Raw genomic sequence first — 72,089 nt, 5'->3', positions numbered from 1 at the left:
CTATTCAGATATAATTTAATGAGTAGAATGAGAGCTGGCAAGAAGTTGGTTTTGAATATTTTTTAGAGTAAACCATAATGGCAAGCCCTGTCGATAGGTTTGGGCAATTGAAAACTGCACCAGAGCGTTGTTAACAAATTGATATAACCTCTATCTATCTATCTTTTCTTATACGTCCCTTAGGACGGGTTGAGTCCCCTCCTAATGAGGCGTATTAATGCAGCAGGTTCGCCACTCCGCTGCTGCACACCTCCCCTCCCCTCCCCCCTGAGGACGATATTCATGACTATAATCCGTGTGTGTTCACTGGGCCGATTTGCCTGCTTGCGAGATAAAAAACCCCAGATAAACTGGGAGGAAACCTTACTGTTCACACCCAAATCGGCTAGCTTGGCTAAGGCTGAGGAAGATCCTTAAACTCCTCATGTCGGTGACGAGAATCGAACCCAGGACACTCCTTTCCAAGGCATATGGTCGCGAAGTGCATAGCCACTCGGCTATGCACTTCGCGGTTGTTTGATGTGGCATAGAATGCTCGCGACTATTTGTTGTGGCATAGAATTACCTTTTTGTGGAATCTAAATGATTACTTAACAGTATAAGTGCTATTTTTTCTGCAACTTCCTGAAAATACGAGAGGAAAGCTCGTTCACAGATCATTCCTATACATCACAACAGACTGATAGAACGATAGTTCTGCGAAAGTTGGATTGCCTAACCAGGCTTAGGAAAACATCGACAATTTTCCAATGTAAAGGAAAGTAACAGTTCCATCTATAACCGGAACCTTCTCTAGAAAAGCGTTTGGGGAATTCTGTAGAGTCCCATCTGTATACCTGGCGCTTACTGTTTTCTGATTATCTCATGAGATTCCGCAGGCGACACTGCTGATGTTTTCATGAAGAGTTGCATCTTTAATTGCTCTCCGTACGCTCTTGCGAGGATGTAATTCCGACTACGCTACTTCAACTATCCGCGAATGCCCCTGCTTTTTCTGTTTCAGTGTATGTGATCCCTCGTTCGATGATTGGTGGAAGAAGTCTACGATCAGCATGAAGAGTCTTCATATCTCTCTCTCTCTCTCTCTCTCTCTCTCTCTCTCTCTCTCTCTCTCTCTCTCTCTCTCTCTCTCTCTCTTCTGTTTTCAAGGACCGTTTTGACTCCCGTTGGTTCTGAAAGCCAGTATACGACTACGTTCGTGGTCCAGTTGGGCTCCTATCGGTTGACCGCAATATTTCTGTATTGCACTGCTTTTTTGAGAGATGAGATGTTTATTTACTTCCGGTAAACTGTCAGGAAGTGCGCATACTAAAGTGGGGATAAAATGAATATCAGAGGAGTTGATGTCTACTTTCCTAGCTCGCATAGAGGGTTGTCAAGTTTTTTCGATGGAGTTTATGACTAGAACGTGGTCAGTAGCTTCTTGAAGAGCAACAGAAAGTTTACGTCAGTTAATAGATGAAGGGTAGTCCGGAGTGATGCAGTACTGAGTCCAGTTGGAGCATGATGAAGTTGATCTGAGTTCAGATTGTCAATCGCACAACGGCAGTAGCCAATACATTTGGACAACCAGTTCCACTAAAGTGTATGAGTTCCCGTAGAGTAATGACTGCTTTATTCTTCCTGGTGGCGGCGAATAAGTTCACATTTTTTTGCCGTTGGTGGTGGTGTATGTATTGTTCCATGCAGCATACTTATCATTCAGATCAGCTGCAAGTACTGCGTAGTTTGTGCCTAACGCCTCTTCCAGATCCGAATCGATTAATCGTTTACTAAGTACCGAGACCAAGAAGAATGATAAGAACATTAGTGTGGCCAATTTTCACGTATGGAAGTGAGACCTGGATATTCAAGAAGAGAGTAAGGCAACGGATAATGGCCTTTGAAATGTGGTGCTACAGGAGAGCTCTGAAAATCCCATGGACAGAACATGTGACAAATACAGATGTCCTACAGAGAATGAGAACACAGATCTTTATTACAGGAAATGATCCAGAGAGAGATGAGATTGGCGGTACATGTAATGAGAGGTTCAGCAGGACAGAGGATACTAACAGTTTTAGAAGGAAAAATTATGGGAAAAGGATCAAGAGGTAAAAAACGAAGGACATGGCTTGAAGATATAAGATCATGGACAGGATCACATGGCTATGCAGAAACAAAAAGGAAAGCCACCAACAGAGAGAACTGGTAGGACGTGGTGCTGCACCCTCTCACTGAGGAAGCTACATGAAGAAGAAGGGAGTCGGTCATACACAAAATAAACCGCCATCGTTGGCTGTAATGAATTTAAACTTGAGTAATCTTAAGGTTGAGAGTTGCAGGATTTACGGTTTCGTTGTGTGCTGAATTGTTATAATAAAGATGGTGGCGTCACATACTCCGGTAGATGATCGGTCATTGCGGTAAAGGGTGCAGGGACGAAATCAATGTGTTTCATTGATGAGAATGGCATCAGCATGCTAATGTGAGACGACCTCTTCTAGTTCAAGTAATTATTTTCGAATCGTTGGCATTCCAACATACTATCGCCAATGAATTAGACTTTCTATAGGAGTTCGCCATCAAACAGTGAGGATAACACTGTTTGTGGGGGGGGGGGGGCCTTGTTGAATTTAATCAGCATTTCTCCGAAGTAGTTGACTCAAAAGCAGCATTGTCGGATTTAAATATGCTTAGCGTATCGAGTCGTACTATTCTCGACGATACCTCCGTATATGAGATGCTCGCTTGCGTGAGTCTCAGAGATTCTAGGTTGGTTTTGGTTGTGTCATTGCATCCTCAGATGATCGGTCCTTTATTGAGGGATTTCGTGTGGTGTTGATTGCTTTCAGGTTCAACAGGAACCGGGTACATTCTTTGTAATTGGAGGGATGTGAACCGCTGCAGTTTCAGCACTTGGTTGGTTCCGATTTCAATTTTTTTTTCTTTTTTTTTTTTTTTTTTTTTTCAGGTTGCAGTTGGATGCTTATCTGCGCCTTCCATGCAGTGGAATGCTGTCTTACAACATCGTCATGACCAAAACTCTGACAGCGATAACATTAATTAGTTGATGATCTACGCTTTAAAGGCTCCATCTTGATAACTAGATCGCAACTTGTTGGATCGAACTGCGCGCTCGATTTTGTTAATTTCGACACCAGCATGACCAATACTGTATTTTTATTTATTTCTACATACAACTAATCTTGATGGGAGGAGGTTCTGACCTTGTTAGAACTATAACTTCCTAATCTTGGAATGTCTTAGAAGTGGAATGCAATGCGAGCTGTAATTGAGTGCTTAGAATATCTTCATGCCCAAAATTTCTCGAACAGAGCTTGAGTTGGGGACTATCCGACAGGGGCCATTTGAGCTTCAAGAGTTCATTCATCTTTCGAAACAGTATTATAACTGGAGATTTCCAAGAGCTCTCCGGACAACTAAGATTACTCATTAGCAACGAATAAAATCACATAATCCCATGGAAATATAGAGACTCGCATTTTTAAGTAGATGAATCGAAACTTCGACAGAATTAACTCTGTAAAAAACACTAAAATCTACATGTACATCCTGATGAGAACATTCTTTGCAATAGACTGAAGCAAAAACAACCAATCTCTTGAGAAAACAAAGGTCATATTTTTAAATACAAAAATAAAAAAGGTTTATTTAATTTCTTTAATATAATTTTAAATGATGAAGATTTAATTATGATTTTTTTTAAAAATTTGATAGTATATTACATTTAACATAAAATTTCATTACTTATTCTTATTTTTTTTTTTTTTACTGAATAAGCTCATATCAGAATGAGGAGACAGAATTGAAAACAAAATGGGAAAGTTATTTTCTGAACTTATAGATAAACCTAAAAACAAAAGTGTCACATGACACGTTGCATTAAATATTACTTTGGCAATTTTCGATAGAGCAACTCGGCTCAACCTAAATGTCAATAATTCTCATTACTTCTTACTTACTTAGAGATAATTACTCTTTAAATAATAAAATAATTAAAATAAAACTGATTAACCTTCTTTACATCTTAGGCCTCAACAAACTTGTATTAGATCGATTAAAGCTGACAGAATTCGTCCAGACCGTGATGGCCTTCTTGTTATGCCTTTTATTAGGACTTGGCTACGCTACTTCGGTCCAAGTGCGATGCATGTGTTGGCTCGTGTTGCCCACGTTCTTTGGCAGATCTGGAAGAGCCTACGTCGGTACTTTTGCATTGGCATTGATCATTTCGGGTGAGAAATAGCAACTATAACCTTTGCTCGTTGTGCCAGCGAATTATATCTAGATAATTTCTGATGATTCTTCGTAAATGGTGGCCACATTACCTATAAAACTTTTATTTTTTTTCAGGCCCTTTTGAGAACATCATGTTGAATGCTCATGAGTCGGTTCGAGTGCTGAGTTGCATCACCTCACTCTCAGTCAACCACACAGTAGAAAGATTCCGACTGACGTTCAAACCAATTAAAGATATTATTAAGGATTTTGCGGTAGGTTTTTATAATTTTTTTACTTTTTCATTACCAGTACTTTTTTTACAAACAAAGATTAACATTATGTGGACTCCTGTTCTTATACTTCGTATATGAAAAGCTATTAGGTTTAAGTTTAATTTTAAAACTCCCAAACTCTAAAAACTAACCAGTGTTAGAACATTTATCATAACTATTACGTACAATTCAAATATAATTATCGAGTGCGATAAATTGTTCATTCCAATGAATAAGATTTGTACATAATGTGAAAAATATTTTTTATGCATTTATATTTTCCAAATACAAATTAAAAAGTTATCTATTGGATTAGTTAAAACAAAACATCTTTCTACCTCAACTATACGTCTTCATCTTAAGAAGGATCCTGACAAACTACTTGACACATTTTTCTAGTATTCACCGCTATAAACATGTGTTATTTCATATATCGAACACCGGGTAAATTAACATGAAATTAGCTAAATAGACCTTATTCCCACGACGGGATATCTCAAGAGTTCCACTAGATTATGTTTTCCGTTGACAGCAGTCAAAATGTAGTCAATTTTTCGATATAAATAAACCTTAAGGATATTATTGGTTATGAATGTATTAAATAAGTGGTGCTGTTCTTTAAAATTAACCTCCTAATGTATTTATATCATATCATATACTTGATACCATAATATATGAAGAAACGTACCTACATTTCATCAAGAGTCCTTATAAAGACTGGCTTAAAGGGGCAAAGCAAGAATGCTTTTCAACTTCCCCGTTATCTGTAGAGGACAGTGAAAGGGTAAAAGCAATAGCCGAGCCTCAGTTAGAACTTCATTGGCATTGCCATCCATTACCGTCCCAGGGTTTCATTCTGCGGATTCCACATCTCATCAAGAGTTCCTTATAAGGACTGGCTTAAAGGGGCGAAGCAAGAATGCATTTCATCTTCCCCGTTATCTGTAGAGGACAGTGTAGGGATAAGGTGTTATTGAGCTATTAAAGCTCTGATCATGGCAGGAGGGTAACAGCAATAACCGAGCCTCAGTTAGAACTTCATTATCTACAGCATTGCCATCCATTACCCTCCAAGGGTATTGGATTGGATGAATCAATCACTCCTCATCAAGAGTCCTTATAAGGACTGGCTTAAAGGGGAGAAGCAAGAATGCTTTTCATCTTCCCCGTTATCTGTAGAGGACAGTGTAGGGATAAGGTGTTACTGAGCTATTAAAGCTCTGATCATGGCAGGAGGGTAACAGCAATAGCCGAGCCTCAGTTAGAACTTCATTGGCTACAGCATTGCCATCCATTACCCTCCAAGGGTATTGGATTGAATGAATCAATCACCGCATCTCCTCCTTCATCAAGAGTACTTAAAAGCAAATTGAATATAATTAATCTATTGAATAAAATATTAGGTGTATCCAAAATCATAAAATAATTAATAAATAAATCACTTAAACGGTATATTGATATCAGATTTAATTATTGCTTTCATTTTTTATAAATTTAATAATATTTTATTGGATTTAAAAGGTTTGGTTACATGTAAAATGAAAGAATTACACCTGGTAACTTTACACTTTACTATTCGGTTTATAATATAATCCTTAGCAGCACACTTTTGCCTCAAACAGCTCTAATAGATTCCAGGTAACTAACATTGCCGATTGTGGAAATGCCAGATTTTCAAATGCTTTATTCAAGCAAGGCGTTATCCCTAAGCATTAAATTTGCTAAGCCTTAATCAGGGCGTCAAAAACGTTCACGTTGAATACTGAGTTATAAATAAATAAATAAATAAAAATTTCGTTTGACGAAGTTGCTTATGTAATAAGGAGATTTTCAAAAATAAGAAGCTTTATCATGGGGGGGGGGGGGTTCTTACTATCCACGTGTATAAACAAATCTTCCAGTGAGAATATAAAATGAGATTTGCATGGGATCTACGACTAGATGTCTAGGATATCAATCTAAACGTGAAAACGTTTTAAATGAGTTACTCAGCTTGTCTCGTACTCGTAGAAAGGAGTTAAGTGACTTAGCCGCCTATCCTTTCCCTAACTTCTTAGCAATACCTTTCCATAAATCCACGTATAAACACAGAAAATTTTAGAACAAAAAATTGAAATACAATGGGTTTTCGTTCTACAAATCCTATTGGTGCCTTCTTTATACAGCTTTATTCGTGTTATATTACTGAGGCATCGTTTTTTTTTTTTTTTTTTTTGTTTGTTCTTTTATTTTCCCCTTCGATGACGTAGAGCATTTTCAGCATATAAAGTATTGATTCTCTGTTGCTTATTTGTTTCTCACAGTTCAATGCAATATTTCGTCTGCCAATCCTTATTGATTTCAAGTAGCATTGTTGTAAACAGTTCTCTATATTTGTGGACTTTTTCTTTTCCTTTATTAGTTCGGAGCACATTTATGTCTATTTATTTTGATTGTTTATTGGAATAAATGTGGTTCACCGAACTATCAATTACAAAATTTCTTTTGTTATTGATAGTTCGTCGTCTCTGCAATGCTTGAAATATCTTGTTTTCCTAAAGGTTTAATTGTTATTGATTTATCTTGTTTTTAGGCACAATAATTGTGTTCTTTCATAATAAATATACTGGTTAGTTATTATTTTATTTGTGAACTATCAGAGTTGTGTGATCTCTAGCGTACATGTTGATGTACTGAAGAAGGTAAAATATCTTCGAAATGTTTTGATGTTTGTCGAGGAATGGGAACAGAGTTTTTTTTGTTTTGTTTTATTCATATATTGACTTTGTTTTTTTTTCTTCTTCCTCTTCAATCTGTAAGCTTTATCATAAAATTCGCTTAATTGTTCACTTTTTTTTTCTTATTGAATTGTCGAAAACTCAACGGCTTGGTACAGCAACAACTTAAAATCATTATTTGTGAATTCAAACGTATTGTGACTTGACTTAGCAGTAAATGCGTAAATGTTTCCACAGCAACAGCAGGCTCTTTCATTATGATTATTATTTGTTTATTATTATTATGATGATGATGATGATTAGAATATTTTATTATATTTTATTGTTTTATTACTTTTTTACTTTTTACTTATTATTGTTATATTTTTATTTTTTATTTATTATTATTATTATTATTATTATTATTATTATTATTATTATTATTATTATTATTATTATTATTATTATTATTATTATTATTATTATTTTAAATGTCTTTGTTACGCACTAAAGTATTATTATATGCTTTCATAATAGTAAATCTCTATTTTTTACGCTAATGCGCGCTGAAAGTCTAGCATTTTATTAGTTACTGTTTTTAACAACTTTAATATTTTTAATCTTATGTTTACATAATAAAAATTTAAAAATTTAAAATTTACTTATTATTATTTTTTCCCCAGGGACAAGGAGAAACTATCAAGGAAGGTGCATCACATATGAAAGAAAATGTCGAACCTATCGATAATGAGGTAACATTATGGTGGGAAAAGGGTGCTTCGATTACTACGATATCCCCTTTAAAATTCTTAAAATTGAAAATTATGCAGTAAAATTATCTCTTCATTTTTGATCATAGTAACCAAGAGATATCTGCTGCCATCTATTGGCCATGCTGATAATCAAAACCTGAGCGACAATAATAATAATAATAATAATAATAATAAAGCCACCTTTAGTCATCACTTACCCATTATTTAAAGTTGCACTTTATATAGGCCTTCGTAATTAAATCCCGTCAGTGATTTTATTATCAATGTTTTTCTGAATTTTTCTGTGATTTTATATCCATTACACAATATATTATTATGGTTAAGCTCTGTCTACATATTAATAATGCTTCGATAATTTCACACACACACACACACACACACACACACACACACACACACACACACACACACACACACACACACACACACACACACACACACACACACACACACAGTAACAGCTGTGCGCAAATATATATATTTTTTATTCCAATATATATATATAAATGCCATCGTTAGTTTGAAGCCCTCTGCTTTGCTTACTGGAGAACTGAAGTGGTTTGCTAAAGTCTATGTTTGGTTTCTAGATCGGTATTCCGGATAGCTATCCATAGGCCTATTAGATATTAATATGTGACAAGTGTATGACATTTTCGGGAGGGGAGGGAGTGATTACAAAAATAATAATAAATATATTAACTTAAGTGTAACAACATTCTTCTCTTTTTTTTTTTATCTCTTTTCATGCTATCGAAATATTTTAAACACTTTCTCTTATAGTTTGTTACAGCATTTATTCAATTTAGTGTCCTTAAAGACCTGAATGAGATTTTATTTGTAATAAAGTTAGACTTTTCTTAATAATTTTAATATCTAATATCAATATATTTTCGAAGTGGTCTCTGAACTGTTACAGCTATTATTTTACACAGCAAATAAAATTGCAAAATAGCAATTATTTCCTATTTTAAGTGTAACGAAATATAAGCTAGAATGTTTTGAATACATTATTAAGACAAAAGTGAATTTGTGCGCATGCGCAAAAAAAGTTGGAAAAATTATATAAAGTAATAGCAATAGAGAATAAGAAAACGTCATGGATAGTCATGAAAAAAAAAAGAGAGACAGAGAATTTATTATAAATGTGTTTAAAATATAACAAGTGATGAGTTTAATGTACATTTTTTTATTAAGCTGTTTAAAGATGGTTATATTTAAAATAAAATGTTTAATGACAATATGATGGACAAAGCTGTTAGGTTTCAAGGTTATAACGCCTTTTTGTTCCCGTATAGGGAGTAGGCGAGGCCGTTTTTTATCCCTATCTAACTTTTGGAGACTGAGTGGGCAGTTCAAACTCCACTGGTAGCCAATCAGAGATAGCTTCCCCAAGGCTATCACTACCGGCACGCAGTGAAGAAGGCTGCTAGCAAGTGCCGCCATCTCGTGGTCCCTAACCCTAACATAATATTTTTAATGTCTGAAAATAGTGTGGATTCGACGGCCGATTTTCTTGAGTTTACGGGACGAAAAAAGGCTTAGAAAAAGTTCCTCTAGTCGACGACTAGATTCGAACGCCTTTCGTCGTGCGGTCAAGCGCCGTAGAGTGCAAATGCCACTTTCTACTGAGCTCGCTATTTGTTGTGTTTCGAAGTATCTGTCCAAGTAACGTTTCCTTAATAGAATAAATATTTAAAAATATATTATCTCTAACGTTAGCATGGACTATCAGAACAGATGCGATTAACAAATTAGCTGTTATCGTCTGCTTCTTTTCCGGAATCACTCGAACATTGCCGAACGCTTTTAATATTTTTACAATGCAGACGAACCTGAGATTCCACAAAATTATGTTGCGAGCTACTTACAGCCATTTGAATAGCATTGCCTCAGACAAAATTCGAGACAATTGATGATTATATTTGATGTTGATGGCACCAATAAACTTGCCACTTATGCAATCCGTAAGTAAAATAAATTTTTAAAAATTTTTATATTTAAATAAATTTTAAAAAAAATTAAAAAAAAAACAAAATGCAATAAAATGTACTGCTAATCCGGCATTTTAGCAAATCTACAATTTTCTCCAGTCAAGCTCGATACGTGAACCCATGCTGTTAATAAAGCAATCTCCAAGTTGCTATAGCGATCACACTTGGTATATTTTATTAACACTAAAGTGTCTATGTACAATCAAAATAAACATATATACAACTATTTACAATATATACATTTGTACATAGAATGCTTACTCTAATTAGCATTTTGATTTACATTTCTTGATCTCTTGATAATATATACATTATGTACAATTTATGTTTTTCTTATTTTTAACATCATAATCTGCTCAGTGTCTGCTTCTTCCTACAGTCCTTTTTACGTGATCTGAGCAGTATTTTTCTTTTAATGTAACATAACTATCCATGGAATTCTGTATGATGAATTTAACTTACCAGTCACATTTCTATTTCCATAAATCATATTTCCTTTTTATAATGAAATTCCTATATTTTTGTGGTATATTTCCAATTACATATGGGATTCGATGTACGTTATTATCTCTTGTGAGGAGACACTTTTCCTTAAACCTATGTAAAGTTTACTACTATAACAAGCCAAAAGGCTATTTTACCAGCGACATAAGTTAAGTTTAAGGGAGATGGCAATTCCCATACTATTCTACAGCCGGGTACGAAACTCGGATCGAAATCCATCGAAAGCCTAGAGTTTCATGCCGAAAAAACTATCGGCGAGCCCAAGTGTAAGTAATCACTTGGGTAGTACAACACCAGGGCAACTCGGAGCAAAGGTGGAGCAAGGTCCGTCACTGTCCTTAATATTCCAGGTCTACCTACTCACTGATGAGACCTCAGAAAGGGTTGAAACCGGTCTGGGTAGTGACCTCCTCTCATAATGTAAAACAGTAATACCTCTCCTAGGAGCTGAGTTTTTGGTCGATTGGTAGAGCCTCTGCTACCAATGGCTCAGTTAAGTAAGTTTGAGCACGGTTAGTAGTTGGAAGGAGTCCAATCGTTCGATGCTGTTGGCACACTCTCCCTCGATGAGTCTTTGGACTCCCTGGAGGTGTCAAATAATAATAATATTATTATTATTATTAAGGACAGTGACGAAGCTTGCTCCATCTTTGCTCCGAGTTGCCCTGGTGTTGTACTAACCAAGTGATTACTTACACTTGGGCTCGCCGATAGTTTTTTCGGCATGAAACTCTAGGCTTTCGATGGATTTCGATCCGAGTTTCGTACCTGGCTGTAGAATAATACGGGATTTACCATCTCCCTTAAACTTAACTATGTAAGGTTGTTTTAAAATATACAACAATGGATTTTATACTGTTAACTAATCTGACAATATTCATATATAAATATACATATTTATACATGTATGTACATATACACACACACATGCATACACATACATACATGTAATACGTCTTCTATGCATATGATTTTACCTATAATACATATAATTATTCTTTCGGAGACACTTCTTTACAGACCTGTTATGTTTGACATATACATTTTGGATTGTACATTATACATAAACAGTTTGGATTATACATTATTAACTTATCATGGAGTGTTAAGCGCTATTTACATCACACTTGGTTTGGCAGCCATTCTGGCTTTTACGTACGTTACTTTGATTTTAATAGCATACGTATTTCAGGTGAAAACCTTTAAACAGAATTTCTTAATTTAAGTTATAATTATAAAAACAATACTGTAAATTTAATATTTTATAACTTTTAAGAATAAAGTTTATTTTTTTTAGGAATTTTTAAATAAAAAAAAGAAAAGAAAAACACCATAATTTTTAATCTAATATAAAAATATAATTAAACTAGAAAAAACAGGATATTACATTTCATCAATGCTTGAAATGTCACGGTCTTTGTTTTTCGTATCAAAATCCTTTCGAAAGGAACGATGAAAAAATCGGTAAAAATAAATAAAAATAAATAAATAAAAATTACCGGAAAAGATATGCCGCAAAACAGCCAAATCCTAAATGTTATTTAGAATATATTGTAATAATTAATGTAATACCGTTAGTATAATTTAAATAATGTGTACTAAAATTTAAGTTTTCATATGTTTCAATTAAAACGACCTTTTTTAAAAAAAAGTTTTAAATTAAAATTCTAAAAAATTAATTGCGCAAAGAAAATTTGATAAAACTTAAATATGAGACATCTTAATTATGCTATAGTGTGATTGCTTATTACGTGGACATGTGATTTTATTATTATTATTGTATGACAGGTGGAAAATCAAGAAGAAACGGTAGAATTTAAACAAAATATTGATCAACTTGATAAGAAAAGTAAAACTCCTTCCCGAACCCAGCATATAGAAGATAAATTCAAATCCTATCAAACAAATCTTTTTGGAAAGAAAGCAGAAGCTCTGTACAATAGGAAGATGGATTACAGATGTGAAGGTTAGCCCAGTTCTTTATATTCTCATTTAAAAAATTAATTTTTTTTAATATATTTAATTCAAAATGTTTATTTAAAAGATTAGCGTGGCAGAAATATGTACTTATTTTGTTCTACGAAAAGGACTTCGCTATTATAAATAATTCTGCTCCAGTGCACTGAACTTGAGTTTCTTCTAGAACAGATTGTGCTGCCATCTATTAACATAAGTGAGAACTCCATAAAATTCGTTAAATCGCGAATTTTTTAAAATAAAAATACCTGTAACATTATACTGCAATTTTATGAATATTAGCGCTGTAATAACAAAACAAAATTGTTTTACACACAATTTTTAACACAATTTTCACACTTTTAGATAAGTTAATGTGAAGTTAATGTTCGATGTTGAGGCGCTTGGTTTAGGCAATTCTGCTTTCGAAAAACTATCAAGTCGGCTAAATTACTAGTGTTTTTCCAACATATGATGGCCTATTCTCCAAAATTTGTTAAAAATAACAGGAAATTAATAACTAAAAATAACCTGTTAATTTAATCATAAGCAAATCTTGGTTAAAAGCATTTTAAAATTAACAGGGTGTTAATTTTCACATGTGATGACATACGGACCGGAAATTTTGTCCGTTAAATCGAGGGTTTACTGTATTTGTAACTCGAAATGTGTATTTGAACTCACATCACTAGGAAACTTTATCGATAAATTATGAGCATTAGTTAAGCCTTTTCTGAAACAAATCCAAGTAGAGAAACCAGCGCTATAACCCACACAATAGATAATCCATAATAACGATAATTTGGCAATTTCAGATAAATTGTAACAAACTCCTTTAGCTTCCTTTGAAATGATGAAATTATACCTTCATTTACTCTTAGTTCTTTGCTACAATGAGATCGCATTATAAACGACGTACTGCACATTACATCCATGCCTGCACAAACTATTGTTTGCATATGTTGTGACATAATAAGGGGGGGAAAGTATACTCATACTTTAATATTCCTCTCGTAAGTCCGTCTTTACTACTATTTCTAATTAATGTTCAGCTTTTAAGAAAGAATACGAATGACATTCTAAGACATATAGGAATATAATTCCTGTAAAACTTATAGGAATTCCTCAGAGCATACGGACATTTATAACTTGTATCAGATGTAATTTCTGTGGGAAAAAAACAAACAAAAAACTTATTATTGGTCGAAAAAAAACTAAATTTTGTTAAATAGACTTTTATCAAGAACAGTTATGTTACTTTATTATTTGTAATATTATGCATCACGTGTTTTCTTGATTAAAATATTTTACAAGTAACAATTCATTATCATAATTCTTTCCGGTAATTTTTTATGAATATTTTCATAGAAATTCCATGAAAAATTGAATTTTTTTGAATGGATTCGCAGTCTCAAAAGAAACCCTGCTCTCAGACACTGTTTATATCGGAAGATGAATTTTCATTCCTCGATGTCATTCGTATTTTGGTTTCTGTTATTCATATAAGTGTTAAGGAACATTGGCCATCTCATTCACTCGGTATATTTGGGAATTACATTCTGATTAGCTGAATCCCCTGTCCTTCTCATCCGTTCCTTAGGACGGGTTGAGTTCCCCCTAATGAGGGGCTTACGACTAATGAATGGAGCCGGTTCGTCACTCCTCTGCTGAATCCCCTAAGGGCAACTATTGATGACTGTAATCCATGTGTGTGTTCACGGGGAAGGTTTGCCTGTTCTGGAGATCGAAATACCCGAGTTTCCGGGTGGGGAAAAAAACCTACATCCGTATAAGACCGGCTAACTCACCTTTAGTCGAAAGAGACCAGATAAAGGTTCCTCACGTCATTGAAGGGAATCGAATCCAGGTCTTTCCGACCAAAGGGCTCCGTCTATACCAGTGATTCCCACGGGAGTGGTAAGCCAAACTTATTTGGCTTACATCCCCTTTTCCAAAAAAAAAAATAAATAAAAAAATAAAAAAATTTCAGCACTCCCCTGGAAACTACTTTATAAGACCAGATCAGCTCTACCTGATACATATAACAGAAAATCGTATGAAACTCGGATCAGCATTTCTCGAGTTTTAAGTGAACAAACAGAGAAAAAAAATTGCGTTTTATTATGCATCTAGTAGAGATTTTTGAAGTTTGGAAATAAGACACCTGGGAACTGAAATTTTTAAATAATTTGCTTTATGTGTAAGTCAGGTCCCGACTACGAATCAAATATGCATTAACTTTTTATGCACTTCATCAAACTGCTAACCGCTTTTCAATTCAGAAACAATCTAAAACTGATTTCATACGCCTCACGTATTTATAGATACAATGAACAAGTCATAACACATGTTCCTGCCGATGCGTATTTGACTTGTAAAAGCCCGATCACTTGAAAGTGCGCGCCCGCCAACACTTTGAAATCAATCATTACGACCTTTATTTTAATCAATCAATAAAGCAACCATTACGACCTTTACTTACGTTATACAACAGTGATATCATCAAAGTTTTGATAAATTTTTTTCTGCACCTAATTTTTCTCCTTTATGTTTTCACCGCCCCCTTACTTCAATTTAATGCCCCCTTTTGCTCATGCGGCCAATACCTCCCCCTGGATGGTACCGCCTACTTTGGAAACCACTGGTCTATATCGACTGAGCTACGGTAGTTCTGATTAGCTGTATAATGCGGGCAAATACGCCGGCCGGATTGGTAGAATGGAGCATACCCACTCTCCAACGAACAAGGTGTTGGTTCACCTTGTCATGAATATTTGTGAGTGTCTTCAGGTGGTAGACAATTATGTACCGTATACCATACCAAGTATGGTATACGGTATGGTGTCTGATTTATCTAACCTTTGCTCCGTCCACAGTACAAAAACAAATTTGACAGGTTACGACCTTCCTGGGTGGAATTCACACACACACTAAAATTATTTGCATTTTGATCTTCCATACGAGGATACGGCCATAGTTGCCTTCAACTGTTGTAGTTCATTGGACTAAGGAAGAAATCTGAAAGTAGCCTCTCCGTGTGCATTAGATTAAACTAGTCACGACATTCAGAGCAAGTGAACTATTTGCATATAAAAGTCTATTCAGAATATATACGGACTAGTGTGCATACCTGTATAAATGGTGTGCTAGTCATAATGACAGTGAAGAACTTGTTGGTTTAGACAAATAAATCGAATTGACCGGTATCTTTGGGATAGCAAGAAAATACCGTGGTGAACCAATACAAGTAAACATACGGGTCGTGGTGATGTTTACGATGTTTGTAAGAACAGGAGAGCCATATTTATAGTGCATTTTGTGAAGCTGTCGAAACGGTTAGCGAGCTTATGATTTGGAAAATAGAAGATGGAGATGATGTTATGAAATGGACACACGCATACGAGTGGTTATGTCGATTTAAAATGGAATTCTCGCCAATCGTTAAACATTGACGTTGTGGATGATACGTACTTTTGAACTGTTTGGGATGATAGTATCCCAAACAGTTCAAAAAGGTACAAATTTCCTTGAGAACTCACCTTTGATCGAAGACCTGAACGAGAAGTACTGTTCAGCAAATTTTACCAACGAATTCTTCCAAACATTACACTGTATCCGCACATTGAATTTATAATCAACAGGAAAAGGTGAATGGCAAAATAAACTAATCCTAAGGTCATACCCAGGATTAGTTGCAAACTTTGAGAATAACGATCCGTTTATTGTTAGCATGTAAGACGTGTCCGGCGAAAAGAAAAAAAAAGTCTATAGATTTCGCTTAAATCTGCAGTGGCAGAATTGCGCGTGATGATTTTTTTAAAACCATAAAAAGTTTTATTAGTCGAGAAATAATACAAAAGTTGATAGTTAATGGATTTCTCAATTATTTTATCGCTGATAAGTAATAGGAGGGTAAAATAATGATAATGAATTGCTTTATCCTTGGAATAGACAGAATATGTGATAATTTCCAATGTGAAGGAGTATGGCGCTTCAGACAATATTATTAGTCGTATTATTATCATCATTAGCATCTACAATCTGGTAACTGGCGTTAAATTAGATAAAAGAAAAGCCATTTAGTTCAGTTCAGATGGAAACAGAGTTGTGTTTAGGAAGGGCTGTTGATAAATGTTATTGAAGCAATTAAAAAAGATTTAATTAATAATTTGATAATTTGTCCGTAGCTCAGTTCGGTATATTGACGATGTCTTAGATCTTCACAGCGGATTTTGAACAAGGCTCCGAATTCTAAATGCAGATCAATCCGTTTTTAGAATTTTGGGGGGGATAACCCTATATACTTTCATTTATTAAAGGAATTTAAAAAATGAAAATATATGTGTACATTTCAGAGGAATCGGGATATCAAAATTTAAATGCAACATTTATAGCAAGATATTATTGATAATATCACTTCTTTAAAAGCACCGTCTCTTTCCAAGCAGTTCATTTGAAAACGAAATTTGCACGAATCTTCTGATTAATTGAGATTTGCGATTGTTCTTTTGAATATAATAATAAGATGGAAATATTACAATGGAGGAAATCATGAATCCATCCATATTTTATAGACAAATATTAAAAGAGACTTCAGTTTCAAATTTTACCACAGATCTTTTGAGAATATTAACCTTCAACATCGAAATTACCTTGACATGCGTTGTTCTCACAAGTTCTCTGGTAAATACGAGGGTGATTTGAAAAGTTCCTGGCCTAACAATCTTCCTTTAAGATTAATACATTTATTCCAGGGATGCTCCAGCACCATTACCCTGTCCCTGTAGTGGTTCTCAATAAGATCTGCAGAATACCCCTCTACAGCTGCAATCACCTCTTGATCCGAAGAAAAACGCTGACCAGCGAGAAAGAGTTTTAGTTTTGGGAAGAGACAGAAGTCAGAGGGAGCCAAATCTGGGGAATAGGGTGGATGTTCCAACAATTCATAGTGCAGATCCCTTAATTTTCTCATTACCAAAACACCTTTGTGGACAGGTGCATTGTCCTGATGAAAGAGGATTTTTTCTTCTGCAAACCGGGTCTTCTCTCACGAATTTTTTGTGTAGTCTGGTTAAAGGATAGGAATAATATTCTCCGGTTATTGTTTTACCCCTTTCAAGATAATTAATATGCTAAAGGCATTTTGTTTATTAATGTGCCATGACCTTTCCTGCTGATGGAACCGACTTTGTCTTCTTTGGCGCTTCTGTCCACTGTTTTGAATGCTGTTTGGATTCTGGTGCGTAATGGTGAATCCGAGTCTCATCCATATTCTTGTTAAAATGCTGAAACACTGGTCAGAGATTTTTATGCGAGTGCGTTTTTATCTGCACTGCACCCATCTTGCGCAAAGCTTTTTCATTTGCAATTCTTCATGCAAAATATATCCTTCTCGTTCTTTTGAAATGCCTATAGTCTCAGCAATTTGACGCACTTGGACTCGCCGGTCATCCATTATCATATCATGCACTTGATCAATGATTTCTGGTGTTGTTACACTTTTTGGACGGCCTTCACGTGGATCATCTTCAAGGGTGGTACGGTAGCGTTTAAACTCGGCAGCAAATTTCTTAATTTTCGAAAACGAAGGAGAAGAGTGCCCATGAACTTTTCTGGACTTCAAGTGAATTTCTTTTGGCGTTAAACCTTCTTTTACAAAGAATTTTATAACCGCGCGATACTCAATTTTATCCATTTCAAGCTGTCTGGAGCAAAAGTGCCTGACAGCACTTTTGCTCCAGACTGCTGTATAAAACAAACTACTTGATAGAATGACTTGCAATTTCACATGGATGCTTATGACAGATGTCCCAACGTAGAAAAAGATATCTTATCGCTAGTGTTGCCATCTATGGTCGAGAACTTTTCAGACATTCCTCGTATCGAAACCGTTACGCTTCTTTTAATTTTGGCTATAAAATATGAGACGATAATGTTTTACGTAAATATTATCGAACAATTTAAAAGCATCAACTCAAATAAAAATCGGATGCGAACCAAGAAAATGATAAACTAAGAAAAATCCAACCAACTAAAACTTACGAGAACTAACTGACGAATATCTCACCTAACAGTAGATGTTATCGTAAAACTCACGTGTACCAGATCCCTCCTTTGAGCAGCAGCTTTTTTTCCCCTCCTATGTTCATACTTATTGAAACCAATCGGCCTGAAAGAAATTTAAAATTTGATAAGATTTTACTGATTTATCATCATCAGAAGGTGTGTGCAAGATTCTGCGACAATATTACATAATTAAGTTTAGTTCACAGTATTACTGATCAACATTCTCCCCCCCCCCCGCGCGCCAAATTATGCTATTACTTGTCAGCACTCCAATATTGTCGTCTGTAACATTTCCGTCTTCTGAGGAGCTTTCGACTGAATCAATCCACCTAGATCGAGATCTTTTTCCTACCATCCCGTCATCAAATAACTGTGATTTGCTAAACTTTCCTCTCCCACTGTTTAAGTGACCAACTGAAATTAACTCTTCTCGCACATTCTTGAATGCTGACAATGTCACGTTCTTTCTTTATATCCTCATTTTTAATGTGATTCTGGCATTTATGCTATCTGTTCACTCCCCTAATTTTTTTCCGAACTCTCATATCAGTGGTATTTAGTCTTAGTGGTCTCGAGTGCTTTATTTCTAACCCAACTCTCCGATCCATTCATTAAAACTGGTTTGAACACTGTTTTGTATTGCGCATCCTCCGTATTCACCGGACCTGACACCTTCCGATTACCACTTATTGCGATCGTTACAGAATTCTTTGAACGGGAAAACCTTCGCTAATGAGGAGGCTGTCAAAAGACACCTGGATCAGTTCTTCGCCAGTAAACCTCAAGGGTTTTATGAACGCGGCGTAATGAAGTTGGTGGACAGATGTCAAGAGGTCATTGATAAAGAGGGTCAATATATAACTGACTAGTATGTATTATATGTGTTTCATTTCACTCTGAAAAACCGAACTAACTTATTTGCCAAACCAATATACTGCTGGTTTGGCTATTTTATTTCTTATTCCATATAAATTTATTCAACTGGCTCCCCCACCATACCACCTTTGTTGTTGTCTATTTCCATTAATATGGAAATATTAATTATCTCACTCATGACAGGTTGTAAATCTAAAATACGTGGATATTGTCGAATGGGCTAAACTTTTCATATTTTTATTTATTTATTTTACATAATTCTGAAAGCCTGCTCTAGAGATCAAAAATGGAACTTTTCAAGTCTCCAATAAGCGGGATACTGGCCTTGCATCCAGTAAAAAAATTCATCTCCTTCCTCAAGACATTGACAAGTATCCATGCCCATAATGGAATTCAAACCCACGACCTATAGGGCAAAGAGAGGAAACTAAAATTCAGGCCACATGGGTATATATCAGGGAGTGAGATAGCCAAGAAGGCTGACTGATTTGCTTTATTTGTTCCTCAAAACTGAGTTAATGTACGTAGGAATTAAGAAACGAAAATATAGTAAACCAGTCAGCCTTCTTGGCTATCTCACTCCCTGATGTATATACCCATGGAGTGTACTACCCTGGCTGGTCAAGGGTAGTACATACTTATTGCTGTTACTTCTATAAGAATGGCTTAGAGTTACCTCCAGCTATTCACGAAACGCGATGTTGGAGTTTTTAGTTAACTGATCAGCCAGAGTACATTATTAATGATTTGTATTTATGTATCATCGATTTTAACTTTAATCTTCTGATTTAAAAAATATTAAATATATTTTCATTAAGAACGAAACAAGTGTGCCACCTCTTCTGTTCTATATGTAGAAAATTTAAACCTCAGAATTAATTTTATTTCAAGATTTTAAAAAAAAAAAAAGAAAAAATTGTTTCCATAACTTAATTGTATGAATATTTCCTAATTGTTTAGCTAAGCTAGATGGAGGGGAAAAAATTAAAATCGTAGACTAGTTTGTTTTGCGATTTCAATCAAATAGAAACGAAATTATTTTCCCCTTTTCTTGGCGCCGCTATAATTCTCATCCACCCATCCAGTATATATTTTGGGAAGACTCGCCTTCCATGACATGATTCTCTCAGAGATAACTGAAGTTACACAAACATAGTCCTTAAAAAGGAAGACAGAACCGGAAGTAACCTTCTACGGAGTGCTGTTTTGTCTAACAAAGGCCGATTGGTTCTGATAATCTGTAAAAAACACTCAAGTACATAGATTATATATAAGAACATCCCTTGAATATTATTCGATCCTCAACCACCAGCAGTTCTAATATAGAGGGGTTTCAGAACATTTTTGCATGGGGTTCAAAAATAATTTGCTCCACAATCCGTCTTAGTTTATGCGCCTATAGGACTCGGACTCTGAAAGAAAAAAAAAACATAATTTATTACCGTATTACACTGATTTATTAATACTAGCTTGAAGATTTGCTATAAAAATACTAATACAATTTTAATTTAAAAAATAAAAATTTAATTCTTAAAAATTTCTTAAAACTAATTTTGTTTTTCTTTGATATTTCAGAAGTATTTACGGAGGGTGCGAATGAATGTAGAGAAAAATTTCAAAAATCCTACGACAGATGTCTCAGCAAAATCCCTATTGTTGGTTATCTTCTTTGCTGGCCAATGAAATTAAATTTTATTTGTGATTTGGTTAAAGGTAAGTAATTTTCTGTACGTATCACTAGATGGCGACAGCATAGCAATCATAACTGATGCAAGAAATGTAGCGTCATCTATGAATAAGAGATGACTAATCCTAAGTTTTTTTTTTTAAAAAAAGTTGATTGTTTGATGACATCAGAATTTTGTGGCTATCACTGAGTATGCATATTTCACACAGTCAGATAAAAGAATTATTAAGGTGTATTTCTGATCAATTTTAATTTCAGATTAATATTTGGGGGAGAGAGTAGAAAACATGTTTCCATAGAAAATAATAATAATATAAAGTATTTCATAACAAGATCAATAAAATATGTTTGATTTTTTTAGCTTGGTTTGGAAAAGGAAGTAAACCTTGTCAGCTATAAAAATTATTTGTTTTCGACTTCTTCTGCATGCTAATATTTTACACAAGTTATTTGCTTAGCATAATAATACATAACTTAAAAATTTGACAAGAATAACTTATAAATAAAATTGTACATAATAATCGTTATTATTTACAACAATAATATTTGTGTTATTTTGAAAACAATTAGCCAAAATACGTAGATTGTTGCGACACCAAGATATTTATCTCATGTTACTCATGATAATTTGACGACAATTAAAAACATATTAACGGATGGCAATGATGTAGCCAACGAAGTTTTTAACTGAGGTGCGGCTATTGCTGTTACCCTCCTTCCATGATCAGAGCTTATATTGCTGTTACCCTCCTTCCATGATCAGAGCTTATAGCTTTATATATTCCATTCATACATTTTCTTCTACAGATAACGGGGAATATGAAAAGCATTGTCGCTTTTTTGATGTGAATAGGAATATTCTTGTGTTTTTGAATAATTAATTAATGTGAATTTTAAAAGTGTATTTCTTCTTAAAAGTTTTTGTCTTCAAAAAAAAAAAAAAATATATATATATATATATATATATATATATTAATTATAAAAAGCATTGCCTAGCAGATCTATTTTTTAAAAAACAAATATGAATTTCGTAAGGGAAAAATGCTCTGATTCATTTTTAAATTCTGTGAAACAGCAAATATAACTCAAATGCAGACTCATTGTTAAAATACGTCATTCTAGAAGAGTTTCACGCGAAGGCTGCAACAAACCTCTAGTGGCTTGCGCATAGGAGGAAGAACAATTTATTTAAATAGACATACCGAAAGATGGTGGGTAACAAAGAATTGTTTAGATACTCTTTACTTTTGGCCGTGTAACATTCTGGATGCATGCCAGCCTCTTAAAAGAGGAAACAAAAAAAAAAAAAAAATCAACGTTGAGTTTCTTACTACTTATCAAGCTTTCCCCAGCAGGTAAAAATACTGTCATCCGGTTATTGGACTAGGTTTTAAGTCTCTGTTTCCTTTTATAAATCGCTTGGGTAATTACACGCAAAAAGCTGAGTTTAGTGACAGAGGAAATGCTTGTATGGAAGTGCGATTGCAATATCTGCTATTGCGTCGTCTGCTATAACAATGGTTACGCACTCGTGCTGAATCCCCCCCCTCCCATAAAAAAGTATGCGATTTATTTATTTAAATCTCAACATCCTATACCTAACTGGAACTTTGGAACACCATAACACTTAAAAAAAAAAACGCACTTGGAGGGAAATGCATACTTACGGTACTTCAAAATTAATGCCTCATATCGAAAAAGCCACGTGACGTATCCCTTTGTGTTTGCATTCATCCCGAACAGCTGTTACTAGGTTCACTCGACAGGTTTTGACGTCATCGAGTTGTTGCGCAGTTCCGAATATATCGTGAGCCGTGTGCTATGACTGATGGTTAAGTTTGCATATAAGTATAGGTACAAAAACGGTTGCGCCATCTAGTGTCGAGAGTTAGTACACGTTCATACATGGCAAAACCGGTTGTTAGCCTTGTGGGCACACTACCGATAATAGCAAATAGGTTTCCTGAAATGCATACTAACTTTACGATTTTCAAGGAAGTTGGATCATACCCAGCTGTGACGTCAAGTCAGCTGAACGTTACACACATATACACACACACTATTGCTGCTCTTATTCATGACGTTACGAGCAAAAACCTGTGACTGTGTTGTGAGTACAGAAACGACCTCCCACCATCATGACTTGCAGATATTCACCTGAGCAAACGAACTAAACATGCAAAAGAGATCAGGGACGTTGTGTTGGTACAGAGCTAAGTGCCAACCTACCTTTAATGCTATGGTAACGTATAAACAGTACAGAGGGCAATGCCGTTATAAATTGTTGTCATTGACACAGCCCTCATGTTACCCCAGCAACTGAAGGTGAGGATCGTTATTTTTATCTCCAGGATTTGCGTGTGGGAGTTGCTTTGAGAGGAAAAGAAGAAGGGAACACAAAGACCATTGTCGATACAGCTATAATGAATCTTGGTTTCAATTATTATTTTTTATGATTTCTTTCTTTCTTTTTTTTTTTTTTTTTGCTCCATTGATAAGGTTTATAAAATCGTCGTAAAGGTATTCTAGGCAATGAACTTAGTTTCGTTTTTTAGTGTTTACGTTGGCTCTGTTCCCTAATGAGACGGACGACTAGCTCTCTTTGGATGATGGAGAGCATTCCTGAGTTAGCCTAATCTGTCTACTAACGCTTCATATCTTAGCAATTGCTTCTAATGCTGAATATTCGCTATGAAATAACATTTCAAAATATATAATTTTAGCAAAATTTTACAGTTCTGACTGTTGAATTATAGGCTGAGTTAATCAGATGCGAAGGATTATTTCTCTAGCAAAATATCGATGTTTTGCTAGAGAAATATTTTCTTTAAACACACGATTTATGACGCAACAGTACTCCATCGATGACAGTTTATCTACCGTTTCTGCCTATTCTTATCCAGAGACTACATGCCTAAATTTAGCAATGGTTCTACCTATTCTTCTTCAGAGATTGTCTGCCTAAATTCAGTAAAAAGGCAGTAAGCAGAGATTTTTAATTGAAAAATATGCAACAACTGATTTTCATCTTCATTATTAATAGAATTCACCCACAATAACCGCAAATTACACCAGAGTAATAATAATCACCAGAACAATAATAAACACACACACACACACACCAGAAAATATTGCGCCTGATTATTAGCGATTTAATAAAGTAATCTTAAACACAAAACGGATTGAAGTTTTAGAATTATACAAGCATAGACCATTATAAAACCTAAGAAGAGAGGGTAGTCCACTATCAAACCTTCATTATTATTTGCCTCAGTATTAGTCAGTGGAAACTCCAGATGGCCGGTGATATCATCCTAATGTATGACGTCATCGACTGATGTAATAATTTTTTTTTTCATTTTAAAATGAAAAAAAAAGGGGGAGAAATGTGCGTTAATCTCAGGATGCCATCATACCAACAATGTAATATTATCCACAGTGTCTTAACACACCAAAAAAACAATGATGAAGGAAACTGGGTCTTTTTTTTTTTTTGTTAACCGCCATCATCCTTCCTGATTTGAAGATCTGCGCGGTGTACTTGACACTAATAGAGTGCTATCGGGGCCTATTCAACCCGTCAGCTATACCAGATAAGACAGCGGCGCACGTAGTTCGAAGGTTAATACCGAGCAGCGTATGCACGCGCACACAGTAGCGTCCGAAGAGCAGCCTCTACGGCACAATCCGACAAGGCAGTTTTAAGCTGAGGCAATAGTGGCGAAGCGGAGGGGAGGTGGAGAGAAAAACGAGTTCAGGGTTTAGTCGATAGACGTCACGTGACGTCATTTCTCTCTCTCTCTCTCTCCTTCAACCTTCTCTTTACCACCCCCACCCCCACCCCTCTTCCTTTTGTCGACGACAGGCGAGTCACGGCCTCGTGCCGTTGGGATTGGCGAAGATAAAGTGACGGCTGGTAAGCCCATCGCCGGAAGCTTTACGACATTGCAATCTCTGCAGCACGTGCCCGCGTGCTGTTATTGTGTGCGATATTGCACCTTCGAAAGTTGTCCAGGAGAGAGAGGTTGGGGGGGGGGGGGAGATGCTGGTTAGTTCCGAAAAAGAGGCGCGTGTGCTAAGGGGACGGACGCTAAGTTTTTTCGTATGTACGTGTCGAGGGTTGTGTTTCCTTAGTTCACATGCTTCGGTAGTTTTCTGTGAATCCTGTTTTCAAGTTAGATAATAATTTAGAATATGCGATCGTTCCAAGAATTGTGAGCTGTCTCTAAAAATATCTCGACCTCAAGTAAAATGGTTCTTTTACATGTACATACTTTTTTGTTTCCAGCAGACGATTGTTGCGTTGCAGTTTCCTAGCAATGACGTTCTGAACAATACTAGCAAAACAATACAATTTTTAACATTTAATGTTAGATTCCAGAACTTCGGTAAATGTTATTTATTATTATTATTTTTTTTTTTACCTCCTTTAATATCCTTGACGCAATTTCTGTCTTCAGCGGACGAATCGCTTCCAGTGATTTCAATGAAATTACTTGGGATGTTCATGTCGGTAGGAATGCAGTACTCAATCAGTTGTCCAATCGGCTGCGACAATAAGTTTTAATTACTTCATGTTTCAATTATTCTTGCATTTCGTTTTTAATACGTGAAAAAAAGCACGAACGAATCGTTATTTTTTTTAATTATAAGCTAAGTTTTAATTAGTTCGTATCCACAAAACCAATTAAATTTATAAAGAATTTAATTGATTTTTAGAATAATACGAAAATCCTAAAAAATTCTTAAAAGTATTACTTAACAAAACCGAGAGTATTAAATTATGATTTAACTTCTCTATTTAATTAAATATTAATTATCGGATGTATTACCTAAACAAACACATTCAACCTTTCACATATTAAAAATATTGGAAAACTTCAGTCCAAATGGACTTGACGTCCAAAAGAACAAATATCCCTAAGAGCCATTGGCTTGACCTTGTTCTGACCTTACTGCAAAACGACAATTGGGTTTCCATTTATATAGGCTAACTACCGAATAAGTTCGATTAGCCAGTTATTTGAAGATAAACACACATTTTCAAACCTGCGGCTGAGACTGTACCCATTAGCAAAGACATAATTATACACAAATATTTAAAAGCATCTCTCCGGAGAAGATCTGTTAATTAGAGCAAAACATTGTCAATGGCGACATTTTCTTTAATAATAAATGTAGCTATAGTAAAATAAAAATGTATCTTTTAATAAAGTTATTATCGTTAGTATCCCTTCAATGCACCTGCGGTTTGTTCACTTCATGCTAAGAAATGTCGAGTTGAATTTACATTGTACATAAAAGGAGCTCGCATTAATCCATTTATTCCTATTACCACAACAATTCTTTTCCGCATCCTTGTTCAAAGTAAATATTAAATGCCGGATGTACCTGGGGAGGGGGGGGGTGAAGATCGAACCGACCCAGTTGTTACGTAATCGTCGTACAATAATACGATAGCTATTAGGGTGAATAACACTCAATAGTTATTAATGGCTCTAACCAGTCGTTATTCTTTACCGAAACTGAATACGTCACAGACAAATATAGACTTTTGATGTATACGTATAGGATTGACGTCATGTCCGGTTATCAACATTATTGAAAATTGCCATTAGTTATTAAGAAGTCAAATATAGTTTAATCTTTGTAAACTCTATTTATCAAACTTTGGTTTTCTTGTGTTTCTTTTTCTGTTTTTTTTTTTTTTCTGCTTCCTTTACCCTCCCCTCCTCTCCTGTTCGTTTTGACAAAGCATTCTTTGTAATTCAAGATATGAGAGATTTTAAATCATTTGTGTGAACTTATTCAACCTTTAGCGTATTTTCTTGACAGCACAAAATATGTTCGTAATATCAGTTTTGTCTGACCCAGTCACGTTCTTATCCATCCTTCGGTGGTTATAGAACGCTATTGAAAGTAGGACAGATGGTATCTTTTGTGCTATGGCCAGCATAAAATAATTCAATGGAATGAATGTTTGCATTGTATGCCTTCCAACAGTGAAGTTCCATTTAAAATCAACTGTTATTACAAATTTCTCTAAGAGAGAGAGAAATGACAAAAGTCAGTCTAATTAAATCTGTCAAGTTTTGCTTATCAGAGACAGATTAATTCCTTTCTAGTAACACGTTGATATTTTAATTCAGTCTCATTTGTATTTTATTGATTCTTCGATTTACGTGATGTTTTTAACAATTAATCGAAATGGATGTGCGAAAGCGACCTCTATGTTATAAAAAAAAATCGCGTGTTTATTTTTATTTCAAACCACAAGAAAAGTTCGTCTGCTGTAACAATGACGGTGTGTTGTTCTACTATACTTTAAAAAATATCACAAAATTAATTGAAAGTTCCTATTTCGATATTATTTAACACAGTTATCTTTATTTTGTTAGCTTTTGGTGGTCGTCGGGCATGTGAAGCTAATAAAGTAATGAATCCCGGTTTTGGAGAAAGTGTTGAAACAGCAGATGCAGTAAACAATGAATTCAACAAGAACTTCGAAGTGAAGATGCAGTACAAGGTAACATATACATAATGAAAGCGTTTTGCCATTACATCATACCTGTAATACTGATTTATTGACTTTTCTCATTTCAGGCTTAGAAAGGAGACGAATCTAAATAAAAGTTTCTCAATAATAAGCAATGATTACTAATATGGTATTGATTTATGCGAGTGCAAATCATTTGTTGTGTTACTGACATCTGTACTACGTACGTTAATGAGAAGATCCTTTAATGGATCCCCCCCCCCCCAAAAAAAAAGCTGCTTCCAACTGTACCATGGCATCATAATTATTTGTGAACGTCATTAGATGGAAGATACCGTCTTCAATAATACCTTCTTCATCACCCTTCTTCTTCCAATAAGCAGGGTGATGTGAAACTTATCCTCCTGCTGGGTTTGTCTTCGCGAATTAGCCAACTATATCCCAACCCCAGTATTCATATTCTAAAGATTTGCAACGTCGGATAATCGTATTAAATCATCTTTATTTAATAAAACGAAACATTAATAACTGAATTTTGTGATATTTATATACATTTCCTAAGGAATTGTGTATAAACTGTATTCCTACCGAATAAAGTAGATTCGTTACATATTAAAAGTGAAGAAAGGAAATTTTGACAGGTTCAGCCAGTTTTTTAAAGTCATAATTATTCGTAAATATTTTTAAATGTATAAATATTATTGAAATTTTATAAACATTTATAAGGTTTACTATAAGGTTACTATGAGTTCAGTAAAAAATTAAAATTCAATCGGTAATTCTTTATAATCAATACAAAAACTGAAAATTCCTATCAAGTGGTAGGATTACTTGCTTTGAAATATAGATTTTTCATCCTTCATAAATTAAAAAAAAATTCAGGAACTAACTAATAAAATAGTTCTTTTTCGCATCCATTTTTGTCTTTGATTTTCTGTTTCGAAAAATAAATATTTTCTTAGTTTAAATAAAAACAAAATGTTCTGTTTCAAATATTAAATTACTTATTTATTTAAATAAATAAATAAAAGTCTTTAGAAAAACCTTAAATTGAAATTTACCTAAATTGGTGTGTGTGTGATGCCAAACCATTCTTTATTTACAAACATAGACCTCATTTAAAACATAAGTTTATTCCAAAGGGAGGTTATTTTTACGTTTCGGTGGCCCTCCAACAAATATCGTCTTTCGCTACATTTGTCATTCGTGCCATAAGTTCACTATCGCTGATCTACAGTATGTATGATCTACAAAACTGCCATGTTGACTAGTTTACTATCAGACAGTCGAGGTTTGTGACAAACGGGGCCTTTTTTCTTCTTCTTCTTTCAAACAGAGATGAGTAAGCAGTTGTTAGACAAAAGTAGAAAGGTACTCCCTGCAAGTAAACAGGCAAATCTTGAAAAGCACCACATACCAGACTGCGTAAATTATTTTACACTATTAAATCACGTATATATCTGTATGTGAATTTATTCCGGAATAATAACAATAATAATAACTCAGTTCGTGGTAGTGACAATTAATTAGAAGTTTCACACCCAATCATTTATAATTTTTTTTTTTCGGAAGTAGGACAGAATGCAGTATTATGTTTACTGTATTCTGCTTTGGCCACCAGCAAACGCTTCGGTAATGCTTGATTAGATGATGTTAAAAGTAAGTGTACTCTGACCTCTTTTACCATCCCATTTCTCAAGTGCTGATGAGAGAAACTCTTCATCAGATATCCAGCTATGACTCGCTAAATTTAACCTGAACGGACGTGTTATGTTTTGTGTAACGAAGATTAACTTGACATAAAAACCTTTAACTATTACACAACCACCGAAACGTGAAAAAAAAAAAAAAAAAAATACTAAGATTCAATCTATTACAAACTAATGTTTCTATCGCCCTCTGGTTGCAATTTGTTGCACTTTTCCTTTAGTCGAAAGTTATAATAAATAATTTTAGGTGAAACCTCATTAGTAAGTGATTAAATTTCTTGTATATTTCAGTACAGTCGGAAACCTTTTAAAATAAGTCCATTCTTTTTGTTGTTTTTTCCTTCTAATAACAGCTTTCATTAATGCTATTGTTTTATGTGTTTCATTTTCTCGCAGCTGGTACTAACAGAGGAACAAGTAGACCAAGTCACCCCTGAAGATGTTGGGAATGCTATCGAATATCAGTTTAACATACGAAAAAAGAATTTTGATTTTATGATGAGTTTAATGGACCGCCTGTTGACGCTCATGTTCATCCATGTGTTCAATCTGTGAGTATCACTTCCATCTCTTATAACCAAATCTCACTTTCCCTTGTGTAGAAATCGGAAAGTATCGTGTTGAAAATAATAGTTTACTAATTTTCTGATTATATTATAAGTGTCAACTAAATATCCTCATTCGAATAATTTCACATTGCCGAATTACTTAGAGAGAGAGATAGTAGGTTATAACCATAGCTATTAATAGAGGTAAGCTTAAACGTATTGCACTGAACATTGTGGTTTCCCTGCTTAAACCTCCATTCATCTGTAAATTCTTTAACTAATCAATGAAAGTTGTATGTATTTACCATTTTTCCGGGGTTCGTTTGGAATACTTTTAGACTAAATAAAATTATAATTAAAATCCATAAATGATAATTAGCGCTGACTAAAGAATATAATTGGCCATAATTGTCTATTTCTGCTCAAAACGATGAGTATTTGAGTAACTAGCTAACTGCGCTATTGATCTTTATTCCAGTGGTTAAAGAAGGTTCGTAAGAGATGATACAATCCAACCTTGAAGTATTTATCATAGAAAAATCTACTAGTTAGCATTATTTATCCTTGCAAAAGATTATATAATATAATCATCGTTTATCTTTAACAGATCCTTGCCGTAAATATTAAGAAAATAACGGTTTCAGATTCATTATAAAAAAAAAAAAACCTACATCTGTAAAAAATAGTGAAAACGGAAAGATATATTGTGATTTTGAAGTCCTTGAAAGATGAGAGATTGGCTAAAATCTCTTATCTTTCGTCTGTTATTTACTAAAGAGAAAGAAACAGAGAGATTAACAGAAAGGTTTCATAACGATAAAATGGGAAACACATGGGAGGGAAGGCCGTTCCAGAATACAGAAGCAGTAGGAATGGAGGAGGAGAAACTTGTTCTATGAGTTTGCCTGTGAAGAGATGTGGGGTAGTAGCCGCACGTGTTTCAATGAATATGGTAGAAAGAGAGGGGATATTAATGATTGTTTGATGAATTGATGAACATTTACCATGGAAACATTTATAGAAGATGCATGTGATAGATACTAGATGCCTGTGCGGGAGTGAGTTGGTAAGAGAGGAGTCGTTAATCAGTCTGATTGCTCTTAGGGGCGTCTTCCCGGAAGTGCGAACAGTACTCGATGGATGAGCGGATTCATGATTTGTACAGGGTTAACAGCTATTCACGGGTAAAGTAATGCGTCAAATTTTTCTATTTTTTTTTTTTTTTGGATGCCGAGGAGGCAACTGTTATAATGTGTTTATGCCAAGAGAGTCTTGATGTTGAGATCATCCCATTGAGAGAGATCTCATCTTGCCTAGAGATTTGAGCGATTGGTTTTTGTCGAAGATAAGGCTGAGATAATATGGGGTTTTTTTTGTGGGAAATAATACAAAACTGTGTTTTGCAGGCGTTAAATTTTATCATACAGTATTACGGCCAAATTAGATAAAGGAAATGGATTATGATACGCTTGGACTTTGCTAAGCCATTTATAGGATACCACATAAAAAGCTGTTGTATAAACTAGAGAAGAGATTTGGATAAGTGGTTGGCTGATGGACAGGTATCAGAAGGTGATATATGGGGGATACGAATCTGTTAGATTCAAGGTGATCGGTGGCGTACCTCAGGGATCAGTCCTTGGGCCATTGTTATTTAATGTATACATTAATAATATTGAAAGGGGATGACAGGAGATCTTCAGTTGTTTACTGATGATACAAAGATAGGCAGGAGAATCAGAGATGATACTGATATATATCGTTTGAATAGGCAGGAAGTGTGGGAAAAGGATAATGGTTGTCAATTCAATGTTAGTAAATGTGTAAAGTTGTGCACTTGGGTGTGATGCAATATCCAATATCATAATTAATTGGTGGGATTATGCTTGAAGTAACTAACAAGACTAGACATCTTTGAGTTATGGTAGATAGAGGAAATTGAAGTTCAAAGATCACATAGCAAAAATTGTAAATACAACTGAGAGAATAATTGCGATGTTGAAAGGAACATTGACATATAAGGATGTGGAAGTCATTTTGCCTGTTTACAAGACCTTGATACCCCTCGCATTTGGACTACTGTGTGCAGATTTGGTCTCCTAGATTCCAAATGGATAAAAAAGCTGTGGAAAGGCTGCAAAGAAGAGTTACAAAGATGATTTCGGGAAGATGGAAACTAGATTACATGGATATTGAGAGGATGTGGACAGCAGACACTGGTAGACAGGGGTGATATGATAGAGATCCACAAACTCCTGATAGGGCGTTATAGGATATCAGTTGATAAAAGTTTTCATTATATGGAAAGTGGGATAAGATCAAAGTAACGTCCGTGAAAGTTAAGGTATTGTGTGCAGTTAAGAAAGGAGTAAGAGCTAAATTTTTCTCTCTGAGAACAGTGAGTGGGACAGTTTGCCTGTTTAAGTAGTGAGTGCACTCAGTGTGAATGAGTTTAATAGAAGGTATGACATCTGGTGTGGGTGATCTACGGCTCCCTCGATGAATCTTTGACCCCTTGAGATACCTAATTATAATAATAATAATAAAACACTTCTGTCGTTTTATGAAAGTGCAAAGAATGTATTTAAATGAAGGATAGGAAACCGAACCGGTGTTGTCACTTTTTCTTTTTATCAAAAAAGTACAATGTTTAAGTTTGCCAACAACACCAACTTGAGATGGATAAGTAACAAAGAGAAAAATGCTATTGCTTTAGGAAAATTTGAACAGAAAGTTAATCCGAGAAGTATCTATTAATATTAATCGTTTGAAATGTGGAGTTTTTCATTTGGTTTTTAAACCTAAAATTTACTATTTGGCTTGGTTTCAAAACAGTAGAAGATGGAAAAGATCTTAGGACTAGTAATGCGCTCCAATTATGAACATTTCTAATCAATGAAGTAAGGCAGCTAAAAATTCCAAAATTTCTTTCATTAATGGTTCAGGGAATTTCCTAGTAGATAGAAATAAGTAATTATTCCCTCGTATCAAACAATGATTAGGCCTAATTAAATCCCGATATTCAAACTGCCTTCGAGTCCCTGCATTGCAAAAAAAAAAAAAAAAAAATGATATTCTGAAGAAAGCAACCGCATTGACACTTGTAGCAGATTTATAAGACAAATATATTTTTTTTTTGTTAATATTACAAACCTTAAAACAAGACGAATTGAGAGAATAAAATAGCTAAATGATAGGAATAATTTTTACATTTTCTGAGGAATCACGTACTAGCGGGCGATTTTAAATTCATGAAGAGTCTCTGCAGGGGATGCTTCCGAAAATATGCCTTTTGTGAAAGAGTTGGCATTCATTTTGAATCATTTCTAAAAGCATCGCAGCAGATATCTCAAGCAAATCCAAAGAGGTGAACTGAAGTTGCAGGACTAGCATTCCCTGGTACAAGAATTTTGCCTAAATTTATACTTAAGGACAATTATTTTACCAGGAGCGAATGCTGGTCTAGAAATTCGCTCTTGTTATCATTCAGGGAGTGAGAGGTGGGATTGAAGTCTGATTAGCGGAATAATGAATTACTGACCATTTAAAACTATATATTTAGAAATTTATGTACATTTAATCATACAGATTGATATTCTATCTTTTTCAATTTAGCTACTTGATGCGCGGCAATAATTGATGAAATCATCAATTATTTCCACGCAAGCTTAAGACGTCTTCTGTCTACAAAAATAAAAGACTAAATGGAATGCTTATAAACGCATGCATTTATTAACAAATAAACGTTACTTTTTTTTTTTTCCAATTAATGAGCTTGCGCAGCAAGCATGGAGAATTCGCCCCTGTATTTTACTTAGAATGGTTATATGAAACTGTCAAGGGCATTTTGTTCTTGAGGATTTCGTTTGTATTCTGACGTGTTTGCTGTGTTCTATCAACATTGATATCTCAATGCTGATTAAAAAGTATATTTGGTCATGTTTTATTTATTTATCCCCCAAATACTTGAATATTTCAATATTAAGTGAAATATAAACACTTCATTTATTTCTTTCTTCCAAACCAACTAGTTTTGCTTCTGCTTTTTTTTTTTTTTTGATGCAGTATCTGGTCATCTCTGATGTGAGATGACCAGATACTCCAAGAGTTCACGTTAAAACGTGCACCTGAAGGATACTTTAAAGTGTCATCAAGAAGAAGGTTAGAGCAATCACTGTAATATAAAAAAATTCAACATGAAACTACAAGATGGACTTCGGCTAATTAGGAGACTCTTATCATAATGTGAAGTCTTTCGGATGGCAATCGCTTCGCTTTAGAAACTTTTTTTTTCCTTTTTATTTTAATTCATTTCAGTTTCGAACTTCTTGAAACTAAAATATCTGTGTTGGTTTGATGATACTAGACCGCCAGAAGAAGTATCACTGTATATTCGATGCAATTCACCGACTAGAAGAATTTTTTCTTGGCCTTTTTTTTTTTTCCCTCATCTAGTTCCCCAGTTCGATTTTTTGCGCGGGCATCTCGGGTTTTCCCCTTTGGAAAACTCTTGTTTTTAACTCCACTATATATCAATTGTAGAACTGTCACTTTTTTCCGACAAAGAAAGGGATTTAGGATCACCAGATGGTTGCAGTTGTCTTCCAATCGCTCTTTCTTTTTTTTTTTTTTTTTTTTTTTCGATATTTTCAAAGTCATCGACTCATCTATATATGATGGCTTTGAAGACCGACTGCCCACCAGATTCCAAATGTTTGGACTAAAGCAGCTTCTCCTACTCCCTTGGACAAAAACAAAAAAAGGGTATTAGAATGTTTTTTTTTTTTTTTTTTTTTGTTGTTGTTGTTGTTGTTGTTGTTTATTTCGAAATACCTGAAACTTATTTTGCTTTCGTGATAATCTCTGTCGATGTTGAAAACTTTTCAAACACACTTGAACAATCAAAAGTCGAACTTTGGATGCAATATTTGTTTGCAACTCAGTTTTAGCAAATATTCTTTAACATAATTTAGCGTATATAATTTCTTTTCGTGAAGATAATATTTATTAACTTCCATAAACACTCCGGATTCAGTTTTTCTGCTACGAAATAATAAAAAGGAAGTCAATAGCGACACATGACAACCTCTTTCGAGGATATTAAATGTGTTCGAAAATAGTCTTTTCAAAATATAAATAAATAAACAAATAAATAAAATCCATTCCATTAATCCTATTGGAAATATTTGACATATAATCTCTTTATAATGTCTTTTACCAAGTTTAGCCTTAATCTGATTTATTAATTAGAAATTGTATAAATGTGTGGTATAAGGGCATTATTAGTAGAAACATTATTGAAATACTTGCATTTCTTTAAATCCATGGAAACTTATTATATTGATAAGATCATATTTTTAGAAAGACTTTATTATGCTTTCACAGAGCAATTTTTGCATACATTTTGTCTTTAGACACTTATAAAATTCCAAGCAACTGTCCAGGCACTTGCATTAAAAGGATCGCTTTCAATTTAGTTCCTTTGTTTGTTGGTTGGTTGCTTTTTCAGACTAAACACTGTTTAAGGGGTTAAAGAGCTTATTGTAATGCGAGGATTGACTTACATAGATTTGCCACGAATGGGATTTATATCGAAACGTTACAAAAGAAAAAGTCTTTCAGTTTATCACGAAATTCTTTTCTCGTGTTTGTATTTTTTCATTGATTATTTAACAAAGTTTGTCTCTAGAAGCAAAATAAATGCTTTGAAAATCTGTATTGTGTTGTCCGTCGAGAAACATATTAGCTCTGCATATAATGAAGTCGGAGTTGCGCAGATTTATGAAAGAAGGTTAAGATTAAGTTCGGGTATTTCCGCTATAATCGTATTTCTTTATATGACAACCAATCAAAACATTTTCCTATTTGGATGCAATTAGGATAACCTGCTTATTTGCTCACGAAATCCTAGAATTTTCTGGTTTATTCCAGTAATATTGCATGTAAAATTCATCTTTTATTTTCATTGAACACAGAAATACCTGAAACAAGAATAGACCGATGTATACATCCTTAATCAATCTTGAGTTGCAATTGCTACATTAGAACAAGCTGTGCAACCTAAAGAACACTTCTTCCTCAACAGAATTGGTAAGAGGGTGTTCAGTGAAACGTTAAAAAAATATGCGTTACTCTATTTGATAGACAGTTATGGTTCATTTGTTTTATCCCTTTATTGTGGCATAAATTGTTGATAAATATTAGTAATGCATGGCGAACCTTTTTTTTCATTGGCATTTCTATCCTTTTTTTTTTTTTTTTTTTAGTGCTCGCAAGTACAATGACAACTATCTAAGGAAAATCGAGTTTGATAATATCTATATCACTACCTACTTTCGACATATTGATGCCCGCAGGAAAAAACAGGTAGGAAAAATTAGAGATATGCGAAACCTAAATTGAAAAAAAAAAAGAAAAAAAAAACCTGTAAATAATCAGTAAAAGTAATTTTGTTTCGAATTGGGAATTAGAGCTGAAATGACAAACAACAACGAAATCTCTGACGACGTTATTTGAAAATTAGGAGAAACTCACTGGTCTGGTCCGGGGATAGAGAATTATCATTTTTACTGTTGTTTTCAGATTGTCGTCATTGGATGCGGTGTGTAAAGAATTTGTTAATACTGAAAACAAGCAACAGTTCTGTGAATCGTGGTTCGCGTGATTCGTTAATGTATTTTCGATTGGAAAAATGTCCCTCGATCCCCTGTATGGGTTTAGCAAAATGAAGTGCTTGTCGTGTAGATGAACGTGTCGGCAATGTTGGCTTAGATATGCTTTAGCACAATTCTCAAAGCATGAATTTTTAGTTCTCATACAGTTTTATCTTTAGTCGTTCATTGAACCCACAGAGAAAGAGAGAGAGAGAGAGAGAGAGAGAGAGAGAGACTTATCTGAAAAACTATCATGCTACAAAGAAATTACGCGTAAAGTACGATAAACAGTTGCTGTATCTAATAAGGTCCAGCTATATTTTTCTTTATTACAGCATGTTAAATAAGTGGCCAGGTGATAGAGTAAGAATTCAGGTTTTGTTCAGAAGAAAGACAGCCATCCATCTACTCGTTAATATTCTTTATAGGGCAAATATCTTAATCTATCGGTCACTTGTCGGATGAAAGTAATCTTTCTTTGATAAAAATAATATTTCTTCCAAAAGATTATTTAATATACAGTTACTCCAACGTAACCGACTTTAAATTAAGCCTAATAAATCTATTAAGTTTACAAATTTATTTTTTATTTTTTTGCAAAAATATGTTGATATGGAGGAAGACTTGAATCTCCCTAAAAGGAAAAAAGATTATCGTTCTAAAATCTCTTTTTTTTTTTTTAATGCAGAACTTAAAACTGTAAAAAATATATAAGAAACGATATAAAAAATAGGTTAGAAACGTTTAATCAAATATGAATATAAACTAAATACCATTCAAATTTTGAGACTTTTTATAATTAGGCATATACTGCAATAATGTATAAAAAGACGAAAGACTTGACTATAACATGAGAAATTCCAAACTATATTTATGCCGGACGGAAAATGGGGTCAATTCGATTGCATTCTCTGGAGAAATTACACACAAATCTAAAAGGATGTAATGGGGGGGAAAAAAAAGTCTTTGACGTCGACTGCTGTCAATTCGTCTTTATTGTTTTACGAACGGTTTCACTTGCCAAAGCTATGCTTTCTGCTTTCTTTTTAACACCTATCCTTCGTATCATAGTTCAAAGAACGACGATATATTCTCCCCTCCCCTTCTATGGAATAGCCTCGATTCGATTCTCGTCACGACAAGAGGAATCTTTCTATCCACTTTTTTCAGTTGAAGGCGAGTTCGCCGATCTCATAGGCGAAGAAGTAGAAGTGTTCTCCCTTCCGAAAATACGGATTTTCATTCTGTATACAGGCAAATCGGCCAAAGAACACGTGCAATAAAGAGACTAAATGCTATTAGTGAGTGATAGATGGCGTTGTGTGTGTAGGTAGTGGATAGCGACGGAGCAAGCAGATAGACGTTTAAGCAGAGTAGAAGGAAGATTTTGGGGTTGTGGAGTACTCTTCCTCGATGAGTTCTTGAACTCCTTGAAGATATCACGAACTCACGATGTCTCTGACGGTGAGTTAGCATGACAAGGAGGTGGAAGTGTTTACCTATCGGAAACTCTGGTTTACCATCCCTCAAATAGGCAAACCAGACCAGGTAGCATACGCTACCTGGTCTGGTTTGCCTATTCAACATATTATTATTCAACCGGTATTCAACACGTTGCTCGACGAATGGCGGTTTTTACATATTATCCTTCGTAGCACCCAACGGTCACTTTCGGTGAGTGTGGTGGAACGTCTACTGCGAGTAGCACTTGTAGTTGACTCCCTGAACTTTCATCTGAGTATGATATATTGTTGACCCAGGATGGTCCAATTTGTCAACAGTTCTCTGAACAGATAGGCCTGCAACTTGGCATCCTATCTCAACACCTCTTTCGCCCGGACACAGTTTATTCCTCCAGGCTACAAAGGCGTGACTCGTTACACGGCACGATGCTCCTTGCCATTGGAGATGTCCGTTGGCCTCTTTCCAAGCAGGGTACCTGCAAGAAAGATCCTAGTTTACTCCGTCTTGCTTTTGATAATGTTCCAATTTCTAGTCAAAATCAGTTTTTTTTTCCCTTTTTGGCCTGACTTTCACATCAGTTTAGCTTATCCTTTCATAAACAAATAAATTGATATTCTTTTTCGTTAAAAAAAAAACTTCTCTTCTGCTCTACTTCAAATACATCGTAAATCCTAAATCCGACCAACCTTTGGATATTGTTCTCGCATTTGGTGAGGTGTTTTCAAACCTCCCTAAGAATTTTTGATTGTATACAGAAGAGAGTAATTCTGCTTAACAGCGACCCCTCTCTTCCAGATTTCCCACTTTCTCACAGCAGCTCTGTTTCTGCATTATGCCACTTTTTATAGGTTCATTCATGGGCAATGTTCCCCCGAACCAGCTTCCACCATTCTTCCACTTTCCTCTTATCGTGTATGAAGACCAACAGCCACTAGTCAACATCCGTATACAATTCATCTCCAAGCATATCCAACCACGTCGCATTCATCGACTTTTTTTGGAGGGGGGGGGGGGAATAGCCTTCCCGATCCTGCTTTCTCCAATGATGACAATCCCTGGCTTTTCTTATTAATAGATTTCTTCCTTCTTCTTAGCTACCTTGCTGTTCATTCAAGATATCTAAGAAAAATGAAGGAATCTAAGCTACATTGCATGTACAGCACTGTATATATATATATATATATATATATATATATATATATATATATATATATATATATATATATATATATATATATATATATATATATATATAATATATATATATTATATATATATTATATATATATTATATATAATATATTATGTATATATTATAATATATTATGTATATAATATATTATATATAATATATTATGACGAAACAATATATATATATATATATATATATATATATATATATATATATATATATATATATATATATATATATATATATATATTGTTTCGTCTAAACCTAGACTTCATCTGGTGTGAGATAAACATATAAATACCAGTAACCAATGTAAAGGAATTGGTTTTTAAAAACACAGAGTAACGTATCTAACACTGAAGAGAATAAGGGCTAGAGTTTAAATAGAAGAATGAACTCTGATTGTATCATTATGCATATGCGTGCGTATAAGGTCTCGAGAGTGCCAATATTGAATGGTAGAGCTGTGAGAGTCTATAGCTGGATGTAGCTTAGGTTGTTATTAATATCGATGGGATTGATAACTATCTCCTTAGACTCAAAAATTCTTTTCTCTAACTTGTCACCACATCGGTGTGCGTTGACAGTTTCATCCCAAAGTATCTGATGTGGAAAACCTGCATCATTTGAGTTCGCTGAAAATAACAGATGACTGGACAAGGCACTGGCTCGAGTTCTGTTGTAGGTAATGTCTCTCTGGTGTTCCTCTAAACGGAGTTCGATAGATTTCTCTTTTGTACGAAGTATGGTTTACCGCAGTTGCAAAGAATTTTATAAACACCAGGATATTTAAGATTATTGTGTTTAGTTTTAGGACGACTTTAGATGGAACGAAGTTTAGGTAGGATTGTGAAGAACGTCTTGATATTATATTTCTGCAGAATTTTAGCCAATTTTGGAGACAAAAAACTGATATATGGCATAGAAATGCTGCCCTTAGTAGTGATGTCTTCATACTGTCGTGGATGAGGGTTGAATAGTAACCTATCTATAGTTTTCTTAGAATATCCATTAACTTGGAATGTAACTTGAAGATGTTTAAGTTCATTATGAAGTTCCTCTTCGTCCAACAGAAGAGACCGAGCTCCGTGACCTAGAGTGGAGATGATACCCAACTTCTGTGGAGGAAAATGGTGTGAGTTACCATGAAGGTATCTGTCCGTATGTGCCGGTTTTCTGAAAATAGAAAATTCAAATGTTCAGCCTTCCGGGTTACTTTGATATCCAAGAATGCGATAGAGCCATCAACTTCTAATTCAGATGTGAACTTGATATTCGGGTGTATATCACGGACAGACTTCGGACAAACGGAGAAATCTATCCAACTCCGTTTAGAGGAACACCAGAGAGACATTACCTACAACAGAACTCGAGCCAGTGCCTTGTCCAGTCATCTGTTATTTTCAGCGAACTCAAAATGATGCAAGTTTTCCACATCAGATACTTTGGGATGAAACTGTCAACGCACACCGATGTGGTCACGAGTTAGAGAAAAGAATTTTAGATTCTAAGGAGATAGTTATCAATCCCGTCCATATTAATAACAACCCGAGTTACAGTCTTCCAGACTCTCACAGCTCCACCAATATTGAATGGTGCAGCTGTGAGAAGTCTCGAGACCTTATACGCACGCATGTGCATAATGATACAGTCAGAGTTCATACTTCTGTTTAAATTCTAGCCTTTAATCTTTTCAGTGTTAAATACGTTACTCTGTGTTTTTAAAAGACAATTCCTTTACATTGGTTACTAGTATTTATATGTTTATTTCACACCTGATGAAGTCTAGATTTAGACGAAACTAGTTACTAATTTCGTCTAAATCTAGACACTTAGACGAAACTAATTAATTACTAGTTTCGTCTAAGTGTAATTAAAGTTTTTTTATTTAAACTTCGGTTCTAGTCATTAAAAATTTTTAATATATCAAACCGAGGAAATCTTCAATCGAACGTATATATAGAAATATTATTAGAAATAGAGAAATATTAGAAATATTTTAAAGTGACAACAATCTCTTCTATAACTGCATATCAGTTGTCATCTTTGTTTTGTCTACTAGTTTACACCTGAAATCCTATGCAATTGAGTTTAAACGTCCTGTTGTCAAGTAAAATAAATGTTATAATCTTCTTCCATGCGTAACGAACTACACACACACACATGGTACGGTGTATATGAAGGTCATTATAGTGTCCTTATGTTTATTGACGGTTATAATGGTTATTAATTTATTACTGAGACATTAATAGTATCAATGAGGCGTAACATGTTCCGCCACATATACCGTATAACATGAGGTCTGTATTCATTATATTCATTATATGCTTTGAACATTGTCATAGTCAAAAATCTTTTAAAATAGAACAATCTATATATATACATATATACAGCGTATATGTTATCCTGTACATAGCTAGATTTCATCATTCACTGCTTACTTACGTAGCATTCAGAAGTCAGTTGTAGTTTTGTGATATGTAATATTTAAAGGTGGATGACACATGTTTACAATTTTAGAAAGTATTTCAAACTATTTAAAGCGTTCAGCATAAAATTAGTATAGATATAAGTTATATAAAAATTATGTTTAGAGAGAAATAAAATAAATTATATCATGTAAAATTAAGTAATAGTGTGCATGACGTCACATCCTCAAAGTACAATTTTATGGCTACAAAGAAAGATATTTTATTGCATTACTATATATACATATTATATTATATGCATTTTAATATAAAATATATTAAGTACATATATGTAGCCATATGCATAGTTACAAATATATATATTTTATTAATTTCTTAAAATATATAAATATATTTATTTATTTAGGAGAAAAGAACTCTTCTGCCTTTGAAGAAATGCGAACAGTTGGAAGTGTACGATCCTTTTGCTGTAAAGCTGTCAGCAGACGAGAAACGAAAACTGGTGAGTAACCCGCTGGAATTATGAAACGAAATGTCGCTGCGGCCAAAGTATTTTGTGGGATAAACAAGCAAGTGAAAAATACCGAGTAATTTGGCTTCCTTAAGGTCGTTATCTGCTTGCGTTGATACTGACTGGCGTAACGTAAGTTTTGTTGGGAGTAAACCAAAAGTGAAAGTGCAGAAACATTACAGAACTCTTTTTTCCCCTCCCTGATGAATGATGTGGCGAAATGATCCAAGTTAACCTGTTTTTACCCTTGCGTTCCCTTTCCGTGCCATTTTCGCTTTCTGTTTTATTTAATTTTGTCTTTGTTTCGCTTCGTAGATTACGAAGCGAAACAAAGCGATAAGGAAAATTGTCTTCTGCAACAATTCTACGAGCGGTTTTGTTTTTGAAACGTAGTTTCAAAGTATGGTTTGCATGTTTTTTTTTTTTTTGGGGGGGGGGGGAAGTTTCCATGCCTTTCGTGGTCTTTCCCCTCCTTCAGAAAGATTCGCTCATTTGAACATTTTCCTGTTCACATCTTTTGATGCTATGAAATGTAATCAATGTTATTGGTATGTGTCGATTTCTAGTGTTTGTTCTGCTGACTATAAGCCACGAGGGTGATGTGCTACCGATGCCAACGTTGAGCTTGCACGAACTCCGTTTTAATAGTACTCAGTGGCGGCTCGTGCATGGGCACTATGGAACTGCAGCACTCCCGATTTTTCTCGCTGTATAAATATATTTATTAATTTATTTATATTTGCTTGTAATATTTAATTTTATCATCAACAATCCTCTACAGTTCTCTTATTTTGTGTAAAAAATAATAAAAAGCCATCTTGTAGCACTTAGGAGGGCGAAGGACTCTAGCAGCACAGTGTCATATTCTACGCGCGCAAGCATATGCACATCATAGTGAAATGCGAGCTTTTAGCGTAATGCGGCACTGTCCGTCGCGCAGTTCCACTGTTGTTTATATGCAGTTTGCGCCAGTAGTAGAGTGTTCGTAGTGCTTATCGTGTTTACTGCGTCTCTTTAAATATTTAGACATTATAATTAAAGACATAACATTTGTTATAGTTTTTATTTTAGAACATTATTGGGGTTGTGATAATTGGTTTTATTTTTAAGTAATTTTGAATTATACCAAACTATATAATTTTATCGATAATAAACAATATTTTTTCATGAAAGAAATATATTTTATTTTTAAGTAATTTTGAATTATACCAAAAAGTATAATTTCATCGATAATAAACAATATTTTCTCATGTTTAATTTTTTTTTAATTTTTACCATAATTTTGATATTTTATCCAAGCACGTATACAATGTAATACGAAATATACTTCCAGTGTGTATGTATATTTCGAAAGTTGCAGCATCCCCACGATTTTAAGCCACGAGCTGCCACTGAGCATACTTAATATAAGAACTTAGCAATTATACCTTCATTGCTTTGGTCATAATAGCAATAATAATAATAATAACAACAAATAAAAGCATGGTATAAATTCCGATTAATACATTTCAAAATATTCACCCGAATGTAGTATTAAATATAAACCCAGCCAAAATTGTAAACGTCTTGAAAGATGGCAATTTGAATATTGAGAATCCTTACACAATTATATACTGAGAACCAGAGACGTACACACAACTTTGGGATCGACTTTTTTTTTTTTTTAAGCGGAATTACATATTTCTTAAACTGTACGAGTTATATATTCTTTGCTACAGAAAAGCTATACCCCATGTACGCCTCCCTTTCTCTTAAAAACAAAATAGTTACCAGTGTTCTTGCTTAGTTATGAACCAGCGTATATTCAGTTGCTAATTCCAACGCAAGAAGCACGTCTATTCAGAAAACCCAAATTCTCACCCTTACACACCCATTACGGGACAGATTTGATTACCTTCTCCTCAAGTCATATAATATACTCCAAATATAGGCCTTTGGCCGGAAAGACTCCTGTTCGAATCAAGTCTGTGACGTTCATGCAGAACTTTTATTAGAGCTTTTCAATCAAACATCAGTTAGCTGCTCTCATATTGAGATGGATTTTTCTCCCTGAAACTCGGGTTTTTCGTCCCTCAAAACAGACAAACCTGCCCCTAAATAAAAATATCTACGGGAAACCATATATTATTATATTATTTCAGTAAGGAAATACCGTGAGTAGACATATTAATTAAAATTATAATAACAGAATTAACCCACGTAAAATATTATTTATTAGTAGAAGTTTCGCCTGAGTATCACGGGCATCTTCAGTACATGTAAAAAGCGAATTAAACAATAACTGACAATTTCAAAAGGCGCCATCTAAGTAGCTAATGTAAGATAACTAAAAAAGGTCATTAAATTTCCTAATTTATTAAAAAATAGATAAATAAATAAATTATATACATATATATATACTAGGGGGCTCCGTACCCCCTGACGCCTACAGTGCCCAAACCCCCGAGTTCCAGACTGGTAGGCCGGTTCTCCTTGAATTTTGAAAACTCGAAAGAGTCTCCCTCTCCCCTGGCGCCCAACACCCCGAGCTCCGGACTGGTAGGCCAGTTCTGCTTGAATTCTGATGACTGGAATTTTGAAAACTCGAAACTCAGGGTAGCCCTTAAGTTTCAAAACGTCTCAAATAACTTAACAAAAAACGTTACAGAAAAAGGCTTATCATTTTATATTATAGGGTATATATATATATATATATATATATATATATATATATATATATATATATATATATATATATATATATATATATATATATATATATAATTAGCAAAGTTAGGAAAGATTAGCTGATTTATAAAGTACTATCTCCCATAAAGGGGACAGATGTAAACCATCGGATCTGTTTAAGTTAGGAGAATGAAGTCAAGTTTCATATGTTTCTTTATAAAGGCGTTCCATGAGGAACCGACTTTTATGAAGGACTCTTATTTTGTTCCACTGAACTCTATGTCTAGTGTTGATGGCATGTTCTGCAAGTTCAGACTGTTCGGGCTCAAGGTATTGATTATAAGATTTGTGTTCTTCTAGCAGAATAAAAGCAGATCTTCTTGTTTGTCCCAAATAAGATAATCCACAAGAGCAAGGAATCCTTTCGACCAATGAGATTTTCCTCATTGGTCGAAAGGCAACTTGCAGAACATGACATCAGCACTAGACATAGAGTTCATTGGAACAAGACAAGAGTGTATGAGTGTCCTAGGTTCGATTCCCGTCGTCGACGTGAGGAGCTTAAGGATCTTTCTCAGAAATGGCCAAGTTAGCCGGTCTTGGGCGTGGACTGCAGGACTTTTCCTCCCGCAAGCAGGCAAACCGGCCCCATGAACACACTCAGCTACAGACATAGGATACACCGGGAGGCATAGGGCTAGCCACCTTATCCTCGGGACGGGTACGGCTTAGCAGGGCTAAAGATAGCTCCGTAACAGGCCACTAGACCTAATACCTGAAGGGAAGAAGAAGAAGATATATATTTTAAATAAGTTAGGAAATTTAATGACCTTTTTTAGTTATCTTACATTAGCTACTTAGATGGCACCTTTTGGAATTGTCAGTTATTGTTTAATTAGCTTTTTCCATGTACTGAAGATGCCCGTGATACTCGGGCGAAACTTCTACTAATAAATAATATTTTACGTGGGTTAATTCCGTTATTATAATTTTAATTAATATATTATATTATATTATTATACCTTATACTAGTATTATAAATGTAACTGATTTAAAATTTTATTAAGTTTCGCTGACGAAGATAGTTTTTTCTAATCTAAAAAAAAAAAAAAAAGTAGTCTTCTTTATATCTTCTCTAAAGAGAATAACAATAATATTAAATGAAGCACAAAGTTCTATAAAAACAACAGAGATTTACAGAGGCATCTACTTGAAAGATTTCTTTGCAAAAGCATTCATGCTTTGACCATCAATGTACAATAATTTGGCACTTGATTAGTACCGCGAACGCAATACAAAGTTAGACTTACCGACAGCAAAACAGTCAGAAATGTGTCGAGGAATACTATCTCCTTCAATTGAACAGCTAAGATTTCATAAATTGTAATGAAATGTTGAATAATTCTGATGACGAATACGGATCTTCACTTCATCACATAAATTACTAGAATGCATCTTTCTTAGAAATATCACGTCTTACCCAAAAGTAGACTAATACTGATCTAGAGGCAAAACGTAGACCTTTGTCAAGTTTCTGTTCTCCAATCAGTAAGGTGTTTAGTCTCAAAATGGACAATGAAATTCATTTTCCACCTGAAGATATTCACAAACTTTATTCCTCGCAGTGATGAAGGCTTTTATTCCTCATTCCACAAAAAATTCTTATCACCATCCAATCCTTGGATCTCAGAAAAGTTTGCCAACGCAGTACAAGGGGGGAAAAATCCTCAGTGTACTACGCTGAAGACTAAAAATCCAGCTTCTCTTGTAACGGCTGTAAAAATACCATCAGCAAATCCAAACGAGATTTTGAAACAGTCAAATGCTGCAAACCTGCGTCCTGTCCACATGGCAGTCGAGCTTTTTGGTTCCTTGCTAAGGCTATTGTGAGCAACGTTTGCACCCATGTTTCCACCTCTTACATCCAGATGATAGCATAATAATTCCATCCCAAAACAAGTCGACTCACTGGCATCGCTCTTCTCTTCCAATTCTTACATTGATAACAAGGCAAAGTTTCTCCCACTTTACCAAGAACTGCTCTCTCTCTCTCTCTCTCTCTCTCTCTCTCTCTCTCTCTCTCTCTCTCTCTCTCTCTCTCTCTCTCTCTCTCTCTCTCTCCATACGACCCACTGTCTTCACCAGAAAAAAAAATCCGATGAATTTCTAATAACCTTAACACAAACAAGGCATCCGCTCATGGTGGTATAACGCCTATTGTGTTAAGAAACTTGTGTCCTAGAATTAACACCTATCTTATCCTATTAAACTCTCCATCTACTCTACAGTATGGGAACAGGCCCACATCCGGCCTTCCGAAGAAAGTTATAAGAAGAAAGCCCAAAGAAAGTGATAAAACTCAGCTAACTTTTGCACCACCTGATCCCATCAGCCCAGTAATCAACAACGTGGATTCCGCCACTTTCTATCCACAGCCGACCTTCTAGCATTCACTGCCCACCTCCAGGAAGCCATTGAAAATTTCGGAGAAAAAAATTCACGTTCTTCTCTCTCGACATTGCAAAATCATTTGAGTGCGTTTGGCACAACGGCCTACCTAGCAAACTGACATTCTTTGAACTGAATTCTATCCTCTTCTACTGGATCGCCAGCTTTCTCAGCATTCGCTCACTACGAGTCATTGGGATGGTTTCTTCTCCTCAGATTTTCCTAATAATCTGGAATATCCCAGAAGAATCCTGTCCATACATCGCAGATGACAGTACTCCATTCCTGCGTTTCATTTCAAAAACCTTGTGGTACCCAATTGCCTACAAGATCTACCATGCCCAATATCCTGAACTCCGATCAGCTCGCTATATTTCAATGAGATTAGGACAACTCTGTAGACTTTAAGGCCATCAAAAGTCGGTCCTGTCTGATCTCTCGCAAGAAAGATTTCATGTCCTTTCCCCTAGCTTTCAATAATACCCCAACATCCAAACACGATAAGATTTCCCTTCTGGAACTTACTCCTCCAACCTTTCCTGGCACAAACACATCTCAGCCAAGACTTCTGTATCTGCCATAAAAATCGGTGTAATTTTCCCTTCAAGACAATACTTCATCCACTGTTTACTCTATACAAATCCCCAAACCACCCGACCATGGAATATTGCTCGCATATTTGGGATGGTACACCGAAATCCTCTCGTATAAGATTGCTCGATGCTAAGTTTCACTATGAAATATGTACAGGTTACAGTGGATCCTGTGCTGATTACTACAATGTTCCGTGCTATTTGCTTTAAACCCTGTGTTTGAAAGGTATAATACAACACGGAGTACTTTTATGCTGGAAGGCCAACAGCATAACATTTGCACAGTATAAGACATATTCAATTACTTGTCCATGTACAACCTAGCACTCATGATTCCATGCAATACGACTTGACCTAATCTATGCCATAAAAAGCAGCCCTGATTTCTCCAAAGTTCATCGCTGAGATAAAAAAAGTGTTAATGAAAACAGTTACTATTATTATTTCTTTTATTTATTTAGGTGGTAAATACTTTCCGTCTTGTAGGAGAAGTTGTAACTGTTTCTATCATCATACTATTCGACTGGTTATTCTGCGAATTCCTCCTTTTAGTACAGCGCCATGCTAAGATAGAATACCGCCAATCAGGTAAATAATTCGTCTTTGATTTGTCGGCTACTCACATTGACACTGGCTTACAATTTTCGTTAAGTTTAACTTGTGCATTTCTGATTTCTTGTTATTATTTCGGAATCGAGGTTAGTTTGAACAAATGCTTGATTTTGTGTTCCTGCTAAATTGCTCATTTTAAGTAAAATATTAAGTATAAAAGTGAAAAATGTAGAGCAAAGGCCGCTCTGTTATTTCTTACAAAATTAATACAGTGTATATATATATATATATATATATATATATATATATATATACTAGGGGGATATCTGCCCCCCCCCCGGCGCCTACGACGCCCAACCCCCAGAGTTCCGGGATGGTAAGCCGGTTCTCCATTGCTTTGAAACGTCCAACAAATTGATGTCTCATGAAGGCAAACACATTGTTGGACGTTTCAAAACAATGAAGAGACAAAAAACGTGACATAAAAACGTTTCAAATTTCGGCTTATCTTTATATATATATATATATATATAATACTTATTTTGACGGTAATATAGATACCTTCTACAACAGTCTGAACAATCGATTATTGCCTCTGCAAAGAACGATTACCGTGTGAATGAGATTATGGCACGTGACAGTTGCTTGGGAACACGCACTTAACATGTTCTAACTTGTCAGAAGCACATTGAAGAAAGTACAAAAACAAAGGGATTTTAAACCCATTAAGGTTTAAGGTCGCGGTCAAAAAAATTGCACCGTAGGTCGCGTGTATCTGAGAGATACATTCATTACTAGTATGTGATAAAATGCGATAAAACTTCAAAAAAAAAAAAACACTGCAAATATAATACATGATGGTTTATTTATTTTCAGTTACAACCTAGAAATTATTGAACAAAGAAAAAAAAAACTAAACAATACTATACTGACATCGGAGGTCACGGTATCTCTCAGATACAATTTACTATGAAATATCACACACCCTCACATTACACGTGTTAAACAAAAACTGATCGCATAAACAGTGTGGAATATCACTCGTAATATATGCATGCGCAGCTACTCATGACCTCCAAGCTATACACTGGGTATGTGTAAGGATATTTATATTAAATAATTTGTTTGTATCTGTCAGATCAGCCGCCACCTCCGCAGGGTTAAAGATTTTATCGTAAAGATTTTATCCGATAAAAAAATAAATAACAGCGTTGAGAAGGTTAGGGAGTCATCAAAAACAATTATAATTTAATTTAACAGTATCTCTAACTAAATTTGCTAAAGAAAATGAAAAACTTCGTTAAGGAGCTAATTGTTTTAAATGTTGAAATAGAGCAGCTAAAGCAGGAAAATCTTAACATAAACTAAAAGACAGATGACGTATTACCGGACAAGAGAACAGAAAACATACAAGAAACGACATGACAAATAAATGACAGGTTAGAAAATAAAATAAAAACTGGGGATATCGAAGCAGTCTATAGAAGAACAAGACGACTCAAGAAATTCTAAGACAAAAATTGTCCTTTGCCAATTATACTAAGTTTACTAACAAACAAACTACAAATAAAACATTAACGACCAGTTAGTTAAAAAGACTTATTGCTGTCGTACTTAATATTCAGCATTAGGAAAAAAGGAACGCAAAGTATGTGTAATCCGAAATCAGGCCTCAGTCAGACACTTTAAGGGAGAAAACTCCTTATATGTATAAAACTTTATATATCATGAATATAACAATCCAGCTGACCGAAGCTTCCTGTCTGCATCAAAATTTGAGCTAACCATGCGATAATCCTTAATTTTCTCTCCGATGACATCTGTTATGGCATTTGTAAAGTTATTGCTAGCAAATAGATCCAGCTATTTTAATCGGAGAGTTTGGTCAGCTGTACTGATGAACCATGACTCCCGAAATCACTAAACGAATACGTTGATCGTATCAGCATATTTCTACGCCTACGTCATTAAAAGAAAAATGACTGATCATTGCTTGTTACATATGAAAAACATTTCTTTAGAATCAAAATCTGCACCCAAACTATAATCAACAAATGAAAGCACTCCCAAAATAATCCAAGATATATACAACAAGGCAACCAGATAACCACGAAACGAAAGAAAAATGAGATTCCCTATGGATTAACAATGAATCTTCCTCTTAATCCAGTAGAAAGATACACAAAAAATTCAGGGAGATCAGTGCACCGAGAGAATCATGTATGACTTACTGCATGCAGCCATTTTTGTCTCCTCTGCTATTTAATATTTACAGGAATGACAACTGGTGTCTTCGCAGCCCTGTGGAAATGAGGTTTCTTTCAGTACGCAGATGACACAACACTCATTGTCGTACCAACCTTCAGAAAACAGTAAAAACAAGCAGCAGAATAAGAAGATATAAAACAAACATTCAAAGTGGATCCACAATAGTTCCAGTCGTACATAAATGCTGATTAAAAATCCCAGACTTATTCGATAAGTCCTTAGACACTCTCTCTCTCTCTCTCTCTCTCTCTCTCTCTGCACCTTCTTCTTTGAGTGCCATCTCCTATCGGAAGTCGGCGACCAACTTGGCAAATTTTGAGCGATCCTCAGCCTCTCTAAACAGTCGCTCAGAGTTCATACCAGTCCACTGTCTCTTGTCTGCCAGCCAAGATTTTCTCCGTCTTCCTTGTCCTCTTCTTCCATTTATCTTCCCTTTTATAATCAATTGAAGTATCTTATATTTTTCATTACGACGTAGGTGACCAAGGTATACAGTTTTTCTTTCTTTTTTTTTTTTTTTGGTATCTAATCGTTCACGTGATTTCCACATTTGTTCCAATACTTCCTGATTGGACGTTTTTGCTGTCCATGGGATTTTTAACATTCGTCTGTATAACCACATCTCAAAGGCTTCAAATTTTTTTATCGATGTTGTCTTCAAGGTCCAAGTTTCTGCATCGTACAGCAGCACACACCATCCATAGCATTTAACCATGCGTACTCTAAGCTCTAAATTTAAATTACGGTTACACAGTGTTGATTCATCAGGAGAAAAGTTTTTTTTTTCCATTTCAATTATTTTATTTCCATTTCTGGTTTGCATTCTTCATTTAACCAGCGTCAGAGATATTTAAACTTTGTCACTCTTTCTATTTGTTTCGCGTTTAAAGAAAGTGCTGAATTAAAAATTGGTTTCTTGTTTATAATCATGAAAATAAATCACCATCTATTGAAAAGCCAATCATTTGCCATAAAACAAGCTACAGTAATGTAAGAGAAAAAAATGTTCATATGCTGCCATAATACAAGTCACAACTGTAAAATATCCTGGCCTTCACGTAGATCACGATATGAAGCCATATTACAACTACCTTCTAAAGAAACTATGGCCCAAAACAAATTAGAGACATAGTCCTACCCAGTATTAAAACTTTGTGAAACAATAATGTCCTGTCTGAATACTGAACAGCATCTCAATGCAAAATACAGAAACAACTGGAGAGAGAGAGAGAGAGAGAGAGAGAGAGGTGAATTGCAAATTATGAATATAACAATTCTCCATAGTCAATAGAAAATCCAGTGACATAAAATATTCCCTCTTTATGACATCGCATGGAATGGTGCAGCACTACTACAAAAAAGAATATGGAGCATCAGCTTAAGTCCTTCGTCAACACACAAGGGAACAGCATTTACAGCAAGAAGTTACTGTCTATTAAATGCACTTCAAATGAACTCAGCGAACAATCTCCATCTACAAAGACCTTAAGAATACCCTGTGGACTCTTTGTACATAACTTACAAGTAGATGAGTCATCCTGAAAAGTTGCATCATGGGATACGATTAAGTGGCAATCAATTGTCGGCTAATTACTATGGTATGTTCAAGACAGTTAGCTACCGGGATAGCTTCGAGGATAACATTCAGAATCGTGATTAGAATAATTTTACCTTTTATAAATTATGGCCCACATCATACTATATAAATACAATAATATTCAAATTATGAAAATATTTATTTATCTGGAGTATTCCAGAAATAATTTCAACAACAAACAATATACATACCCATTGGAAATAAATCTTTCCATATCATTACTCATAAGGCTGGTAAGTTTTGAAGTGAGCACTCATAACATTTGATATTATTCAACTATCACCTTAACAATATCGCTACGAGAATGGTCTAAAAAGTTCTCGGCCTAACAATGAAAAAACGAACTTATAATTTCAAAATTATTTTTATTTTTCATCATTTCCTCTAGTCGCCGACTAGACTCGAAACCAAGTCTTCCTGCGTGCGGTCAAGCCCCGTAGTGTGCAAACGTCACATCCACTGAGCTACACAGGCTCTTCTGATTCATAATCAGCAGAGCCTGTGTAGCCATACTCCCTTAAGACAAATACATTTATTCCAGCGATGCTCCAGCGCCATTATACCGTCCCTGTAGCGGTTCTCAGTAAGATCTGCAAAATACCCCTCTACAGCTGGAATCACCTCTTGATTCGAAGAAAAATGCTGACCAGCGAGGAAGAGTTTTGGGAAGAGATAGAAGTCAGAAGGAGCCAAATCTAGGGAATAGGGTGAATGTACCAACATTTCAAAGTGCAGATCCCTTATTCTTCCCATTGCCAAAACACCTTTGGGGAAGGTGCATTATCCTGATGAAAGATAATTTTTTTCTTCTGTAAACCGGCTCTTTTCTCATGAATTTTTTCGTCTAGTTTTGTTAAAAGATCTGAATAATATTCCCCGGTTATTGTTTTACCCTTTTCATGAAATTAATAAACAAAATGCCTTTAGCATCCCAAAACGTCGATGCCATGAACTTTCCTGCTGATGGAACCGACTTTGTCTTCTTTGGCGCTGAACAACTGGCTTCTGTCCACTGTTTTGACTGCTGTTTGGATTCTGGTGTGTAATGATGAATCCAGGTCTCATCCATAGTAATAAATCGACGCACAAAATCAGTTTTAGTCTTGTTAAAACGCTCCAAGCACTGTTAATTAATAGATTTTTATGCGAGTGCGTTTTTGATCTGCTGTGAGCAAGCGCGGTACCAATCTTGCGCAAAGCTTTTTCAAAGGCTGGTACGGCCATGTTTAAACTCGGCGGCAGTCCATTTCTTAATTGTCGAAAACGAAGGAGAAGAGTGCCCATAAACTTTTATGAACTTCGAATGAATTTCTTTTGTCGTTAAACCTTCTTTTACAAAGAATTTCATAACCGCACAATATTCAAATGTTATCCATTTCAAGGGAGACAGACAACACTTTTGCTTCAGACAGCTGTATAAAACAAACTACTTGATAGAATGACTTGCAGTTTCACATGGATGCTTATGACAGATGTACCAACTTAAAAAAAAACATCTTGCCGATAGTGTTGCCATCTATGGTTGGCCTCGTAAGGTGGCTGCAACTTTCGTTCTGTATCTTCACTTTTGTGTAGGCGCACGCGCATGCACGCACACGCACACGCAGACACACACACACACACACACACACACACACACAGTTTGGCCATATATTGCTAATTGGCCAAAACGAATCTTCAATCCGATCATTGAGGAATGATATGTGTGTTCTTTCATTTACAAACAAAAAAATCTCCAAAAAATTACTCCGAATAGTGGAGTAATTATTTATCCATTCTTAAACCTTCTTATAAACTGCGTGTTTTGTATTTCTGACAAAGCAACTGCGGTCGTCTTAAAGTTTAAATAATATACCAAATCTACTTAGATCTGTTATCTAACCGTCACCCTTTGATAATGACAATCTTTCCCATGGACAGTCTGATAGAATAATACCACTGGCCGTCATTTTAGCGAGTTGTAATAATGGTTCGAGCATCCAGCAGATCACCTGGTTTCCATCCATATCGTGATCCTGTAGACGTGCTGTAATAGATTGCATAATCAAGCACCGAAGACATTCACTACTTCTCTCTCGCCTACTCAGGATAAAAAACATGCGACTCCTTGTCTGAATGCTGAGGCAGCCATTCTGAAGGTTAAGAACAGACTTGTTACTGACTATAATTTTTCTGCTTCCATTCAGTTCCCAGATTTCTAAAAGTGATTCGTGTTGAAGTTTCTGGAATAAAATTATTTTCACGCCATCTCAATCTAACATTATCAAAGACACCTTAACGACACAGACACTCGGCGAAGACTGGGAATGAAATAACCTCGAGAAAGGATAGTCATCACGTGTATGGAAGGCGACAGAGCCGATCTTCTGCGATTACTACGGACGGAGGAAAGACGATATGCCAAAATGTGTGTGTAGGGTTACCCCATCAATCCTATTGCACTTCATTGGATTATGTAGAAGACGAGCCTCTTCCAGTAACAGTCTCTGATTTGAAATGGTGTAGCAGCTATCTTTCTACCTAAGGAGATGGTGTTCTTCTAAGCCATGCTGTGATAGTCCCCTTTTAGGTTGCCAGTACAGAATATACTTTTCCATGTTATTTTCTTCTTGCTAAGGTGGATAAGTCCTGTCTGGATCCACATTCACAGGGAGTACTGTAAATAGCTGAGAAAGAGTGCGAGAGGATTCTAGTGATCCTTGATTTGTCTCAGGAAGGAGAAGACTTTGTCCAGAGGTTTATAGACTGTTCTGATTTTGTGTTGTTTTAGGAGTGGGCTCAGTCTATTTCCTGTTGCATCGTTAATGTAGGATAGAGATGTGGTGTATGTATAATCTGGCTGGGAGGGATGGGATGTTTGTGGTTCTTTTTAAAGCAATTTTTTTGGTTTAACCGTTTAGTTCAAGCGATATAAGGAAAGTCTGTTGTTCCAGATGCAGTGCGGGTCCTGAGGGCGAAATTCACTCTGCCCTGGAGATTAAGGTTTTGAAAAATTTTGGACAGGATGATGATGCTAAGTAGAAATGACATATAATTACGTTTCGTCCTCTGTGTGCGTGCGTGCTTACAACGGACTGAACACGTGAGACCCACCCGATTGCCTTGTAATGAAAGTATTATCCAAGATGACTAGTTCCCTTCTCTTTCTTCTTCACTAGGAAAAGTAATTCGGTGTGTGTGTGGGGGGGGAGAGATATTGTTGAAGAACTCTAAAAAGTTAGAAAAGCCTGCGGGCGTCACGTGGCAAAGACATCGTCTATGTACTTCCGACACAGTTTGGGCTTCAGGGGAGCGGCTGAATTTAGTGATCTAGAGAAAAACGATTAATTCATGATTACTTGAGACAACAATCCTAACAATACATCATATTAAATGAAAATATAATTAATGTTCCGTACTTTTCTGAAAAAAATGATGTTTATCAAGTCATTCAAATGAAAGTAATTTTCAGTAACTTAATGAGTGATCGTTTCTAACCAAGTGGGAAATCAATCGACAGCAGGATCATTCACAGTTATCAAGCGTGTGATAGAAGCTGTTCGAGCTCCTGTGAATCAGTTGTCACGCATGAGGACTTGGACTGCATCGTTTCTCGAATCCACAGCCCTTTTTTTATGTAAGGATAAAGAGTGGGAAGTGTTTAGTTAGCCTATAGCAGTGATTTAATTAACCTTTACCAGCCGTGGTTTCTCTCTTTGCATCCCTGAAAACGAAAATGTTATTCGATTTTACGCCAGCGCGTAACTGCTTGTCATTTTTTTCTTGATTTCCCGTGAAACTACAATCAGGCTGCTTGTGCAAGACAGCTTTACGTTGTATTGAATGCCCACAATAATGATAGATAAAGAAAAGAAAATATCTCTTACTAATCTCATATAAAGAGGCCATCAGGGCCATCGTAGTAAAGTCGGTGTATCTTTCCCTGCTATTTGGAAAGACTGCGTTCGAATCCTGTCTAGGAGGCAAAGAACCGTTAGAAGGGCTTCTCAACTGAAGGAGGGTTAGCCGTTATCATACGGTGGCGACAAGTTTGCTCTCTCTCTCTCTCTCTCTCTGAGCATAACTGCAATGTATAGTTAGTATGTACTTCAGCGTTACGGCGTTTGCTGGTATTTAGCTGTAATATGGACAACATATAGAAATGTTTAGGCTTATTTTCTACGTTTCATTTGAACGACTCTTATATTAAAATGTTATTTAATTTGTGCTTGTTTCTACATAGTTTAAAAACTTTGCTCAATTGAATTTCCTTTTACACTTTTATGGAAAAGAAAACTAATCATGTTTTTAGATAATTCACAGCAGTTTTTGAAACAATAACACGCTGATTAATCTGATTCCAGGAGTACACGTAATGAAAATGACAATCTACGGTAATGGAGTAGTTGGCAATCTGGTGAGATCAGTCCTAAAAGGATTTGATAAGAAACACTCGATGGATTATGTGTCCAGCAATGCAAGTACGTTCATGTGACATTTTCATATATAAACTTTGCGTCAAATATTCAATTCAACTATATTATAGCAAGAGATAATTTTAGAAGTGTTGTTGTAAAAAACAAATTAATTATTCAAGCCTATAATTCTATCGGCTTGAACGAGCTATTTTATTGGAATTTGAGAATCCATCATTCTTTAATTGTGCTTATGTTATATACGAGTATATTAAATGTTTGGGACTTCATCATCTGAGTCTCTTTACTAAATTCAGCGTGCTAACACGTTATTAGATCATAGTTATGATAAAACTGCCAGTTTGTGTATCATGTGAATAATGATAAACTTCTAACTCTATATCTTTCCCTTCAGAATGTCTCCCTATGCCTCACGTTACGCCTAACAAAACCATTGTTAACATCTACTTGATATACTTTGGCATGTGGATTTTAATGCTTATAGAAGTTTATGGATTAAGATTAAGAAGAGTCATATGTGCCTTCTTTTATCCCAAGGTAGTGTTGTATTAATTAGTCACAATTTTCTAAATATTTTAAGACTTTTTAAACAGAATAGTAAATTTTAGTATTATGATGGATTCGTTTGTAATTATAACTGTGCATTTAAAAGTCAGATCTTCTCTCACAGTTTTGTGAAGACAATAATGGGGAAAAAAATACAACACTATACCTTCTCTGAGGTCACACTTTGGAGTTGTTAGTACTGCGCATAATTAGTGTGCTCTTAATGTTCTATAGCAGTAAAACAGGACTGAGCCTTTAGAAAAACTGTAGAATTCATCATTACTAGTAGTGCTCGTATCACACTTTTTTTTTGTATTATAATTACACAACGCCCTTTTCGTGTATATTACTAAATATTAATAAAACGAATATATAATATACAATATACGCTTCCTCGTTATTTCCTAAAATACCTACTGAAATTAGCTACACTTGTGAGCATGGCGCTTGTGTGGTTGCTATAGTAACTTTTATTTTTTTATTTTTTGAAACATGTAACGTGTAACTTTGTTGTGTGGAAATATACAATTAATTACAGAATGTATCACAGAATAAAAATTTTAGTGCTTTTAAAACCCTTTGATTAGCTATGGGAAAAGTCCAATGAATTTTTGGAAAGACAACACTTAGGTTTATAATTTATCCATAAACATTTAACATGGTATATAGTGGAGTACTGAAACAATGCAATATTTAAATTACTTTGATAAACAATCGATACCACTGATACGCCAATTTCCTGGGATCAAAAAACTCTGGAGTATGTAAGTCTACATCGCATTTCACGCGAGTGCTGATCTGCCTAATTGGAATTTCAGTATCTTGTTTTCGTTCAAGAATCTCGTATTTACAGTATTTCACTTTTAAATTTCTGAAATATGTTTTAAAATTTTATTTTAATATGACATACGTTACAATAATTTTTCACAATAAGTTGCCTGGCTAATATATTATAAAAATAAATTATTGTCTTAATACAGCAATAACATTTGGTTCACTAAAAAGTTTTCTCGGGACTGTGGAAGGGTAAGGTTCAACGTATGCGAGTTTGTATATTCAGACAAACTCAGATTGAGTTTGAAATACCAAGGCAACTCCTTAAAGTAGTAATTGCGTATTGAAGTAGGAGAGAGTTGGTGGTTTGAAAGATTCTATTTCAAAATATATTTTGTTTATTAGCTTATTTCTCCAAGCTGCCTAACATAAAATGTCATTAGATCTTAGTAAATTGAAATATTTCAAGTTTCAATTTTAAATTAAAATAAAAACCTTATGTTCCGTATAGAAATCGTAAGTTGGTTTTAATAGAAAACCTATGCTGATTTACTGATTATTTTACTAACCCCTTAAGCGATGTGTCCCCCCCCCCATTACTAACCTGTCTAAAATCGGTTTTATTTTCCTATAGAGAGACAAAAAGAGGACCCTGCATTTATACAACGCACGACTAAAGAAACGTAAAGCCTTCATGCGTCACGTGAGTCATCGCGTCCGAAAGCTGGCACGAGATAGAGCCATTTCGGTAAATTTCCTTAAAGATTATCATTATTTTCCGTAAAGGTTATCAGTGTATAAGGATACGAGTCAACCACTGCGACGTACGTTGGTGCAACCAAGTGGAGACTTTGCATTCTATACAATTAAACTATTCTCTCTTCCCCCCCCCCCTTCTTCTTCGGCATTTTTCATATTTCTCCTATCTCTCTCTCTCTCTCTCTCTCTCTCTGTGTGTGTGTGTGTGTGTGTGTGTGTGTGTGTGTGTGTGTGTGTGTGTGTGTGTGTGTGTGTGTGTGTGTGTGTGTGTGTGTGTGTGTGTGTGATGGGTGAATTACAGCGTGACTCCCTCAACTCTTTTCTGTTGTGTATACAGAGCAAGCTCGTTTCGTTTCACAACTGATGTTCCTCATTCGAACGAAAGCACCCCCCCCCCCTTTCCCTCTAACGTAGTCCAGGTGCGCAGCGAAAAAAAGCAATGGTTTCCAAATATGTTCTTATCTCATCGAATAAAATCGTTTTTTATGTCGACGAAAATATAACAGAAGTCATTGTATGAAAGAAAGAAAATTCTGGCTAGTTCACCCTTTCTCTTTCTTATACATTTTCTTCTCGGTGCTAGGTTATTCCTCCGAGCCTGACCAAACAGTACGCAGTGAGCTAAAAAAAAAAAAAAAAAAAACGGGTTGCGCAATATTGTGCCTATTTGAAAGACTCGCCGATTCGCGGCTGGCCTTCTTTCTGATCAGTGGTTCCAGATCAAGGACGGTAAAACCTGATCTTTCACGGTTGCGTGTGAACTACTGCTTTAGACTATTAAGCAGCACAATGCACGTGTAAGATAACCAACAGATTTCCGCATTTGTCACTTTTTTTTTTAATTAAGTTAATATTTAAAATCAGAGTTTCAGAAAAGAGTTTGATTACGATTAGAGTGAATATTTTTTTTTAATTTATTTAAATCTTTTTGTTATTCTTTGAACTCTATTCATCCTTTATTCATTTTGATTTAAATAACAAAATCGACATAATATTGTAAAAATACTTCTCTGAATTGTTTAATAATCTTTATAATCTATTGAGACTCCGTAGCTCAGTCGGTATAGACGAAGCCCTTTGGTCGGAAAGACCTGGGTCCTATTCCCGTCTATGACTTGAGGAATCTTTATCTGATCTCTTTCGACTAAAGGTGAGTTAGCCGGTCTCTTACGGAGGTAGGGGGATTTTTCACCCGGAAACTCGGGTTTTTCGTCCTCCAGAACAGGCAAACGGGCCCTGTGAACACACGCATCTACAATCTTAGGATGTCTCCAGGAAGAAGGAGTAACCAATCTATTCTGTAGGATTTCGGATTTCGGTTCCCAATTTCTATACGGCAAAAAGTGCAGGGTAAATTAGCTGAGCGTAAATTAGGATTAGGATAATCTATTACAACAGTACTTAGTTTCAATGATCATGCGAACAGTTCAGCCTCTTATATCTGTATGCAATCTCAAATAATTTCATTTCTTTGAGTAGAAGACTGTGTGTGTGTGATATGACAGTACGTAATAAACCTGTCGCTTTTTTTCTGTTCTCTATGAGTGTATTAGTTGAACAGTGGCATGTTAATATAAATGAATATCTCTTTAATTATTTATTTGCATAATGTTTTATTTCCTACAGATCGACGAAGGAGTTTTTGCAGCACTTTTTCGTGAGTATCCTCGTGCCCTAGGCTGGCTTAGGAAATTTGGCTTGGGTAAACGATCTTGTATACTGTGTGGAGATCCAGAACAAAGAGATTTCCGTGAATGCGATAGAGGGTGCTGTTTCCTTTACTGTCCATCCTGTTGGCGAGAAGTAAAGGTAGGCAGTTATAATTCAGATAAGTGCCGTTCAAGGAAAGAACAGAAAACATAAAGACGTCAGAATTTAGTCATTAGTTTAGCAAAAAGGCTTAGCTTGTATTTCCAGGAAAATTTTCCCTTTGCTGAGTTGACTCATTGGTCCAGTTCCTTGCTTGGCCAGCTGGTTGTTTGTGCATAGGTTTCTGCTTCTCAAAAAAATAAAATAAAATAAAATAAAATAAAATAAAAATAAATAAAAAATATACATGTACGGGAGATTTAACCTGATATTTTTTTTTCTAATGATGCTTCGTTTTGCTGTTCTGTATCGTACCATTTCTCAGGGATTACTTTTATCGCATACAGGACTGTCAGCGTACATGAATAACTGATACCGTCTGAGATTTTTTTTTTTATCGTGAAAAAAAATTAATATTTCATTTTCTAAATTTAGAAAAACAATATTTATCTGTTATCTTGTATATTTAAATACGTTTAAATATTGAAAGTGAAAAAATAATACCCATGATGACGTCACTCGCATCTCAAACAAAGTATCATTTTTTTTATAGATGTAGAGAGATAGCTCACTTCTTTTTCTCTTGTGTCTTTTCTTTAAATTATAGGATTAATTTCCAAGAAGACTGCTCAGTTAGTCTCGCCATTGTGATTTGAAAAAATATAGACAGCCGCTTTTGATATTGCAGGGAAAAAAAAAAAAAAATCCGATGCGTGTTTGCGCTAGTGCTTGTACTTTTCTTAAAAGCTAAGTTAATGTTCATTTCATTATGTCATATCCTGTTTTTTTCTTATCAAATCACAATTATTTGCAATCAACGAAGATAGAGACGTACATCTGTTTCGTCTTAATATTGAGGCAAAAAAAAAAAAAAAAAATTCTAGTAAAGGCTGTACAAAAACGACTTCGTTACGGTTAGCAGATAAGTAACAGATTGGGGGGGGGGGAAGAGAATACTCTTTCAAAGGAATATGCCGTAAGAAGATTAAATAGACGTGTGTACAAGATGCCACAGCGCCTTTCGTGCAAAGAGTTCACTGACTTAAAGAAACCCTGGACTAGAAAACAGCGGCTGCTTATGTCACTTGATGTCCGAGTTGAAAGTGTCATTTCGTATTTGCCCAACAGAACAATAAAACGCGACTCAATTTGTGTTCTGTTTGGTAATTTGCTATGAGATAAGCATGCAGTTGGACCTCATGAACTGTGAGATCCAAAAGAAAATTCACTCTCCTGTTTATAGAATTGGTAGCAGATTTCATTAAATTTAGAAGCGAAATATCACGTAACATTACTAATTTAATAAGCCGAAAGGCTATTTTACCGGCGAACATGTTAATAGAAAAGGGGATGGTAAATCCCTTTATGTTTTGAATAGCCGGGTACGAAACTCGGATCGAAATCCATCGTAATCCATAGAGTTTCATGCCGATCGTTTTTATCGGCATGAAACTCTATGGATTACGATGGATTTCGATCCGAGTTTCGTACCCGGCTATTCAAAACATAAAGGGATTTACCATCCCCCTTTCCATCACGTAACATTTTTTTTAATTTATTTTCGGCGACTATTTCGGCGAAATGTTTGGCGGCTAGTTGCCTATCTTTTTTTTTTTTTAACTGAAAGTGATGAAATTCATCTTTTAATCAAACCACTTATCTCAAATTTGCAAACGTCTCAAGGAGAAAAAAAAGGTGAGGACAAAATGAGAAAAAAGAAGAGGAAGAAAAGGAGAACTCTGTGTTAACTTCTTTCAGACGGTCCGCCAATTTTGGCGTGAATGAGAAGGAAACAATTTCTTCCATCCCTTACCAACGATTCATGTGGTTATCGGTAAATTACCCATTCTGAGAGTAACTTCTTTTTTTTTTTTTAGTTGAAAACCGGCGTACGTAGAGCGAATCGCAACCCTCGTCATAGGAGCAAAAGTAAAAGGCCCCATGAAAGGGAATCAGCTACCGTGGCCAATTTCTTTTAAATTAGAGAAACTCGTACAAATTCGTGAATAATACACTGGTTATTTGAAGTTATGCGTCCGTGTATAAAAGCGACGAGTCAATTATTTGAATGGAACGAATAAACTGATGAAAAGGTTGGCTTATTGAGAAAATACTTAAATTCACTTATGAATTTCGATGTATTTTAGGAACTCTCCAAAATATCAAATTTCAACAGTTCATTAAAATTCGGAGTAGAGAATACAATTCGTACAAATGGACAAAAAAGAATCTAAAACTCGCGTAAAATGTCAACACAAGATCAGTAGCAGTAGGAAATCCATTTAGTCGAAAGGCTGTTTAGATGGTATGCATCAAGTACTGGGAAGCGAGTTGCTTTTATTGAGGTAATGGTTCGTGTTTCTGGTTAGTACGTGACAGGTAATTGGAAACGACAATCAGCTTGGAATCATTTTTAATTCGATGCTGATCAACTTTTTACTTTTTATGAATATCTACTTTTTAATTTTTTTTTTTTTTTGGCTAGATGGGTGAAGCAAGAATGCTTTTCATATTCCCCGTTATCTGTAGAAGAAAATTTGGAAGGGGTAATATAGTGCTATAAGCTCTGATCATGGCAGGAGGGTAACAGCAATAGCCGAGTCTCATTTAAAACTTCATTGGCTGCAGCATTACCATTCGTAACCCTTCCTGGGTGCCCATTTTAGTCGCCTCGTACGACATGCATGGGTGTGATCTCTAGACCACTCCATAGTGGCCAAAAGATCGTCCAACTCAGCGTTGGTTCGACTCAGTGACGGGTCCTCCCCACCACTGAGCAGAACCGTTCATATTCCAGGAAATGGCATCCACCGACAAGGCCCCTCCCCTCATGAGCCATGCCGGAAAACACCCTACCCCAGAGCTCAAAATGCTCTCTCAGGGCAAATCCCCGAAATCTAAGTCCCCCTCACCAGGAGAAAATTTTCGGAAGAAACCTAAGAGAGCGAATTCTCGAAACTCGTCCCATTTTAGTCGCCTCTTTACAACATGCATGGGCTGCAGTGGGATTAATAAGTAAAGCCACCTCTAAAAATTAGGACGATCCCCCCGGACCACTCCCTACGAGTAGCCAAAAGACCGTCCAGCTCAGCGTTGGTTCCACTCAGTGACGGGCTCCTCCACCACTGAGCAGAACCGCTCATATTCCAGGGAAAAGCATCCACCGACAAGGCCCTTCACGGGCCACGCCCTCCCCAGAGACTCAAAATATTCCCTCAGGCAAACTCCCCTCACCGGGAGCAAAATTCCGGAAGAAACCCAAGAGAGCACGAAACTCTTCGTCCATTTTAGTCGCCTCTTACGACATGCATGGGTTGCAGTGGAGCTATTCTTATCCCGGCCACCACATGGGGTTTATTATATTATATTATATATATTATATATTATATTATTTTCCTTATCCTTATAAGGACTGGCTTAAAGGGCCGAAGCAAGAATGCTTTTCATCTTCCCCGTTATCTGTAGCGGACAGTGTATGGATAAGGTGTTATTGAGCTATTAAAGCTCTGATCATGGCAGGAGGGTAACAGCAATAACCGAGCCTCAGTTAGAACTTCATTGGCTACAGCATTGCCATCCATTACCCTCCAAGGGAGGGTAATGGATGGCAATGCTGTAGCCAATAATAATATTTTGATGGCAAAATATTATTTTTCTTATAGTCCTTATAAGAAAAATAATATAATATGGACCTTATCCTTATATCCTTATAAGGACTGGCTTAAAGGGGCGAAGCAAGAATGCTTTTCATCTTCCCCGTTATCTGTAGAGGACTGTGTAGGGATAAGGTGTTATTGAGCAATTAAAGCTCTGATCATGGCAGGAGGGTAACAGCAATAGCCGAGCCTCAGTTAGAACTTCTTCGGCTACAGCATTGCCATCCATTACCCTCCAAGGGTATTGGATTGAATGAATCAATCACCGCATCTCACGGTCGATTGAAATTCATTCCTATAGCCAATATAATATAATATGTAATAATATAATAATATATGGAATTTGGCCAATGATTTAATTATACTAATATGATATAGAAATCTTAAAGGTGTGTTAGAATTTTTCAGAATTTTAGAAATTTTTTAAACTATTTCCAAAATAGACTTAAACATTTTAAGAAAAATATAAGTGCATTATTATTTCAAAGAAAAATAAACTAATATGCTATCTAAAACAACAATAACGATATTAAATTAGTATGCACGATGTTTTCCAATTCCATATAAAGTACCCAACATGTTGTTGAAGAAAGGCGGAAAATTGGTCATATAATATATAACTAAATTTGTTTTTTCACCTTGGTGGTTATTTATTTCAATAACAATTTTCTTTATTTTCATGGACAGGGAAGGTGTTACGTGTGCGTGGCAGACGAGGAAGATTCAGAATTATCAGATGATGACTTTTGAAAGGAATGGAACTGCAATCACCGAACCTTTACACAATAGCGAACTCCCGAAAAACTTGAAGACAGGACACGAAACAGATTTTACTAAATTATAGGAGAATTGTAAGTCGTCCCATTACACATTTATCTATTCAATTAAAGCCGGCATGTTTCTGTATGAAATAAATAAATTTTGTGTTACTATGAGGGGACTGTTTTGAGTATCCACGTTATCTTCCAGTGCAACGGGAAAGAGCTGAGCATAAAACCACCCATCGTTGATTAACTCTTTTTAAATCCCTAAATAAAAATAAAATTAAAAGAATTCATATTTCTATAAATTTTAACAACATAACGCCATATCAACATAATCTTATATTGCACTTACTACTTGCCATGTTATTTATCCAGGTCTTCTTCTTCGCGTCTCTTCCATCCTCTCTTCATATGTAGTAGAGTTATTTAGAAACGGCTTAGGTAAATTAATAGTGACAGTAATTCTTAGGCCTCATCATCATTGAGTCAAAGACTCATCGAGCGAGGCCATTCATCCATTCTCAACTTTCATGGAACGCAGAACGCAGAACGATATGGGTGACGCATAAATGCTTTTCATATTCCCCTTTGTCTGAGAAGGAAGTTCTTTGGGTGGAGAATTATTGAGCTTTAAGCTCGCCCTGAAAGGGCAGTGTGATTAGCTGTGTTTAGCTAAGCATAGAATTGACTTGGGTCTTTTGTATTTGCAGAAATCTGCTTCGTTGTAGTCTGAAGCTTGCTTGATCAGCGTTTTCGGATGATTAATTGTCTTGATGAAGAACTTTTCTGCTAGGTCATGAAGGAGGGATGTGATGTAGAGAATGTTGACTTCTCTGTGAATCTGAGAGTTTCTGATAAACCATGGGGCATCCAAACTCATTCTCAGACATTTGTTCTGTATTCTTTGTAGCTTTTGAATATTTGTGTTCGAGGTATGACTCCATGCAGGAGATGCGTAAGTGATGACTGGGCGTATTACCATCCTGTTTATGAGTAGTTTGTTCTGAGTGTCCAGTTTACTTTTTCTGTTGATCATGGGGTAGAGATGCGCAATTACTTTGGGTGTCTTTGGGCTTATATGGCTGGTGAATTGTAGTTTATTGTCGAGCATTACGCCGAGATATCTGACTGTATTCTGCCATGGGATCTTAACTCCTAGTAAATGTATATCTTCCTTGATTTAAGGCTTCTTTCTAGTGAATAGTATGGCTGAACTCGTCTGTGGGTTTGCTTGGATCCTCCAGTCCATCAACCATTTCTCTAGTGTGTACTGTTTTGAAGTCTTTTGATAGCTAGTTTGGGGCTGAGAGATCTTGCTAATAATGCAGTATCATCTGCATATAGTGCAGTGATTGTTGAGCTTGGGTTTTGAGGGATATCAGCTAGGCAGATATAGATAGGCAATAGAATTTCGTCTATTGCCTAACCTAATATCAGGTATTTTTTAGATATTAAATTGTTACTGCTTGATTCGGCAAACTACATACGTAAGTGCATTTATACATAATGAGCCACAAAAATATACCTAAAATAAAAATTAAAAAAAACGAAGAAAATAAAATAAAAACGGTTAATAAAATTTAAAAAAAAAACGGTTTTCAACTAGATGCAGGATTTCCTTCGATTGTGTTATTTGGAATTCAAATATATTGGTTTACAGTCTATGGATTCGAATCCCGCCGTCGATATAGAGATTCATAAATGTTTATGAGTCCATCATTTCACTTATTAGAGGCTTGTACTGACAAAGAAAAAAGTTCGATGTTTAATGTCTTGCCATTCCTCTGTCACGTCCCTCTAAGGGGTAAGTATTTTTCCCCTCGATTTTCCGGGAAAAAAAATTAAAAACACCCCCCCCTTACCCAAGAGATTGGCTAATTCGCCTCCAATTAGCCCTTGTAAAGTGCTTTGTGTTCTACACTGGATCTGGATCCGAACACAAGTGTTTCCAAGCGAATTTCATCGTAGAAACCAACTAAGCAACGCAGGCTCTGAACTTATTCTATATATACGTAAATAAATATGCATTGTTTATATAGAATAAATGTAAACAGATACTACCGAATTAATAAAATTAATAATGCTTCAAACAATTTTTGCAGTTCAATAATTCGCGGTGAATCTCTTCTTTTTTTTTTTTTTTTTTTTTTTTTGTGGGGGCGAAGTCATTTGAATTTCTATTCGTTTAAAAATCCTACAACAGTGATTGCCAATTTAATTAGAAAAATAGTATTGCTTGAGACAAAATCGTATGTTGGGCAGAAAGAACCACACAATCATCCAATGAATATTACATTCATCCTCAAGAATGTAATATTTATTGGAATGGGGGAAACCCTAGTTGGGTATGAGCTCGTGATAACAGACAGGAACATGACGGTAACAGTGCAAAACATTGGTCTGGAAAATAAGCAATACATTTTGGAAATTGAGAATTAATGAGTTCGTGATGGCGATTTCCTCTCTTGTATTTCCCAGTAGTATCGTTATTGAGGGGTACAGAATGGTTTTCTGTTTAGAATATTACAGTATGGTAGGCGTTTCCTACGGGCCCTAGGACAACTGAGACTGTTGATCAGCTACAATGATTATGTTAAAAGGATAGGAAACCATTCAGTGATGTGGGATCGATTTTATTACAAACAAACAGTCGTATCGAGCGTACTCAATATTATTAACGCTTGGTCACTGCATGCAATACGGTAATTTTTATTTATTTATTTTCGGCGAAATATTCGAGAGTGTTAGATCAGAGTTAAGAACGAAGTTAGGATAAAGGAGTGTGTAAGTGACCTGTGCTGATCCTAAAGTACGTTTCACAATCCACAGCTGTTTTCCACATATACAGTTCATAATTACAGCATTCTATGCCATAGTTCGAAAAATATTCTTTACCAATGGCAAAGCCTTTAGTGATTTTGGTTCTACTATAGTAAAAAGTCACAAAAAATAGTAAGAAAAAGTTTACAAATCTATTAAAATGCTAAAAAAAAAATAAAAAAAATATATAAATATATATATATATATATATATATATATATATATATATAAAATAATGTAATAGAACACGCCTTGCAAGTGCTTATGATCCTGCTATCATGAAATTTTCGTAGTTGGTAAACAAACACTGACAATAAAATCCTGAGAATATATAGTCACTGATATAATTGTGATTGCCAAGTTCGCTATCTGTGTATTTACAGAATTTATTTGCGTAGCATTCATCACTGAGTATGTGATATGTCACTGAGCAAATATTATTCGCTTATTGTTCACGTCTAATTCAATTAGAGATTTCCGTCATATTTTTTTTTTCATTTAGTGTACAGTAAACAGGTCCCTATACTTAAAAAACTAAATGAAAAATTCTTCATGAATACTTCAAATACTCTTGAGAGAAAACGAATTTTTTGTATGTTTTAATTATCAGTCTCACACATACGGGGGTCGAAAAATCTATAGAACACCCGTGTCATGTGTGGGTAAGTCGTTAAGGAGAAAGAAAGAACCTATTGATTTGTTTCTTAAACACCTGGATGTCGTATTCTTCGAGAAAAACAGTATGAAAGGAGTTCCGAAAGTACGAGATAGATGGAATGAAGAAAGGAAGATGAGGAGCTGGTTCGGTTAGAGAACATTGGAGGAACTGCAGTGTCCATTTTGACTGAGCATCGTCTATGAAATTACTTATAGAAAAGAAATAATTTGCACAAACAGAAAGAGGGTCATCCTAGTAAGCAGACGTTTAAAAATATTTGGTTAATAAACCACCACTTCTGCTTCTATTTTTGCTTCAAAATTTTTGCCAACTTTACTATTTACTCAAAGCTTCATGCTGACTTAAATCTAAGTTATTTAGCATAATGAATCCGACAGATCCTCTCCATGAATATTAAATATCGTTTGACGTCAGTACTATATTAAAGAATCTTTAATAATATGTCCTTGGTTTTATCTACTTAGCATTTTCTAAATGCGAACTCCTTAGATGATTCAGTTGAATTTTAAAAGATGAATGCGATAAGCAAAGACAAAATTGTTCTCTTCCCCGAATAAATGCAAGAATCAGCTGAGTTTTACTGTGAATTTTGATTTAAGAGCAATTTAAAGATAAATCAACAAATAATTGTCACAATAAGTTACGAACATATTAAAAATAATAATTAACTGATTCCTAACATTGTTTGGATTGCTCTTTCACATATGCGAGCCATGCATCATGAAATTGACGTCATTACCAACTACGCTATTTCATTCCAATGGGATATTAGTGACTGTTATAGGAACGATGCCATGTTGGCAACTCTGCATCTCACAGGAGAGTAGTGAAATTTGCGTAGCGATTATTTTTATTGGCAACGCTGTCGTTAACATGAGTTTCTAAACATCAGGGATAAAAGTGTACCAGTAAATATTTAGTTGATTATATAAATCCGTGTCCTGGAGAGCCTAGAGTTATCTATTTTGTTGGGTTTCTAAGTTGTTTGACACAGAAGTACCGTAACAGTTTTTTTTTTCCAAAAAAATAGGGGGGAAAAGTTAAGTAAAATAAATAAATATATAGTACGTCGTAAAAATTTGTCGAATTTTACAAATAAAATCAGGGAATTCACTCAATATCTGGCTATGATGATATTTGGAAAATAATATATTTAGAAAATTAAAAAAAAAATAATTAAAAAGCGAATGTCCTTAAACCATTCAGCTGGAGAGAGGATTCAAATGCTCACAGGATTACCAGAAGGATGAATAAAGCGAATGCATACATAGTGACTAATATTTGCATGCGATATAGCACGTCAGATAATAATTGTAATCTGAAGTTAGACTCGCCAATAATTATTTTTCAGCTCCAATTTCTGTTTATGGTGAATATTATCTGATACAATATTTGTGTCATTATCTGACATGCCTTACCTGATCGCAAATTTATTTCCCTTGTTTTCTGTTTTTTGCACCAACCCCAAGTAATCGCAATCAAGTACCGCACACACAACACCCACATTCTGAATATTACTATCATAGTTCCGCTTTGTTGAGCAATCTTATATTCTTATCATAACGTCCATTCTGTAAATACTGACGTCAAAACATGACGATTTAATGTCAAAAATTATTCAAAAGAAAACTCTAAAATAATTTTTTTTATTACATATGACACATACATTACATACATTTGACTACATATGATACATACTTGATTACATATTTTTCTTTTAAAAAACATTCAATCCTTTTTTTATTATTAAAATTATGATTAATATTGTGATTACATATTTACAACACATAATATTACAACAGGTTTAATTCTGTTTTTTTTTTTTTTGTAACAATGAAATTCGTATATTTTTTCTTTCTTTTCTTTTTTTCCCCTGCATAATGTATTAATAATACAGGAAATAATCCTGCAAAATGAATAAATACAGCATTTATTCATTTAACCATGAATTACATATATTTACAATTCTGATTTTTTTTAGTATATTTAAGCGCTGTAATTACAGCACTTAAATGTGATTATATGGATTTGGATTTTTTTCCCTTTTTTTATTGATCTTGGTTGACATGTAATTTCTCAGCTTTCATCCTCGAAGCTTATTTATTAAGCTTATCTGAGGATGACACCAGTTAGTTATTATTTATTGGTTTGTTGGCTGTGTTGGGAAGTTATGAAATCAAAACTCTATTTAATAGGTTTGATTTCCACTGCAGCCGTTGATTGAGAAATTCGCGCACGCCACACATACATACATACGATAACTTGGAATGTCTTGATGCATTGCTGAACTGGAAGCCTGAACGAATATATTGGGTTTCATTAAGTTTGTATGGTATTTTGGGTGCGTGTTTCTTGTTCATAGTATGTCCTTAGAGCTCTTTTCAGGCTATTGTAGTTTGTAAGGTTTCTGTATTCAAAAGGTAATTTGTTTATCATGTCTGGGATGTAGAAGTTTCGCGTGGCCTTTCCGTAGTGATTATTGTATTTATATGTGATATAAATAGTAGTCTGAGGTCTTGTTATACGGTTATGTATTTCTAACTGTCCTGTAGTTGGCATCGAAATAATGTTTTAGCAAGGCTGCATATTGACATAAATGTTTTGCTGTCAGTATTTTGTGTTCTGCCATTGCAATGTTTATAAGGTCGTGATTTTCTCTTTGTTCCTAAAAGATCAGTTTTGTCATTTTGTACTGTTGCGACATTAATCTATTTAAATTGCAGCGCACACAATAACCATACGTTGTTATAGCGTATCTTAGTATATTTTGGCATAGTGCTTTGTATATTAGTGTTTTTAGGCGTATGGGAACTATGTCTTTTAATCTGTAGAGTTTGCCACTTATTGTTCGGAGTTTGTTGTGTAGATGTTTTATATGGCTATTCCAGTTCATATCTGCATCGAGGTAAATTCCAAGGTATCGTATTGTTTCAACCTGAGTGATTGTAGTGGTTTTGCTGTTCTGTGTGTTTTTTTATTTGTGTTAGAAAGTGGATGTTGGATGGTTATATATTTGTTATCAACTGGTCGAGTCAGTGGATTTCTGAATATCATTAATTTTGTCTTTTCTGAGTTTAGGTGTATGGAGTTTTTCGTGAGCCAGTCTATGATCAGATTTACGTCATGTTGCATATTTGTTTGGGCTATGCTTGCGTTATTATGGATGGATATTATTGCTGTATCGTCTGCGTATTGGAATATCTTACCTTTGAGAGTAATAATAATAATAATAATAATAATAATGATGATGATGATGATGATGATGATGGTGGTGATGATGATGATGATGATAAAGGTGTTGTAGGTTAATGGAAATAAATAAAATTCTAAATTGTATCTGGAAATGTATGAGTTACTTATTAATTTGACAACAACCATTATTTCTAATTAGGACTTTTCGAGAAGCCTTTAACCGAGTCAAAAATTAAAATATTCCCATTCCCATTGAAGAATGAAGATAAGATTCCAGAAACAAATAATGCTAGAATATTTGTAGCCAGATTCTCAGTGGCTTAGAAGCCCTATTTTTCCAGGGGAGGCGTTCTGCCTTCTTCAAGCAATACAAATTCCGGTAATCTCATTACAAATTATTGCTTCCATTTCAAATCATTAAGGGTTGTTAATGTTTTGAAATGGAAGAGTTGAAAAACGTAAATTGGTGTGCAACACACTTTAAGGGAGTTTTTAGTCCTGCA

At 35.1% G+C, this 72,089-nt stretch overlaps 1 protein-coding gene across 1 annotated transcript; it reads left to right on the top strand.

Annotated features, from left to right (window-relative positions):
- The first annotated feature begins 20,971 nt into the window (after window positions 1-20,971).
- Window positions 20,972-64,915, top strand: LOC150093641 (protein sneaky-like). The gene is made up of 10 exons (XM_090413114.1): window positions 20,972-21,071; window positions 27,444-27,571; window positions 29,647-29,801; window positions 36,065-36,164; window positions 41,943-42,038; window positions 48,217-48,343; window positions 56,516-56,632; window positions 56,982-57,124; window positions 60,293-60,475; window positions 64,819-64,915. The coding sequence occupies exons 1-10, from the start codon at window positions 21,038-21,040 to the stop codon at window positions 64,879-64,881; spliced, it is 1,146 nt and encodes a 381-aa protein (XP_090269240.1). The 5' UTR covers window positions 20,972-21,037; the 3' UTR covers window positions 64,882-64,915.
- The last annotated feature ends 7,174 nt before the right edge of the window (window positions 64,916-72,089 follow it).

Source organism: Typopeltis vanoorti, chromosome 23, assembly GCF_054136105.1.
Source record: "Typopeltis vanoorti isolate ZY-2024b chromosome 23, IOZ_Tvanoo_1.0, whole genome shotgun sequence".
Classification (NCBI taxonomy): domain Eukaryota; kingdom Metazoa; phylum Arthropoda; class Arachnida; order Uropygi; family Thelyphonidae; genus Typopeltis; species Typopeltis vanoorti.
Note: the sequence above shows the minus strand (reverse complement) of the source record. Positions and strands in the feature narration are given on the sequence as shown.

What these genes read in the sequence shown, in the direction of transcription:
- LOC150093641 (XM_090413114.1), top strand. Translation starts at nt 21,038, where the DNA reads ATGAAATTAAATTTTATTTGTGATTTGGTTAAAG. An exon ending in AAGTGAAGATGCAGTACAAG is followed by an intron (nt 27,572 to 29,646) that starts GTAACATATACA and finishes ATTTTCTCGCAG; the next exon opens with CTGGTACTAACAGAGGAACA. An exon ending in TTATGTGTCCAGCAATGCAA is followed by an intron (nt 56,633 to 56,981) that starts GTACGTTCATGT and finishes CTTTCCCTTCAG; the next exon opens with AATGTCTCCCTATGCCTCAC.